Raw genomic sequence first — 72,089 nt, 5'->3', positions numbered from 1 at the left:
AAGTCGTCGGCCAGGAATATCGTTATCTACCCTAATCATCCTATGATTGAGGCCGGTGATTAGGTCAAACTCCCGTTTACCAAAGGAGACCCTTTTCCCAACAGGTCAAAACTAATGATGTCCTGCCTAGGCCCTAACCTCTCTCAATAATAGATGATGTATTAATGGACCGTTAAAAACTACGTCCATGTCCAAAATGGGACTGAAACACGTTTGCTTAAACATGTCTAACTGGGTTGGGGTTAACCTACCCTTCAGCCTAGAAATGGTTTTATCTACATGGGCAAGGTTGGTCAACGTGGCCGGAAACCAGTCATCGCGGTTTAGAATTAGTCTCAAATCCATTATATGTCCTATACAAAGGTAAAATAAAAAAAATTAGATAAAGACTAATGCAAGGAAATTAAAAAAAACATTCAGTGCAGACCAACTTAAAAAAAAATCGAAGGGTCTGCATTCTGCCTTCCATCCCAACCTTATCCCGAACCATTTCGCCGAAGTCTGAATGAAAGGCAGAAAATAAAGCCTTATTCTCTGCCTTTCATCCCGGAACGAAACAGTCCGGGATAAGGTCCGGGATGGAAGGTTTAGTGCATTTAATGCATTCTGCCTTCCATCCCGGACCTCATCTCGGACCGTTTCGTTCCGGGATGAAAGGCAGAGAATATGGCTTTATTTTCTGCCTTTCATCCCGGAGGCGAAATGGTCCGGGATGGAAGGCAGAATGCAGACACTTCGTATTCGATCCCGGATTCAATCCCGGACTCTATCCCGGACCAAAATCATCTGAGATTGAATACGGGATTGAATCAGAGATTGATATATTCCCCAGTCCTGCAAGCACAACATGAAATGATCCTAGATCTACATGGCTGCTTCAGATAGCGCCGATAGTGATATCAGAACAACAAATGTTTCTAAAAATTTTGTTATAATCTACCCGACCACTAACCTTGCGATCGATGACTTCGTAGGGCAAAACCATGGAAGAGAAAGTCTTGGAAGCGTAAGGTCGGGGATGGATGAATCGTCCAACGTCCGAGATGGGGTGGAAAAATTTCGCTGGGCCAGGAAACGTCCGAGATGGGGTTTAGGGTTTTACTTGGGGGAGTTCCCTTCATTTTAAACATGAGGGTACTATGGTAAATTGGCTTGGAGAGAAGTTCAAAGTTAAGTAGAGGTGGGGTCAAAATTTTGGTTTTTTAAAGAGGGTTCATTTATCCAATTTGAACTATGAGTGGGGTCAAAAACCCCAATTTCCCATCTTATATCAAGGGAAATAAATTACATAAACTCCTTTCGTAGTACACGAATAAGATATCGACACACATGAGCATCACTAATGGGCTCCTCCTTGTCCAATTCTAAAATTCCATAGCAAAATGTTTTAATTTTCAGAAAATATTATGAAACCAATAAATAACTTTGAGTTTTTCCAGAAAGTTCATTCTCCAAATTCTGTAACCTCATCGTATTCTTTCTAATTTACAACCTTCACGTGTAACCCTCACTTACTTTGGAGAATGTACATCACGAACATGTTCGATATACTTCTTGTTAATAGAAGTTCATAAAGCAAATAAAGGTTTGCCACATTTCATTTCCCACTTCATTCATACTTCAACATTTTGATGAGTATCATCTGGAATTACATTATCTTCACCAGAGATAAGATTCCACAAATCTCGCCCTTGTAGAAAACTTCCATACATAGCCTATAATAATTATAATTATTATCGATAAGCTTGTCTACATACACATTGCTTCCACTGTTCATCTTCATAGAGCACTAAATTCAAACATGGGATAAAGAACCTAGACTCTATGATAACATGTAATGAAAACACGAAAAGAACAACAAAGTAACGTAGAGAGAGAAACTATACAAAGGACGAACTTCTATTCATTGAATTAAGAATTGGTACAAGTATTTATAAGAAAAGCAATAACCAACCACTAACTCACTACTTGAGTCACTACCCTTCAAACACCACCATTTTACTAAGCCACTAACCTATAAACTCTTAAACTTACACATCCACTTCTCCACTACTTAGTTAACTATTAACCATGACATTTAACTACCAATCACAATGCCTAAAATGTGAAAATACTAACAAAGAATCTAACACATGTTTGCGGTAATTTTTAAGTGTACTAAAATTTTACAAATAGGAACTAAAATGGTCACTTTTTAAAATACAGGGGGTAAAATGAACATTTGAAAATACAGACTAAAATGAACCAAATCTAAAAGTATACAGACTAAAATGAGCATTTTGAAAGTGTGAGGACCAAAATGAACCAAGGCTGAAATATAAGGACCAAAATAGTATTTTACCTTATAAATAACTTATATTTAGCTTTATAAACTCCCCATATCAAAATATAAGCTTTGTAGCTCCTTGATTTGTAATTAATCTAAGTGAAATTAGGAGTGTTAATCTTTATCTCGAAAGAGTATAATAGGATGTAGGAATGTAAACGGATCGGTTCGGTTTGGTTTGATGGTCAAACCAGAACCAAACCGAAAAAATTCTGAAGAAAATATAAAAATTGAGCTGCTCGCTAGTAGGTATTCCAACCACGAACTGACCGAAGAACTAGGGGGTTCGTGGATTCAGCTTGGCAGTGAACTACATGCATCCATAGGTGCTTGGAACCCAGGTTTTAGGTAGGGTTGCGGGTTTGGGGCGCCTTTGTCATTTTTAAAAAAAATATTTATTTAGTTTTTGTTTTGGTTTTTTTCCTCTTTTATCGTTCTTTGTAAAATGAGGAAGAATGGTAGTCGGTTATGTACACTCAGATTTTCGGATGCGTGGTATTCTGATTTGATTTTGGTGGAAAATTGAAGATCCAATCAATGAAATTAGTAAATTGAAATTGGAAAATAAAATTAAATTTCACTTTCCAGTTTAATTTCACAAATTCATAAATGGTATTATTCGGTAAATGGAATAGAGAGAGGAGTTGTATTATTGAGTAATGACGAAATATCTTACAGAGTTTAATACTGCTAAGTATATGAATACAATCTTGGTTAGTTTGTTAATAACAAACTATCTAACTACCAAAACTAGAGTAACAAACTTTGGGTAACTCTAATACTCCCCTCAAGAAGAAGTGTAAAGATCAAAACACCTATCTTTGACATCAGAAAACGTAGAGTAGTAGAACTCAAGGCCTCGGTAAACATGTTTGCTAACTGAGAACTAGACCGAATAGGTAGTAATTTTTAAAAATCATCCGTATTTTTGTCACGTACGAAAAGGTAAATAATTCTCAATGTGCTTAGTACGCCTGTAAAATGTAGGATTAGAAGTAATGGAGACGGCTGCTTGATTATCAATTAAACTAGAGCTTGTGGAGATAAAGAAACATATAAGCCTAAAAGTAATTGACGAATCCATATCAACTCACTAGTGACACTAGTTAACGCGAGATATTCACCCTTGACAGACGAACGAGAAATCGTGGGTTGCTTCTTAGACTTCTGTTAAATATTAACCGATGCTCCAGCAAAAAGTTGCTAAACTACTGACCAAACAAACACGCCCAAATTGCGTAGATTTTGATGCTAATTCAAAGCCCATTTGAACCAACGATATATCAAAACAGTTGTTAATTGTATTAGGTGATCTAAATACAAGTTAAAGTCATCCTTTCCCTATTACAATCTCCCTGAAAGCTAATAAAAAGCTCATTCAACATGGTGATCAAGCACATTGAACATACAAAATGTAAAACAAGCTTTAACTAAGTAGAAACAACTTTGTAAACTAGAAAATCAGTGTGTACAGCAACGGTCCACAACTCCCTTAGTGTATTTAGCTACTTAACATCATAACAAGGTAGGGGAAGAAGAAAATACAAAATGCATGAACTAAAGAATACAAGAAGAAGGGAAGGAAGAAAATCAGTAAAATTTCCACGGCAACAACTCCTTCTCTTTAGGGTTTCCCTCCAAGGTGAGAATCTTCCCTCTTTGTGTCTTCTTGCTTTAGGGTTGATGAAGGAATAATGGAGGCAGCCTTCCTTTTGAAGCTTTTATACCTCCCCTAAAATTTATGGCAAGAATAGCTCAAATTCATTTACTTCAATAATTTCTTAGGTAAAAGCCTAATGTCGGTTTCAGCTTTTTACAGATTAGTATCCAAGGCTCTAGCATCACCTTTGCTGCCATAAAACATTCAAAATTAGAGGATTTTCATAATATTCAACAACATAGAACACAAATGAAAGTATCTTTGAATGATCCTATATTAGGCCTAGAACATTCATGATTAGAGCTAACTTGTTCATTTTCTTAACTACCCAAGACATTTTCTCTTAAAATAACTCTCTTATGAAGAGTTATCACACCCTCAAACTTGAACCATTGCCTGTCCCCAAGAAATATTAGCCCTACACAATAATTACACTAGAGTAAAATGCATACTAAGGACTCCATACTTCTCCCCATGATTCATCACCTCAACAAACTTCCTTCAAACTATTCAGGCATTCAAACCAGAAAAGGATACAGGCTACTAGCCTTTCCTAACCCAGTGGTTTTTTGAATTTATTTTTATTATTTTTTTTTTTTTAACTAGAGTTGAATTACAGGGCCAGAAAAAATGCATAGCTATATACAAGGATGCACAAAATATGTTCAGTTTAACTACAGAAAGTATCCCACACTCCCACACTCCCAAACTTAAAATCGAGCATTGTTCTCCATGGGAAAAAGGCTACTAGCCTAAGCTTTTTGAATGACTAAGGACAAGGCTCCCCAAAGTTAAGATTAAAATAATCTACAAAAGGTAATAAAGAGTAGGCTTGAGATTGACGGGTGCAAAAGAGTGTAACATATAGAAATGAGTTATAAGGTCATGGATTGACAGCTTTTGAAATTTGCTAAGGCTAAATTTCTATGACTTTTAGGGGATACTAAGAGAATAACGCTAAGCCTATGCTACTTAAAAACACTTAGAAATTGAGCCAGAACTTTCATTATCCCTAACTAACCATCCAATAGAAGTAGAAATTCATAAGATTGCATCATACTAGTCATCATTAATAGAAGTGTGAGACTCAACAACATGTAAAGAATTCTTGTAAGTCCAAGACATGAGACCCAACTAATATTCTTTCATTTAAAATTAATAAAAGGGGGCAACTAAACAAAAAAAACTAACAAAAAAAATTAAAACGCAGAGAATTAGAAATAAAATGGAAAGGTAATGAAAGCTAGCAACATGTGAAATTAACTTCCCTTTTCAAATATATTCTTTGGGTTCTTCATTCATGTTAGTTCTCCCTGGTTTGAAAATGATGCTTCAGTATCGCGGCTGCTCAAGCAGACTTCCTAATGCTTTTCGCACAATTCAAAATTCCACAATCTGCTTTTAATTCTTTCTTCAAACAAAAAATTGCAGAAATTAATAATAAACTAAAACTTACCTAACTACCAACCAAATAACAAATAAAAACAACAATGTAAAACTTCAAACATTGCAAACTGGTAGGAAGGTAAAGTTGATTTGGAAATTAAAATACTTCCCCTTTTAGCACTCTTTTTGTTCTTCCTCTTTTTCTGCTTGCAAGCTCTCATTAGCATCAGAAGAATCCTCTTGGCCTGAGCTACTCCATGGGATAGGATTGTTATGGTAGTTGTTTAAACTCCGGCTTAAGTGCTTTCTTCTTTGATGGTTTCATGGCGCTGAACTTTCTTCTTTTAAGCTCCAGCAACTTCATTTCTTTCTGCTTGTCACCTCCCAAGTACATTACTTCATCAGGATTTTCTTCCTCAACGACATATTGTTCCAAGTTGGCTTCAGCCAGTTGCTCCATTAAATCCTTCTTTTGAAGCTCATCTGGCAGCATATCAACCAAGATACATATAACAAAGAACTATTCTAACATAGTGGGGTACTTTACTGCATCAAAAACAGAAAAATATTACCTCTGGTCATGCACCCGCATCATTAGCTCATGCCTTTTTGGACATCCACCAATGCTCTTCCTATTGTCAAGAAGAGTCTTCCTAAGATAATTGAATTTCCTTCTCAGCTTTATAGTCTAAAATGATAAAATCCGCAGGGAATATGAATCAATCCACTTGGACTAGCAAATCCTCAATCTTCCCTTCTAGGTATGTGATGGATCTATCCACAAGATGTAGAGTCAAAGTGGCAGTAGGTCTTGCTTCACCTATCCCTAACTTCTTATAGATAGATTAAGGCATGAGATAGATGCTTGCTCCCAAATCACAGAGTGCTTGCCCAACATTTTTACCACCAGTGGAAACTAGAATGGTGAAACTCCCTAGGTACTTCATCTTTTGAGGAAGCTTGCTAGTCAAAATCGTGCTACATTCCTTAGTTAATGTCACGGTTTCAAACTCATCCAACCTTCTTTTCTTTGTAAGGATATCTTTCCAGAACTTCTCATGGTTGGGCATTTGCTCTAGCACTTCAACTAGGGGAATGTTGATGTAAAGTTGTTTTAGAACATCCAAGAACTTCTGTTTTTCAAGCCCTCTGTTAAACGATGCTCCAACATCGTCTTTGCTAGGATTTCCAACATGTTTTTTGTAGCCTCTAGAGTCTGATTTTCCTTCTGTAATCTTTGTAGCTAGGGAGATGTAGGTTTGTACTCTGTTGGGGTGCTCTAGCCTCTGATGCTCTAGTATCGCCTGTACCCATGTCCTTTCGAGCTTGATTCATATCTTTTAAAACTTCTTCCACTAATACTCCAACATCGACTATCATACTATTATCACCTGACAAGTCTTCTGATGCTCTTTTCATCAACTGTTCCATCTCAATTTCCCTTCTCGTTAAGTCTGTCACGATGATATCAGGGTGAGCTGAGGGTAACATTTTACCACTTAATGTTATGGCCTTGCAGCACTCCTTTCCGTTCCTTCCCAGATGCTCACTGTCGCTTGGCAATGCCCTATATGACCTGTTTTTCAACTGCTGCAATCTACCCCATTTGGATTTCTTAATTTCTCAATGACGCTACCTAACTTTGGATTAGTGCGGCTTGATTTTGGATTGTAATTGTCTGGTTTTGTATAGTGGCATCATTCTTCGCTATATACTCCTTTATCAAGCTTTCTATTGAATTAGAGGAACTTGGTTCTATCTTTGTACCTTATTGTTGGTTTGATCTTTAAAAACCAGATGGGAAGTTTCCTTTTTGCTGAAACTAACTCATATTTTGTTGTGCTTAATTCCCTTTGCCTCCATCCTGGATTATAAGTATTATCGTAGGAGTTGTTTATGTTTTCATTAGGATTCCCTACATTAAACATTGAGGTTGGGTTTTCTAGACAGAAAAATGACGTTCACCTTTACAATAAGAGCATGAAATAACATGTACATTACTGATAGTAGTGTTAGCAAGTGATGCCCCAGCAACAGCCATGTTCGTCATCATGTTAGTCAAGTTGGAAATCTGGTCATTAATCGATGTCAATACATCATTTTCATGTGTCCCTTGCAAGTTTTTTTCAACTGATTCTATCGAATCTTTCCATTGATGGTTGTTAGATGAAATTCTATGAAGAATATCAAAGGCATCAACATACGCTTTAGATAACAAAGCCCCATTTGTCGATGCATCTACTACCAATCTTGTGGTCTCATTAAGTCCATTATAGTAAGTTTCAATCTGAATGCACCTAGACAAGTTATGATGTGGGCATCTCGGTATTAGCTCTTTAAATCTTTCACATGATTCACTCACTGTCTTCCCAGCTTTTTGTTGGAAATTATCAATATCACTCCTGAACTTTGCATTTTTGCTGGGAGGAGAGTACCTCATCAAAAATTTCTCAACTAAGTCATCCCAGGATGTAATGGATTCCGCAGGCAACGAATTTAACAATTTTCAAGTGTATCCCTCAACGAAAGGGGGAATAACTTCAGCGGCAACACTTCCTTGAATACATCCTGGATCCAAATGAATCACTCACCTCCAAGAAGTACCTCAAATGGAGATGGGGTCTTTAGAAGCATGCCCGTGGAATTGCCCCTTAGTTCGGAACTTCTAAAACATGTTGGACTTCAATTCAAATTACTCTACTTTAATTTTTGGTTATGCTAAAATGGATGGAAGCCATAAAATGTTTGAGCGGCGTACGCTCCATAGTGCTCTTTCTCTGTTGTCAGCCAATAGAACAACATTTAAAGAAGGAGATGCTGCTGCTCGAACAACTTCTTGTTCATTATTTCTTTCAACCTCCAAATTAGGAACCATAAGGTTCGAAACTCTATTTCGTTGATCCATCTGTCTTTCAACTTCTTGTTGTCTTATTTGTTGTTGTCTCTTCGATAAAATGTTATTTCTATCTCGTTATCGAGCAAATACTCCAACTCTTACAAATTGTGCATTCACCTACCAATTTCACCAAGTGGGTGTTAAAGAGATCGTACTAGCACTGTTTTCTCAAGTAAAAATTTAAAGTGAAAAGTTGAATCAATCCCCGACAACGGCGCCAAAAAAGTTAACGATTTTAACAATCCTAGTGCAACTATACACCAATTGTGTAGCAAGTAATAAAAAGATTGTATCCACGGAGATTAAATAACTAAACGCTTCAATATTCACTCAAGAAATAAGAAAAACAAACGAGGAATATTTCAAATAGCACTACTTTGCAAATAAAATAAAGTACATTTAAATGAGATTAAAATAGAATTTAACACACGCAATCCCTCAACACAAGGCACAAGAACATAGAAAAGAGAAAACTAAAACTCAAATGTAAAACCAGGGGTTGTGTCCCTATTACTAAGATGTTACTAACCGATGCTCCAGCAACAAAGTTGCTAAACTACTGGCCAAACAATCATTGCATCTTCTTAGATTGCCTAGATTTTGACGCTAATCCAAAGTCCATTTGAACCAACGATATATCAGAACAATTTTTAACCATATTAGGTGAGTCTTATCTTTAAGTACCCACGCTCTATGCTCAAAGATAGATCTAATACAAGTTAAAGTCACCCTCTCAATATTATAATCCCCCGAAAGCTAATAAAGCGCTCATTGAACATGGTGATCAAGCACATTGAACATACAAAATACAAAACAAGCTTTAACCAAGTAGAAACAACTTTGTAAACTAGAAAAACAGTGTTTACAGCAACGGTCCACAACCCCCTTAGTATATTTAGCTACTTAAAGTCATAACAAGATAGGGGAGAAGAAAATACAAAATCCATGAACTAAAGAATACGAAAAAAGAAGGAAAGGACGAAAATCAGTAAAATTTTCATAGCACCTTCTCCTTAAGGTTTCCCTCCAAGATCATAATCTTCTCTCTTTTTATATCTTATTGCTTTAGGGTTGATGAAGAATAATGAAGGTAGTCATCCTTTGAAGCTTTTATACCTCTGCTAAAATTTACGGCAACAATTTCGGGGGTAAAATGAGCCTATAAGTGGAATAGCTCAAATTAATTTACTGCGATAATTTATTAAGTAAAAGCCTGCTGTCGCTTTCGACTTTTTCCAGATTTTGCTCCAATGCTCCAACATCACCTTTGCTAACACAAAACATTCAAAATGAGGCTTTTCATAGTATTCAACAACATACAACACTAATGAAATCTCTTTGAATGATCCTATATTAGGCCTAAAATATTCATGATTAGGGCTAACTTGTTCATTTTCTTAAATACCCAAGACATTTTTCTCTTAAAATAACTCTCTTATGGAGAGCTATCAACTTTCAGTAAACTGAAGAATCACCCAAGAAAATACAAAAATCAGTAATCAAAGCAACGCGTATTTTAAACATCCATAGACATGACTCATCTACAGTGCAACTCTTGGTTTATAGTGATGTTATCTTGAGTTAATTGTAAATTTGTTAATTAAAAGTTTAGTTAATCAATTTTTGACCATTGATCTCAAAATTGTAGGTTCATAAGGTCCCCTTGCTACTGAAGCAAACACTTGGTGGGACAAAATTAAGGTTGATTATTTAATTTATTTATTTTGACTTTTAATAATAAATATGATTTATTATTAATTAAGAGTTTGTCTACATTGAGTCAAACTAACTCAATATTTCATAAATTGCTATTATATTAAATATTTACGAATCTAGATTTTCGGATTTAAATTATAATGTTTTGTTCTCAAATTGCTCTTAATTAATACTAATTTATTTAATGGGATTTACTTTGTATTTTAATAATTATATTTGATGGGATTCAAATCTTACCATATTTGGTGGACACCTATTTTAAATATCAATATCTTTTCAAAATTTTCTAAAATAACTTCCAATCAATAATAATCTCTAAATCCTTCCATTATAACAAAAATTTCTCAATTGTCTATTTTTCTCCTTGTCGGAAACTGACATTATATTTACTTTTTTTACAACGTCTTTTCTTTTTCCGACGGCTTTTTTCTGGTGCCTTTTTTTAATAGTATGATAAACATATACGTTTTCAAAAAAAAAAATTCATATTTATTTTATTCCTCTAATTATTTTTTTTCCCGACATGTTTTATTTTTTCTGTTACGTCTTTTTTTTTCCTTCAATAATATGATAAACATATACTTCTCGAAAATGTTATATAATATATACTACATTATGTAACAATGAACATTATCTAATATATGCTTCACTTTAATTTTCTAATATACAGTATAATAAAACATACTCCTTCATTTTTCGTTGTTATATATAGGGGTTAGCAAAAGACTCCAAAAACCGATCTGACTGAACCGACGTCTGTCGGTCGGTTTGATTAAGGATTCGATCGGATTCAATTTTGTAAATTTTTTGGTCAGTTGATTTGGTAGGAAAAGTGATTGTCGATCGAAACGACTGATATTTATTTTATATATAAAAAAGAGACTGCATTTAATGTAGTCTGTCATGCGTGTTGCTGCTACGTAGCCTTGAAAACCAGAGTTTTCAAGGTACTTTTAATTTAACTTTTATATATATATATATATATTTATCTTTATACAAAATTTCCTCCCCTCTTATTCCCTAATCTTTTTTCTCCTCCATTGTTCTCATCAATCACCTCACACTCTCACACCACACACCACCATCCTTCTTTTTCTTCCTCATCTTCTTCTTTCAATCTTTCAAATTTTACAAAATCCTTCCTCATCTTCTTCTTTCAATCTTTCAAATTTTACAAAATCTTGCCTAATGCCCATGTCTCCCCCAATATTTTTCTACTTCGTTTCGCACAGAAGTCGGAGCACACCTGCATCTTCACCAAAAAAAAATGTTACAAAAACCGACGAACTGACTAGTTGGTAGGTCGGTGCAAGCTAGAATAATGGAGGAAGTCGGTTTCCATAGGTCGGTTTCGACGTCAGGGTTAGCCACCCCGATGTTCACCCCTAGAAGGTTATAAATATATACTTTTTTTATCGAATTTACAATATGATAATATACACTCCCAATGTGTTATATAATATATCCTAGTATATACATAATCTTATAATATATGGTGGTATATACATCACTGGTCTCCCTTTATCTGCCTTCTTCTAAACACAACTTCCCTCCTTCAGCAAAGAATGACTATCACTCACCGCAGCTGGATAAAAGTCATGTTTCAAATTCGAGTTCGTGTCGTCATTCACGAAAGGTTGTCTCATAACCAGGATGTTGTTGCGATGAGGGGAAACTATAGGTGTTCACGGGTTGGGTTGGGTCGGGTTAGACATTTTTTGGGACCAACCAAAAAATTATGGTTAATTAGCTAATCTACCAGATGAAACGGAAACTTATAGCCAACCACACTCAACCCTATACTTTCTGGTTGGGTCAGGTTAGGTCACCAGGTCGGTGATGCATAACAGATATGACGCGGACAGCAGCTAACACTGATGAAAAGTAGCATATCTAGCAGTGGATAGTAGCGAACAACGATGACTAGCAACAGATTTGGCGTCGGGCAGCAGCAAACGTTGAAGAATAGCATCAAATCTGGCGGAGGACAGCAACGAACGATGATAACAACAACAGATCTAGCAATCGACAACAGCAAATGGTGACAGCTAATCTTAACGGCCAAATAGCAAATGGAGAGAGGTGAGTAAAAGATGAGAGAAGGGAGAGTGAGGGTGAGAGATGAGAGATGAGAGATGAGAGATGAGAGATGGGAGATGGGAGATGAGGGAGAGGAGGGGGAGAGGGGGGAGAAGGAGGGGAGAGAGACAAAAATTTCTAACCCAACCCAACCTTGTTCGTGTTGCTCAGATCACTATTTTTTGAACACCCCTAGGGGAAAACATTAATCATTGGCTCTAACACTGTTAGTCAATAGATTGTTATCTCATAGGATGACCAGGTAATTCGAATCTTAATCCTGCGAGTTATGGAAACCTGCCTATAAGTGATCGTCCTTTGATTTGTATGGGTGAAAGTGGCCCGGGTTGCCGACTCAATAATCCTACAATTTTGGGCACGAGACCGAATGAGGGTGGGAACATAACTACGTCAGATGGAAATTCACTCCCTCTCGACTTTAGAGAAGTAGATGGTGTTCCATTTCATGCTGACTCTAGAACTTGAACAAGGGGCCCCACCCTTTCACTGGCCTGATAGGGACTTTTAGTTATGGGTTGGACCATAACTAGGTTGTCATCAGAGGAGCAATGGTATTAAGGAGCAAGATGTAACTCGAGGATAAAACGGTAATTTGACCCAGCTAGAGTTACTAGCACTCGTGAAGGATTGACTTGTTGTTACTGATCGTACATTCGTGGACACGAAAATATTCTACAGTGAGAATAGTGGAGTTGCGGGTTATAGTGGAGTGACCCACATTTAACGAATGTTTATTAACTCGGTTAATGAGTTTGACTAATTAATCTCATATCGTTGGAGCTTCTGATCTGTAGGTCTATTAGATCCCCTTATTAGCTCACAACGGGTAAAACGAGCATCAAGATTTTGAGCGAATTTGAAAGGTTCAAATTATATATCAAGGAATGTCTATAATGTATATGATGATACATTATATATAGTTTATTTTTAATAAAGATTCAATACTTAAACTATATGTTATGAGCAAAATATTTGAATAGGATTTAAACAATTAATATGAATTGGATTCATATTAAAACTAAAGATTCTACCAGAGAGATGCATTTGAATATGATTCAAATATATGGTTTAAATTAAATATGTACTATTTAATTAAAAGTTAAATAATTAATTGTCAATTATTTATCTATTTAATTAATATTTGGATTTAAATTAGTTAATTATTAATTATTAATTAACTTAATTAATTGTTAATTGATTTAATTAATTTGTTTATTATTAATTAAATAAAAGAAGAAAATAGCCTTGGGATTTCCCTAGATTCAGGAGAAGATATCTTATATCCCAAAAATGATAAGATATCCTAATGGTCATCGGATTTTCCCTCTCTATAAATATAACAGTAAGCTGAACCCTTTACAGAAGGGCTAAAGGCTTAAAAAAATCTCTCAACTCTCTTACTCTCTCAATCCCTTGCAATTGGTTCCCACAATCCGGATTCTCGATCGAGAGACATAGCGAGGAAGATCAAGTAGTGATGTCTCGTTGGGATTATACGAAGAAGAGTCTTCAAAGATAAAATCAACATCCTTCCCTATTTTATATTTTTATGTGTTTAAATTTCAAAAGAATTTCAAGAACACGTTCTACTGTGTTCGCTCCGGGATTCACATCCCCTTCAATTGGTATCAGAGCGCGATTTTTCGTTCTGAATTTTTTGTTGAAATTTTGCACAGAATATGATTTTCTTCTGCAATTTGATGTTTAAGGTTTGTGGATTTGCATTGGATGTTTGTTGGTTTGGTATTTAGATTTACAAATCATTGTGTAAGTTAGTGTCGTACCTGCTGGATGAATTCTGGCATTTTTTGCCACGATTTAGCAGAATTTTCAATGTTGAAGGAGAAGACCCGAGGCTGTGTTCGTAAATCTGAAAAAAAAAAATTCACTTCGAAACGTTAGCTCAAATACACAAGGATTGCTTAAATAGACACAATGTTGGGACATTTCCCAGAGTATCTAGTGTTGCTCTATTAAAGCAGAGGTCTTAAGTTTGAATAGTAACAATTATATTTTTTTGTTTTTATTTTTTTTTCGTTTTTCTTATATTAAATTAATATAATCATAATTATATTAATTTAATCATAATTATATTAATTTAAGCATAATTATATTAATTTAATATGCTTTTAGAATGCCAAAACGAAGTCCAATTTGTTGTTTATTTAATTATTATGTGTTATGAATGTATGTTTAATTAAATGTATGATGCATAAAGTATGTCATTTAGATTAAAATCTCACCATAGATTAAAGCAAGATCATGCATTGTATTAAAATAAGAGTTATATGAAGCATGTTCTATTTTTCTTGTAATTAACATAATTGTTATGTTAATTAATGGAACAATAAGTTGCATTGAGCATGAAATTTCTTTAGTAAATATAATTGTTATATTTTTATGAATGTCATTTGATGCATGCCTATAAGTTTAATTATATGTATAATTGTTATATGTATATTTAAAGTTTAGTATTGCATGTTTACGGTTAATTAATTTGTTTTAAAAAGGGTTTTAAAATTTGCGAGATCCAGGTCATAGTTTGTATCAATTAATTAATTAAACCTTACGTTAAAGTTTTTTTCCCTAATAAGATTAGAGTTTTTTCTTAAAAAAAAAAAACTTAATTATAAAATATTGCTTATAAGGGAACCCTGTCCTAGCAAGGTTCTGTCTAGGTTGAGGTACTTAAGTTGACCGTAAGGAAACACATCTACTTGAGAATCGACTTGGAGATTTAACTAGTCACTATTTTATATGCATACAATAATGTCATTAATTTATTAAAATGTTTAATAAACTAAAACATTAGTGTATAACTACCAATATAAATAGTTATATTGAGCCGACTAAAAATTCACTTACTTAATTTCACTTAGCTGGAATTATATAAGTAATATACCCTAGTCTTAGAATACTAAGTGGGAGAAAAAGAGAACATGTAATACTCTACGTATATTTTTATATACAAGGTATATGTGACATATATTGTTTCTCACGTTTATCCTTAAAGTTCACACTGTGAGTTCCATGCTCGGCCTCGTGTCGTCTCGGGGCAGCCTCCCTACGAAAGGTGTTTTCATGGTTCAATATTGAGGGTGAATGGAGATAGTATTCATAGTAAGTGGGAGAAAAACGTGTGACAACACATCCTATGGTCTCCACCATTAGTGTGCATCGTGAGATTTCATACATGACGTGCGTGTCGTCCTAGAGCGATCATCCCTCCAGAGGTCCATTGTATGGAATCGAAACCAAGGCAAACTCCAGAAATGGATAACGCTTTCTTACATTTTGCTCCAATATTGTTCTTCCCTACAGCGGGATTATTGGGGCAGACCTTCGAGGTCTGAAAATGGTGGGTCACACTTACGAGTAATTGTTAAGCTAGTTAGCAATTTCCTGACCAAATAAACAGTGACTAATGATTGTAGGAATAAGAGTTATTTAGCAATTTTCTGACCTAATAAACGGTGACTAATGATTATAGGAATAAGAGTTATTCTGGTGTAAGATTTAGTTGAGAACGTCTCAATTCAGTGAAGGAATAGTTATCTGCCATATGGTAGTTGTTGCTCTAAGTCACTGAAGCGTCGTTGCAAAATAATTTTGTTACAGTGCTTGATTACTTTTGCTAAAATATATTGGTTTTAAGGAGTTTTGCAAAGTTTTAGATAATGTGTACATCTATCCAGGAACATGTTCTAGATATGATGGTCCGCTTCAACGTGGCGGAGATGAATGACGTTGTCATCAATGAGTCCAATCAAGTCAGATTTATTTTGGAGTCTCTTATGAAGAGCTTCCTTTAGTTTCGTAGCAATGTTGCAATGAATAAACTGGAATACAACCTCACCACACTCCTCAACGAGCTTCAGACTTACAAATTCTAAAAAACAAGGGACCTGAAGGGGAGGCAAATGTTGTCACCTCTAACAAAAACTTCGACCTCTGGGACTAAACTTGGACCTTCTTCTTCGGGTTTGAAGAACTTCAAGAAGAAGAAGGGTGGATAGGGGAATAAAAATGTTTCCACTACGATGTTAACGGGCATTGGAAAAGGAACTGACCGAAGTACTTGGCCAAGAAAAAGAAAGCAAAAGAAGGTAAATTCGATTTACTCGTTCAATAAACATGTTGGTGGAGAATGATGATTCTGCCTAGATAATTGAATCGGGAGCCACTAATCACGTTACTCTTCTTTATAGGGAATTAGTTCCTGAAGGCAGCTGGAAGCCGGAGAGATGTCTCTCAGAGTTGGAACCGAGGAGATCGTCTCTGTTGTTGCAGTGGGCAGCGTCAAGTTATTTTTCAGCAAGCCTAGATACATGTTATTAGATAATGTGTACATTGTCCCTCAAATGAAGAGAAATTTAATTTTTTTTGCTGGCTTACTTGAACAATCTATGTCGATCTCTTTTCTTTTTAATGAAGCATTTATTATAAGAAAAGGTGTTGAAATTTTTACATCAAAATTAGAATATAACTTATACGTATTAAGACAAATTTTAACTAAAACAATTCTAAACACTGAATTGTTACCACATTAATCTCAACATGATTGAAAAACTGGTTAACAGTGGTCTCCTAAGTGAGTTAGACGACAACTCTTTACCAGTATGTGAATCATGCCTTGAGGTAAAATGACTAAAAGGCCTTTTACAACAAAGGGTTGTAGAGCCAAAGAACCCTTAGAACTTGTACATTCTGACCTTTGCCTTTAACTTCGAACGGTCCCTCCCAACTTGGGTCAAGAGTGTCCACGTGTCTCTGAATCTTCCTTAAGACCAAATGTCCGACTTGAAAACTTCAAGGTCGTCGAACTCAGGCGTTGTAATGTCTGGCCATTCTGTTTTGATACTCTGCCAAACGTAGCTGAGCCATTTCCCTATTTCCTTCTAATAAGTCAAGGTTGAGGAGCAGTTCTTCCTCGTTCTTACTGGTCGTACTGCTCTACCCTGTCTGTTGGCATGCCGATCTCAACTGGAACAACAGCTTCAGAGCCAAAAGCTAGTGAGAACGGAGTTTCACCAGTTGATTCTCTTGGGGTAGCCAGATATGACCATAGCACCTCAGGTAGCTCCTCGGCCCATCTTCCCTTTCTGGAATCCAATCTCAGCTTGAGTCCACGCTTTATGATTTTGTTTATTGTTTCAACTTGCCCATTAGCTTTTGGATGGGCAGGGGGACGAACTGAGGTGGCTTATGCTCAACTTCTTGCAAAAGTCCTTGAACTTTACGTTATCGGACTGTTTCCCGTTGTCTGTCACGATGGTGTCGGTATACCGAAGCGGCATACGATGCTTGTCAATATGAACGATGTGACCTTGGACTCTGTGATGTGGGTGAGCGCCTCGGCCTCGGCCCACTTTGTGAAATAATCCACAGCGACAACAACGAATTTGGTTTGTCCTTTGCCTAGGGGAAAAGGACCTATGATGTCCACTCCCCATTGTGTGAATGGCCATGGGGCCAAGATGGGGATGAGCAGTTCGGGAGGCTGATGAATAATGTTTGCGAAGCGCTGGTAGTTGTCGCAAGTCTTGACAAACTGCTTGGCATCTTGATCAACGGTGGGCCAATAATACCGTTGCCGAACTACGTTGGCCAATAATGACCTAGCTCCCAAATGGTTACCACACACTCCCTCATGAATTTCTTTGAGAATGTAATTCCCTTCTTCAGGAGTTACACACTTGAGGAGAGGCAGGGAGAAGCCTCGCCGGTACAATGCTCCATCTTGGAGTACAAACGAGCTGCTCTTCGTGCCATCTTCTTATGTTCTTTTGAGTCTTGTGGTGGGTTTCCTTTAATGAACTCCACAATTGGATCCATCCATGCGGGTGTTGGTGTGTATCCATCATGTCTGGTTCCAGTATCGACGGGTTATCCAAGATTTCGACCGGGACCGATCTCGCTAGATCGGTCTCGTACGCTGGTGCCAATTTAGCTAAGGCATTTGTGTTGGAATTTTCTGATCTTGGAACTTGATTCACCTCATAAGTTTTGAACTAGGCGAGGTGCGATCTGAGTTTACTTAAGTATTTCTCCATTCGGGAGTCTTTTGTTTGATACTCCTCCTTGATCTGATTTACCACCAATTGGGAGTCACTGAAGACTTTGATGTGGGTGGCCCCCAGTCCTTTGGCAACGAGGAGTCCTGCCAGAAGCGCTTCATACTCGGCCTCGTTTTTTGAAGTTTGGAAGTTGAAACGCAGGGCATACTCGAACCATCTGGTGCGAGCAAGAGGATTCCTGCTCCACACCCTCTCTCGTTGGAAGATCCATCTACATAGATCATCCACGGGAGATCGAATTCGGAGAACAGAGATGGTGGAGTGAGCTCCGCGATGAAGTCTGCAACTGCTTGCCCCTTCAACGCAGTTCTAGGCTCGAACCGAATATCGTACTCGCTCAACTCCATTGCCCATTTCATCAAGCGTCCTGATGTTTCTGGCTTGTGGAAGATGTTTTTCAAGGGCAAATTAGTAAGCAACACAATGGGGTGTGCTTGGAAATACGGCCTAAGTCTTCGGGCCGAGGTGACCAAAGCGAGGGCCAGCTTTTCCATTTGTGGATACCTGGTTCGGCCTCGGTCATGGCCTTACTCGTGCAATAAACTGGACTTTGGCGTACTCCTTCCTGTTTGATTAGGGCTGAGCTAACGGCACTATCGGATACCGCCATATACAAGTGGAGCTTGTCTCCCGACAGAGGCTTGGCGAGCAGTGGTGCCGAGCAGAGATAGGTCTTCAATTGATCCAGGGCTTGCTCGCATTCAGTCGTCCATTCAAATGGTCCCTTCTTTCTCAAGACTTTGAAGAAAGAAAGGCATTTATCAGTTGATCTCGAGACGAATCTATTTAGGGCTGCAATCCTTCCATTGAGGCATTGAAGATGCTGCTTAAGAGTTTTTGGTGCTTCCATCTCGAGCACGGTCTTTCTTCTCTGGTTCTCTCTGGGTTAGCTTCGATCCACAATTGTTTACCATGAAGCCAAGGAACTTACCCGAGGAGACTCCAAGGCACACTTAGCTGGATTAAGCTTCATTTGATATTTCCGTAGAACTTCAAAGGCTTCGGTCAGATTGGAAAGATGCGACTTTGACTGCTTGCTCTTGACAAGCATGTCGTCCACATACACTTCCATGTGTTCCGACCGATCTGCTTGGCGAACATCTTATTCACCATTCTTTGGTAGGTCGCACCTGCGTTCTTTAGGCGAATGACATAACCTTATAGCAGTACAGATCTTGGTCTGTTATGAACGTAGTATGATCTTGATCTGGCACATGCATTTTAATTGATTGTATCCGGAGTAGGCATCCATGAAGGTGAACAGCTCGTGCCCCGCAGTTGCATCTATGAGCTGGTCGATCCTCGGCAGTGGGAAGCAATCTTTTGGGCATGTCTTATTTAAATTTGTAAAATCTACGCACATTCTCCACTTCTCATTAGATTTTTAACTAATACAACATTAGAGAGCCACTCAGGATACAAAAATTTCTCTTATATATTCAACTTTCAAAAGATTGTTTACTTCCTCAACAATGACATCACTCCTCTCCTTATTTACAGGTCTTCTCTTTGCTTTACAGTCGGAATGATGGGTCTATGTTGAGGCGATGATGCACCATGATCTTGGGTCTATGTCAGGCATGTCCTCATGGGACATACGAAAACATCCGAGTTGGACCTGAAAAGTTGATCAGCTCTTCCCTATCAGTGGCCCCCAGCTTGGTTCCTATGCTTACTTGTTTTCAGGACTAAGTAAAGGAACAAGCTCGAGCTCCTCTGTTGGTATAGAGAACTCCCTCTTGCCTTTCTCTGGATAGGTCGACCTCTGACTCTTGCTTTTCGGCCAATTTGGCTTGTTTTTCAAGGGCGCATATCGATGACCCCTTGAGCGCAGAGAGACATAACATCCCTTGACATCTCTCTGCTCTCCTCGGATTGTGCCCACTCCATTGGGAGTCGAGTACTTCAAAACTTGGTGAAGCGTTGAGGGAACAGCCCAAACTAAGTGGATGACAGGTTTCCCATGTTGGGTTTTATGTCCTAAAACTCATAGTTGAAAATGACAGATAATACTTTTATCATTCAATAAAGTTGTTATTGAAGGTTTTAATCAATAAGTAGTTATTGCTCCAATAAAATGTTCTTACTAATCTAAATCCAATAAAATAAAGGATCCTAAACTGTTACCTGAGACTCAAACTCTATGTAAGAGACATAAATATGGATCAAGTTTGAGTTAACAGTCTAAATGGTCTATAGTATAGGAATAAGGTTGGGTGCCTTATTCTGGGGACACTATGGATGCGGCCCACTTTGTAGCTAGTACAAACGATGTGATCCTAATTCGTTCATATGAAGACATGCGAGTGGGGGTGTCTCGTGCAAAGAGTTTGCATAAGACCGGACCATGAGATAGTCACTTTTACTTTATAACACCGTTTACTGTTTGAAACTGACTATCTCAACTTTGATGGCCTAGGTAACTCGATCTTAATCCTGAGCTAACTATTATGAACTTCTGTTTACTCGGGATTATCCTTAGATCTGCATGGGTGAGAGCAGCTCAACAGCGCTGGCTCAATAAGCCTCCCATTTCAAGGGTAAGACCCGGTAGATAGCTAGGGACATAGGGTGCAAGAATGAATTCACTTCTACCCAATTTTGGGATAGTAGAGAGGTTGTTCTCTTAAGGGCTGAATTCAGGTCTTGAACAATTGGCGCCACCCTCATCAAAAGGTTTGAGAGGATTTTTTGATTTGATAGTTGGACTACAAATCATTGTTCATCAGAGGATTAGTGGGACTTAAGGAACAAGAGGTAATTACAGGGGTAAGTGGTGGTTTTTGACCCAGCTGTTGTAACGAAAACCTGTGAAGGGTCGACTTACCGATCATGGTTATATCAAATGGACATAATATATCTACAGTGAGGAGAGTGCAGCTACGAGCTTTAGTGGAGTGACCGCGTAGTTAACTATTGTTGGTTAACTAGGTTAAATAGTTTAACCGGTTAATCTCGGATCGTTGGAGCTCATGATCTGTAGGTCCATAAGGTCCCCTAGCTAGCTCATATAGGATAAACTTGGAATAATTTGAAGGAATAATTCAAATCGTACGAATTAGGTTAATCATATGAGATATGATAAGTAATTGATATATGATATCAATTTGAGAAATTTGGACAAAATATTTAAATATGATTTAAATATTAAAAATTATGAATGCGGATTCATAACGGCATGGATTTCATCAAAATCGGATTTTGGAAAAAAGTCAAATAGTTGACTTTGACCAGAGAAAGTCAAAGGTTGACTAAAGTAGATTAAAATAATGTTTTTAACCAAATTGGTGGAAAATTCCACTAACTTGTTGAGTGGAACATTTAAATAATCTCAAAAATCCACTTTTGACACTTAGCCATGCATGCATAAGTGGAATGTGTGTTGTAAGTTTTTTGTGAACTTAAACATGCATTTTGACACTTAGCCATGCCATGCATGAGTGAAATGTGTGTTGTAAGCTTTTGGTGAACTTAGACATGCATTTTGACACTTAGTCATGCCATGCATGAGTGGAATATGTGTTGTAAGCTTTTGGTGAACTTTGACATGCAAGAGTTGCATGTATTTGCCTATTTAAGAAGGCTTTTGTTCAAACATCAAAAACTCTTGGAACCTTTGGCCATTTGATGTGTTTTCAAAAAGTTACATAACTCCTTTTAGCTCCACTTTTCTCTCATTTTTTTCTTCTCTAAAAAGAGTCCCACCACTCTATTCCAAGCCTTGAGAATAGCTAGGAAGATCTCTTGGTGGTCCTTCATTGGAGCTATTTGAAGATTTTTGAAAAGCTACAAAGGTTTGTATTTTTCTCTACTTATCTCTAAGCATCATAATGTATGATCATGCATGTTTAATCCTAGGTTGTATTATGCATCTAGATTGTTATTTCGATTCTTGCTCACTTCCGCTGCGCATGTATGTATTTTTTCCATCACCCAAAGATAGCATTGTAGGCCGACCTCCCGTTGATCACGAGAAATCGACCATCTGCGTGACTTGTGTACTATCTTGCCCAATTGTGACCGGCAAGTCAATACACCCTTCTGTGGAGACTGATTCCCTCGAAAATCCAACCAAGGGTGTTGGACTCTTCTTCAATTGTGCCTTGGTCAATCCCAAAGCAAGATACGTTGTAAGAGACAAGAATATTGGCAGATGCACCCCCATCTACCAATACTCTTCAAACTAGGACGTGATCGATGAGAGGTGCAATCACAAGTGCATCATTATGGGACGAGTGGATACCCTTCAGGTCGGAGTCATTGAAGGTGATGGAGCAGGTCGGTTTCTGCTCCCTAATGACGCACACCTCGCGCCTAGCTTCTCCAGCTAATTATTTCTTTTTGTTTCCAGACTGGCCCCCACTTGGGCCTCCGAAGATAGTATTAATGACTGCAAGTCGGTCATCTCGGCGCGGTGGCGTCCTTGAACGCTTCCTTTCATCTTTTTTCTCTACCCAGTTGGACCTCGGTTTGCCAACGAATTTTTTGAAGTAGCCATCTTGAATGAGGTCTTCAATCTGGCGTTTGAGTTTCCAGCAACTGGACGTTTATGGTCGTGTCACGATGAAAACGACAGTCTTATTTTATTGCGTCTTTCTGGTCTCCTCGGAGCTCTCAGGGCGCTTGAGGAGCTTCTCCATCCCCTTCTCTTCAATGTTTGTAAGTATTTCTGAGATGGGGATTGTGGTTGGAGTATATATATTCCATAAGGTCGGCCTCGACTGGAAACGCCGTCCGACCTGTGAAATCAGTCCTGTGTTGGAAGAGGTGATCCCTTGTCCTTAGACTGGAATCAGCTTACCTTTGTCTTGGCCGGACTTCTTTTGTCGATCTTCTTCTCTTTGGCCATCTTCGTCCGAAGAAGCTCTTACCCATCAATAACTTTTTCGCCTTTTGCAAGACCTCGCGAAAGTAGCTGGAGCCTCCTCTCCAAGTTTCACAGTAAGGGTCTCATCGGCCAAGCCGTGAGAAAGTAACACATGGCCGAGTCATCGGAGCAGTGCACGACCTTCAGCTGTTCCTTCTGGAACCTTGTGACGTACTCTCTAAGCGTCTCACCCTCCTTCTGTCTGATGGTGGCAATGTGAGTCGCTGTTTTTCTGTCATAGTGCCGAGAAGAGAATGACTAATAAATTCTTTCCTCATCTGTGAATAGGTCGAGATCGACCTAGCCGGCAATCTTCTATACCACAAGCGCGCGCTGCCTAAGCGCGATCTGGAGGCGCGACCCTTTATGGCGTTTGTTGCCGCTTGAAATCCATGAGGGCTTCAAAGACCTCAACATAATCTTTTGGGTCCTTAGATCCATCATACGGCTTCATAGTGGAGTTTTTAGCTGTGGAGGATTGGAGCCTCCAAGATGTCCGAGGTGAATGGTGATTCTCCCAAGTCGCCATCATCAAATACGCTCTCTTTCACCTTGCACCTTGCCTTTAAGGCTTCAACTTGCATCAAATTTGCTCTTGAGCTGGTCGAACTCCTCCCTCGTAATAATTCCCTCAGGAACTATTAGGTTATAAGAGGATTCGGCCTGCTGGTTGGAGTTCTTGTGCGAGCATGTTGGAGTTCGTCCTCCTCGGTGGGACGAGCTTCTCTTTCTGTTAAGATGGTCACGAATCGTTCTTCTGGCGACTGTACTCCACATTTTCATCGCCTCTAGGGTACTCTTCGTTGATTGGTTGAGGTGGAGATCCTCTTGCTTGTGCACTTCTTCGTGCACCACTTGGTCTTCTAATCGAGACCTGACACCAAAAGCCTGCACCATTTCATTATACATCTCTTCCATGGTGCGCATCTGGGTGTGCATTGCCTCCATTTCTTTATGGAGGACATCAAAATTCTCCTTAGTAGGAGCTAGAGATGGAGCTCGAGTGGTTCTCCTGGAGGCACCACCTCGGCCACGATTGGCCTTAGTCGGTTTATGATGTGCTGGTGGCAGAACAAGTGTGGTGATGCGTGCCGACCTGCGGAGCTATTCGGTCCCTAGGCCTTCCTGAACTTGATCCTCTGCCACTTCCGCCTCGACCTCTCTCTAGAGGCCATCGTTAGCAGCCAGAGCTCTTCGATCTGCTCTGTTGGTTGAGTTTGCTGGTTGAACCATCTTTGTTTATGTTTCTTAGATCGGGATGACTTAAATTGTCCTTTCCCACAGACGGCGCCAAATGTTTATGAAAAAATTTGCACAACGGTGTTTACGAACCTAGCTCGAACCCGGTCTCCGGCTCGACCTGAACCGTGGAGTGAACCTGCACAAGAGGGCAAACTCTCCGACGATCAAGTCAGTATAGGTCGGACTCAATATTAAGTTCGAGGTGAGATTCGATACTTGAGCGTGAGATGAGACCCTCTATTTATAGGTAGTGGGTCCGACAGCACTCACGACCGGCGATTATCCCTGTCTTTTGTCATGTCGAACCTGTCGGGGTTGAGCAGATCGAACCCATTCAGATCGAACCCTGGCCTTTACACTCAGCCTTGCATATGGACAAATTGGTCTCCTCTGCAGGTTTCGAAGTGGACATGGAATATTCTTTATTTCTAAACACCACTGAACGTCCTCCACGTGTCCACGATATTTTTATCCTCAAACAATTCTCATTGTTAATTTTATATTATTGTTTCTTGTAACATGATATTTTGATTGATTTAATTTCTAACATACTTATCTATATTATACACATAATCTTTGACAAATGTGTATATATTATGTCAATTTCATTGTGATATTGTTTGGTGGAGATTTTTACATTTTTATCTGTTAATGATGAATAAACCATCACTCAACCCAATGGTTTAAGTTGATGGATTCAGTAAATTTAATTCATTTATAAGTATCTCAATATTATCAAAGATTTTTAACTTAATTTTCCAAAAGGAAGCTTCCTGACGATAGAACCTTGAAATATTTGGGAGCGTGATATTCTTAGATTCTTGAGGGAAAAATCAATATCTCGTAGACTAAGATTTGAATTTTAGTATGTTTCCTAGAATTGTGTATTTTCTAGTCTTACTTCATTTATCTCCATGTTTGGTTTTGAAAAAGTAATTAAAATATTATTATAAAATTGTGTGCATCTTTGCCGTAACAAAAATTATCTTAGCAAATAAATATCTTTTCTTCAAAAAAGAATTTCTCTTGCGAAGAAATTTTAAAAACTAAGTCTTTTAGGAAAAATTACATTTCTATAGAAAGACATTTTATCACAAGCAAAAAGTTTAAATTTTTAAAAGGCAAATTTAACCGACCAAACCTTTTTCTTTAATATTTAAAAGAAAATCATATGACAGAAATGAGAATTCAGGAGGCTAGGTAGGAATCTATTTTGGGAGCGCAAATTAAATTCAAATAATTAAATTTTTTTAATGGCTCTAAATCACTCATAGCTCATTATTTACATATCAATAAAACATGAAACATTTGAAAATAGAAACAAAATTTTATTTTTTGAAAGACATTTTTTTAAAAATAATATGAGAAAACAAAATATCGTTAACAAGTTTTGTGAGGTGCTAATACCTTCCCATACGCAAAAGACCCTCGACTCATATCTTTTTATGTCTATCAACTTATCCATACATTTGGGTTGCAAGTCACACCCTATAAATAAAGACGGGTGGTGACTCTATTTTTCTCCTCTCGAGAATAAAGTCGGTCGTTTTGTGTCGCAAACCCGTAGTGACGACCGTTAAAATCAAAAACCCCAATGCAAAGTTTCTTTTTTAAATATAAATTTGAGAATGAGAGTTTGAGCACACGACCTTTTGATCGATCATACTTGTCTTAATCAGTTGAGCTAAGCTCATGTTGACATTTAACTATTTATATTAATTTAGTTGTTTTTTTCTTTATAAGTACCAGTGGTCATTTATCAAGATGCATGGTCATTTATCAAGATGCATTCAATCTCCCTTTGGATCTAGCCAAGATGCATTCAATTATATTGAGCTACGTTTGCTTCAAAAAAAACAATCGATCAATCAGTATAATATATATTACTTATTTACTTTAAAATAACCTAATACAAAATTTTAGATTAATATGGGGTCATTGAACATGAAAACTTCTTTGTTTTTTTAATCTAAAACCCACAATTATTTTATTAAACCATTAATTTCAATTATTTTATTAAAACCATTTAATTTCTATGCACAAATCTAAAACACAAATACAAATGATTCTACTAAAATAAGATAACAACAATCATCTTAAGATATTAAAAGTTTATTTGGTAACGTTTTCGTTTCTTGTTCCTATTTCGTTCTTTTTTTAATAAAGAAAAATTGAATTCTAGGACCCTAACATTCATGGATGCAATTGTTGTTGTTTGTGACTCAAGTACATTACTCCGTTCTTTGGGTGGGCTTATTTGTGTAAAGCCACATGTGGCTGGGTTTAATTGTGAGTGAAGCCATGTGTAGTTTTAACTACTTTTAAAACCCTTGTTTTTGTACGGTGAGATTGATAACAAAGAGGAGCAGAATTTTGTTGCACAATTTGGGGACAGCAGTCGAAGGTGAGAGGAATAATTTTGGGATTTTGCAAGCTTCTCTTTGAAGCGTTCGGAACAAGGAGTTTAAAAGTTGGTTTCTTTCTCCTTGTATTTTTCGTACCGTTATCTTCATCTTCTTCGTTGGGTTATTTTTCTGCCTGAGAATTTGAGTTTGATTATTCTCCCTCCTTCCGTTTATATTGTTGAGGATATTGAAGCTAATATAAGTTTGCCCTCACCTTGCATAGTGGATATAGACCACACTGGTGGAACCATTATAAATTGTGTAGTCGTCTTCTTAATATTGCTTGGTAGATTATTTGGATGATTGATTAATATTGTCAATTATAAGAAATAATGGTTATTGGTGTATTTTGCACAACAATGATAAAACAAGATTTTTATTTACGTGGGAACAAATAATTTGGAAATGAGAACCAGAAACAGGAAAAACTTAGGGCTCGTTTGGTAACATTCTCGTTTCTTGTTTCTCGTTTCTAATTTTCTTAAGAAATCTAAGTATTTTTCAACTAACTTTGTTTCTTGTTTCTTATTTTTTGGGAACATTCTCACAATTGTATAGAAATTTTGTAAACAACCAAAACTACTTTATCCTTTCTTGTTCCTATTTTCAATTTGTTCTAAAACATAAATAAAAAAAAATTTGCTTTATCGTACCTCAATTCTTAGAGGTTGGAACCATGCAATACATTTATCTTCATTAAAAATAAAGAAACAGAAACAAGAAACGAGAACGTTACCAAACGAACCCTTACTTTTGTCATTTCTAAAATTTATATACAATTTTGAAAATATTTCTAAAAATGAGAAACAAGACCATAAATAGTTGTCGAATGTTTAGATTTGTTATAAAACTAGAAGTGAAAAAACAAGAAACAAAATCTTCGTATAAACATCAACATCTCCAAACACATCCTCATCTCAAGAGACAAGCTTCAAACTTCAATACTGACATGGGCCACAAAAGTCCTTTAAAACATATCAAACTTCAATACTCACACAAGCCTCAAAATTCTTTTAAAACATTGGCCTTGGGTAATCGTCGGGACCTATCGAGTACTCGAATCCACCATTTATATGTGCGTTTCTTTATTTTCATTACAGATCAAAAATCAAATCTGGTTATTTCTGGGTTAAAAAGAGCAAGTACATGTTCTGAAATCATGCAAGAGAGTTTTTTGGAATAACAAAATTTGAAAAGTGAGAAAAGTTAGCAAAGACAAAGATCCTCAGCCACAAACCATAAGCAGCCACCACCACCACCGTCATCAAACTAGAACAAATGGGTTATAATCACTTGTTGCTTTTGATATTTATTCATTATATATAGCTTTGCTTTCAAATTAGTAACCCTACTTCCAACTCATATCAAAGCTGGCTACCGTTCCCAGAGCTCGACCCGCCGCTCCCGCCTCCACTTCCGCCTCCACCACCACTACCGCCACCGCCACCACTATAGTACCCGCCCATTGCATCGAACATCCCCGCTGGCACGTGCCCTATTTGAAACGCCTGCCCGTACGGCGGTAGCATCCCCACTTGCGGCCCATAATCCATACTGCGCCTCAAGATTGGCTCCGTTCGGATTCGATCGCTCTCTGACTCCCGGTAGCGGTTGAGGAACACGGTGAGTGGCTCGATGTAGTCGTCGAAGCCAAGCTTCCCCATGGCCCAAAGGACGTCCTCCGCCGTCACCGTCTTGCGCTGCTCTCGCTGGCACCGCTCGTTGGCCTCGCCGGTGATGAAGCTAATGTACTCCGACACACACTCTTGGATGGTCTCCTTGGCATCGTCGGATATCTTTGCATGGGAGGGTAAGATCCGCCGCATGATGCGTATCACGTTGGCGATCGGCATGTATTGGTCTTGCTCCCGCACGACGCACTGCTGCTCGTTGTTGTTGGCAGCAGCGGCCGGGGCCAGGGTCGGGGCGGCAGCAGCGGAGGAGTTGGTGGTGGTGGTGGCGTTTTGGCCGTTTAAGTGGTGGTGGTGGTTGTTGGCGGATGGCTTGTTTGTGGTCAGCAACATGTTCAAAGCTGAAATCAAATATATATAATATATACATTCATCACATTCATCAAACAATATAATTAATTGATGTCCATCTTCATGTCTACATATTCAACTTCAAAAAAAGAAAAAAAAAACAGTCCAAGATCTCAGATTAAGAGAACGATACGTTTTGTAGATTTTGCAAACATAAATTTTTAAAATGTGTATAATCCACCAATTAGTTCAACTTGAATAAAATAGTTATTTCAATCCTTACCTAATGATTCATAAGTTATTTGCTAAAAAGCTAGATCTGTTTAAAAACATGATATACATAACCTATACCATATATAATTTTAAACATTTGCCCACCCAGAGATACAATCACATCAAGTAAATAAAGAAAATACTTTCTTATTTGTTAAATAATTTATTTTTGAGAAAAAATAAATGTCATACTCATAAATTTGGAAGTGATGTATGACTTTTCACCCTAAATTTTTAATTTCATCAAACAAGCTAGTGTGGTATATTTCTTATTCTTTTTTTCAATTTTGCTAAATTTTCACTTACTAATTTTAAGGTTAAAATATCATTTTGATCCATGTACTTTGAGTTTTAGTTCATTGCAGTCATACTTTATTCATTTTGTTCTTATATCAACTTATGTTCACTAATTTTAGTCTTTTATTTCAAAAATGTTCGTTTTGATCATGTACTTTTAAAAAGTTACAATTTTGGTCTCTATTTGCAATAAAACAAATTTTGCATATAACGTTAAACCCTTTAATATAAAATCATGGTTACATTTCAATAAATATAAATATATTAATTGCAGTGTCGTGTTGAAATTGTGGTAGAAAAATAGGATTAAAAATAAAATTAAAGGGGAAAAAATAGTTACTTTTAAAAAATATAGGACCAAAACAAACATTTTGCAAATACAATGAATAAAATGATCTAAAGTTGAAAGTAGAGAGACCAAAATGAACATTAATATATGGATCAAAATGAACCAAATTTAAAGTATAAGGCTAAAAATAGTATTTTAACATTTTAAAAAGAAACAAAAAATCTCAAAAATAAAAAAAGATACACATTGGGTTCAACATAAATCTAAGTATGACACAAAATTAAGCTCCAGCTCACAAAGTTCAATAAAAAATTCAACCATATAGTGATTTTTTCTCGAATGTGATCAATTCCCTATATTTTATTATTCATCTATTGCTTTTAATGATTTTAAAATAAAAGTTCATCAGAAAAGTAAATATTGCTACAAAATTTGCAAACATTTATTCAACTCTAAAATCCAACTTGAATAAGTTGAAAATTTGGAGTAAAAATTAACACAAACCGGTCAAATATTTCCTTTTCCTTTATTTTATAAAAAATTGAAATATTATACAGTAAAAAAACTAGGAAATTATTTTTGAAAAATAAAATAAAATAAAAATAGCTTGTGGAAGAGAAAAACAGACAGCGAGTATGAAAAGTGGCTAGTTGGTGGGCGGGATGATGGTGACAGGAGCCACGCGCGCACGTGCCGATAAAGCGCGTGGGGGCAACGGGCAGTTAGTCCCGTTCCGTTGTGGAGAATGAAAATGCAGAATTAGGGCAAGAGGTTTTGGAGTGTTTGTGTAGGCAGAAAGAGAAAAAGAAGCGACATATTTTTTTGACTGTTGGATTAGCCACGTCAGCAAGACTGCCACGTCACCATCACCCTTACAACAGAAGAAACCAAAATATTTAAACGGACGCACCACCAAAAACCACCACCCACCATTCCCACAAACCACGTGCCATAGATACAGTGAAGAAACAAAGTAATTAAATTAATTATAAATTTTGTAATTACATTTTACAACCTATAATTTTAAAAGTTTCAATTTCATCCTTGTGTTTTAGAATTTATTTCAATTTAGTCCCTAATATCTTGAAAGTTTCAATTTAATTTCTTTGATTTGTTAAATTTCATAAATCACTCCCGTTTTTATAGATCAGAAAGATCCACCTATTTTATTTTATCTATTTGCCAGTAAACTAATACCATTAATTATAACCTAGAAATGATTTGTGAAATCAGTGGAATTTAACTAAATTAAAAGGACAAAATTGAAACTAATTATCTCAAACTATAGAGCCTAGAGATGAACTTTTAGAATCATAGAAGATGAAATTGAAACCATGTCTAAATCATTTCGAATAAATCTGTAATTTAACCTCGAAAACAACTTTTTAATTTTTAAAATCGAAAAGTTGATTTATTAGAATGTAATAAAACGCAGTAACCCTTTCATCTTCCCCCCTCTCTTCCCCAACTCCACCAAAGCAACTAATACAATTAATCAATAGAAAACGTAGGAAAAGTATTCGTAAAATTTGGCTCTAAATCAAAATGACCAAATTGAAACTAAGTATTTCAAAACACAATGACTAATTAAGAGCAACTTTTAAAACCATAAATCATAATAATAACAAATTTGTAATGTAACCCAAAAAAAAAAACACTTGTTTTCTGTTTAGATCTTAAAACTTTTGATCACTCACTCCCCAAAATTTCCAAATGGAATGTAAAATTTTGTCCCTCTTCTGGTGGGCCCCACCCCAGGAGTAAAACGCTTCATCTTCCCCTCTGTAGCTAATTTTTTCCCCAACCCCACCAAACTGAAACTCCATTAATTCTCAGAAATTAAAATAAAAAGAAAAAGGCCCTCAAAACTGAAACCCCCTCATATATACATGCAGAAGCAGAAGCAGAAGGAAGAAAATTAAAATTAAAGCTAAGCAGAAATATTTTACTTTACATATGGCTTTGTAGAACAGTTTCAGATCATTCTGAAAGCTGGAGAAAGATCGAGAAGGGTAAAAATGGAGAGTGGTATTGATGTAAAGATCTGAAAGAACATGCAAGAAAACAAAAGAGTAAAGAAAAATGCGATGCATGCAAAAATCATAAAAAGATGGTTTACCAGAGCTTGGTTTTGTGTTTGGCTGCTGCCTTCTGTAGCTATGGAACCCATCTCCTCCTCCTCCTCCATATTCCATGCCTCTCTCTCTCTCTTCCCCTTGTTTCTTTTTCTTTCTCTCTCTAACTGAATAGAGAGACCTAGCTAGCTAGCCTGAGCCTGTCTCTTGCTTGGGAATTACTTTCCATTCTTATTTATAGAGGGAGTCTCAGTCAAGTTTCGTTTATCCTTGGTGTAACAATGTGACTAACGATTCTATTACACTAATTTAATTTTGAAATTAGTGGTCAGAGAAGGCACAGATTTTGAACTAAATTGGATTAGGGTAGTAATAAAAAAAAAATTGTTTTGGGTTTCCGGTTGAATGGACCGGCAGTAGGCGGTTGCCGGTGGGGTGGCTTAGGTTGAATTAAGGGCTAATGAATTAGTGGTGTATTTACGAGGGAAAAAGAGAGAGAAGGGCATGGCATTGGTAATCACGACACCAATCCAATTGGGTGTTTTGTTTTGTTTTCAAATTAAATTTTTGCATGCACAGCACAATGGGAGGCTTTGATTCGCTGTGCCTCCCTCTATACTTATCTCTAAACCTCCAGCCAATCACATTTTACTATCTCTCTTCCCCTTTTTTTTTTTTTTTCTTTAAACAATATATACATATATAATTTTCCAATTTTTTTTATATGACGGTGGAATTTTGAATTCACGATATTTGTCCAAGCTAACAGAATCGTTGTTAAGAAAACTCGTAAAATATTAAATCCTAAGTAGAATATAGACTACTGTTTCAGATCTTAGGTAGAAAAATCGTAAAATATTAAAATTTGACTTTTTCTTAAACTCACGGGCTTCTTAATTGTGGTTTCTAAAAAAGATATCTAAAATAGTTCACACAAAATTCAACATTTTGAGCCCTAGTTATTTGGTTTTTGGTTTTTGATAAGTTGTTTAATGACATAATTTCAATTTTTTGTTTTCTATATTTTTAAAACATTTTTAAAATCTTATGTAAATTTAAAAAAAATGTTTTTAAAAACAGGTTTTGTTGGTCAAAATCTATTTTTTTTTCTTTTCAGTTATAATGCTCAACTTTTTCTATCACATATTTTTCTTCTGATGAATTTCTTTCTCACTCTAAATTTTTTCCTTCTCGAAATTTCTATCTAAAAAGTTTGTCACCCGCTCTAAATTTTTCACCTCTAAATTATTTGTATCATCTCCAGAATTTTGATTTCTATATATTTTGATTTCTTTTGTTTGTTCTAACATTTTGTTCTCGTCTTAATCTGAGAATGAGGTAGAGGCGAGAACTAGAAAGTTCCACGATGACGAAGATGCGGAGGACATCCCAACTCTCGCCCCACTTTTGTTGTCATCTCTATTTTATATATATTTTTCTCTCTAGGATATCTCTTCAAATCTCTAACTTTCTTAAAAAAACTAAAAACCAATACGGTTTGATATTATATATATGTGGATTATCAAACATGTTTCGTTTTCTATTTTTCAAAAACAAAAAAACAAAAAACTGTTATCAAACGTGTATGGTTTTTGTTTTAAAAACATGGAAAACTAAAATTCAAAAATAGAAAAATCAAAAACTAAAAACATAAATAGGTTATCAATCAGCCACTAGAGATATACTAGACATTTTTTTTTCTTTGTAAGTAAAGGATCTGTTAAACATAATAGTTAAAAGTTATAAAAGACCAATTATAAACTTATTAAAATTCAAAAGCGTATTAAACATAATAAATCTGAGGACTAAATTTATAATTTAACTTTTTATCAGATGGCCACCTTTGGCTGAATTAAATGTATTTTGCTAATTCCAAAATTTAAAAAAAAACTTGGAAATTTTTTAAAATTCTATTTGTATCTCTTTCTTAATTCTCAGCTAAATTTAGAAAAACAAAAGAATTATATAAATTATATATATGTATATACATACATACACACATGTCATTTTGCTAATCCCAAAATTTTAAAAAAACCTTGCAAATTTTTTAAAATTCTATTTTTTATCTTTTCTTAATTCGTAGCTAATTTTGGAATTAATGAATATATATATATGTATGTATATATATGTATATATGTATATATTATCATCGTGAGGATGACTTATATCTTCAATAATATTACCAATTTTTGTTTAGTACAATAAGTAGGAACGGAAGATTCGAACTTATGATCACTTGGTTAGAGAGATATATACCAATTATCCTTGAGCTAAGCTGACGTTGGGAATAATATTATCAAATTAAAGCTAATTAGGTCTTGACATTTATCAATGGATTAAAAAACCTGAAATTTGATATACCAATCAATGTGAATATTAAAAAAATGGGACACAATGTTATAGAGCCAAATTGAAGTCCCTGTTCTTGAGTTGTCATAAAAGGAAAGAGAGTTAATAATTTATTAACAAATATCTGAACCACTTGATTGCACCTAATAATTATGGTCTTGGCCAACTTCCCAAATTTAGCCCTTCTTCACAACTTCCATGCCTTACTCTTTTTTTTTTTTTTATCTTTTTCTTTTTTTGTTTGTTTGTATTTTTTTATTTTATTTTCTCATATCATACTCTACACTCTATATATAGAAGTTAAAGCTCACGTGACTTACACATGTTTTTTAATATTTGAAAAAAATTCTTGAATATTTGTTAATATTAACGATGTTTGATAGTGAAGGTATATTATAAACTTTTATAAGATCCATTTTTTTTCAATGTGTGGATCTTTAGCATGTCTCTTCAAGGTCGTGGTTCTTTTAGCTCATCAATCTTAGTCGGATCCCATTTTTAGGATCGAATGCTCTGTTGAGTTTTTTTTTCTTTTTGCCCTGATACCATACAGATCCTTAACATATATTGTCTAAAAATGATTAAATCAAACATAAATGTGAAGGGGCAAAAGAGAAAATCACAATTTTTTTTCCTCCTCGAGCCATTTTTTAATATTAAAAAAATAAAAGACTTTAAATTTTTCAAGAGTTTATGTAAATAATGATATCATATTCTTTAAAAGAAAATTATTAAGAAACGCTTTTTTTTTATATCATTAATAAACGCAATTTATTCGCGCATATTTTTGTATACCAAAATAGAAAAAAGATAAAAAGCAAAAAAGAAATATGAATTGCAAAAGAAAGGGTAAAATGGGAAGACATTTTCTCCCCTAGAGTTTTCTTTTTCTATAGATAATAATGTTTCTTGTGTTAGATGAAATTTTAATTTCAGAATTAAAATACCGCAACATTATATTTTTGTTCCTTGGGATTTGGATTTGATTTTTCTCTAGTCCATAAAATTTGAATTTAGTTTCTATTTTATCTTTAAAGTAAAAAAAATGACACTTTTGTAGTTAAAAAGAACACTTTTGATCATAATTAAGATTTGAATTTGATTTTTATTTGGTTCATGAGTCGAGTGGATCATTGGTTGTCTTCAATAAAATAGTCACCATCTTGAAGTGTGACTCACCTATGTCAACTATCATTGAATTCGTCATTGTTCTCATCCCAATTAAAGATATCCAAAAAGAAAGTCATGGTCCAGCTATCAAGGAAGATCGATCTCTTATTTGCTTTAAAATTTCCTTTGCATGTTAAGCATCACGTCATGATCTTTGCATTAATGGTTAACTCATCTCAACTCAAGGATTAAATTGAGACAAAAATCAAATGTTATCGACCAAAAGATGTTGGATTTGAAACCATAGAAAATCAAATAGAAACAAAACCAAATCGCTAAGGACCAAAAGTGTGTCGGCTTTTAAATTTAAGAGACCAAATAAAAATTAAACTAAAAGTTCAAAATTCAAGACCAAAATATCAATTTTGAAACCTCAACGATCAAATCGAGCTAAGTGTAAATCTTGAGTACGACCAAAAGTGTAATTTATCTTTGAAAAATAAAATAATGTAGAAACATTTTAATTCTAGAAAAATATAAAATCCTATTTTAAGGATTTCTTAAAATGAAAATTGGTGTCGCAACGTCATTGCGACGCGGAGCGGCCGACATCATCCCTTCGAGAGATAAGGGGTTGAAGTTGCCACCAATCATCAACGAGATGTGATTGGTCACATATTTAAAATAGTTAGCACCCAACAACACCAGTTCGAAACTATTACCAAATTTTATGATAAATTATCCTGTTATATTTATTGGTCCAAAAGGAAAATTTTTTTTGTGTTTTATTTTAAATGTCCCAAATTATTAATTCACATTTTAATAATAAAATATAAATCAACAAGAGTGACACCAAAGCAATTAGAAAAATTAAAGGCAAATTGCAGAAACCACTCATGAAGTATGGTAGATGTTACAATTATACTACTAAACTTTCCATGTAAAAAATAAACACTTAAACTTTTTTAAATGATAAAATTAGACTCATGAACTTTTAAATTTAAAAATTAAATCCTTAAATTTGTATAAGTGAGAAAATTGCCGTCCTAAACTTTTGATTATAAAATTAAATTGTTAAACTTAAAAAAGAAATTAATGGTTGCATATCAATTTTTCATCGTTGGAAGGTATGTCAAAGAGACCACAACTAGTCGGAAAAATTAGGAGAAACTAGATTCGAGAGGGAGAAGGAATTTAAGTTTTAAAATTGAAAATTCAAAGCAATAAGGACTTGATAACTTAGATAATGCCTCCTGCCATTATGCAACTACCCAATATACAAACTTCTTTCCTTTTCTCAAACAGATATGTTTTTCATTTATTTTCTATATATATATATATATATATATATATTTGGGAAATTTTATCGAACAAAATTTTTAATTATTTAAAACTCTCCTTTGAAGCTTTTAAATATGATTTTAATTTTTATTTACTAAATCTTAGGACAAATTTATTTAAAAACAAACAAATGCTTTTATTTTAAAATTAAACTTCTTATTTACTTCATTAAAAAAAACTTTCAGTATTTTATTTTTAAATAAATTTTATTTTAGAAGATTTCCAAAACTTATTTAAAATCTTAATTTAAAAGGGTCATTTTCCTTTTAAAACTTTAATTTGCAATTAAAAAAATAATATTTTATTTTGATTATAAAACTGGAAAACCAAAAAATAAACAATAAAATAAAGTTAAAAAAATCTACTAATTTTTAATCAAACAAAATCAACCAAAAAAATATGTCAATTTCCAATAAAAAAAATAGCCCCAAAATCTACAGTAAGATTCTGCAATTTCTCAATAGAAAAAAGCCTTTAAACTCTTCAAGAATAAAAAATAACAACACATAAATCAACCTCCTAAGATTTACTAATTTCCAAAACTTACAGCCCCTAAATCACCTTCAAAATCTGAAATATTTTTAACAAAATACAGTCCATAAACCCTTCAAAAATCAGCAAAAAAAAAAAAAAAACAACATGAAACATCCCAAAACCCCAACTATCAGGCATGAAAACAGTGAAAAGTAACCCCAAATAATGGAAAAAAAAAGAAGTTCCAAAAACAATAAAAATCACAATTAATTATAAAAACACACAAACACCACTTAATTCACCTTACTTACCAATGCAAGGAAAAACGTGGATTTAATCATCGGGATGGAGGGAGATTGAGAGTGAATAGGAGGAAGACAAATGGGTGGTGATGGTGGTTGATTTGTAGAGAGAATGAGATGAAGAAGAAAGGGAGTGAGGGAACGATGAAAATAGTCTAAGCTTTCGCACTTCTACCTTAAAAGAGAAAAAAAAAGGGAAAGAGGGAGGAAAAGAATGAAGAAAATTCAAGTTAGTGGGTTTTAACGAGGGAAAAGAGGGGAAAAAAATCAAAATAAAATCATTTCTTAATTTAATTAATAAAATAAAAACCCTCAAATAAATCTAACTTTTTTTTTAATTTAATAAAATTTTACCTTAAAACTAATAATAAAGTAAATGATGTGATTTTTAACCAAAAAAATTAAAATAAAATTTAATAAAATTAAAATTAAATAATAATAATAAAATTAAAATTAAACCGGACCGAATACGGTGTCTACAATTAATAAAAGAAATTGATCTATCAAATCATATTTGAATTCAATGTAGGATGAGTGTAACACCGTGTAACATCCATAAAACATGAATTAATAATTATAGGGACATCAATACAAAGTATTAAAATTTATTTTGTATTTCCAAAATAAATACCCTCCAAGAATTTTCAAAAATCAAATATTATTTCTAATATCCATCGTTGGATCTTTGTGAGAAAATTCATGTATGTTAGGAAATTAATAAAAAAAAAAAACCAGAACACTACTCAACTTTGATATATATTTTTTTATTGGTCACGGATTATCGAAATTATTATTTTTTATTCCTTTATGAAAATTATCTTGGATTGTTGAAATTCATTTTAATTAAATAATTTTATGAAAGAAAAAATTTACAAAAGAACACCACTCATTTTCAAATTTGATTTTTTTTAATAATAATAATAACAATAATAATAATGATAATAACAACTTTATGAAATTGATGAAGAATTTCATATATGAAATTTAAGAAAATACATAAGGAAAATTCTACTAAAACTTCAAAAATTAAGAGCCCGTTTGGTAATATTAGATTTTTTAATGCATGAAAGAAAGTGAAACGTAAAGATATTGAAAAAACGGTTGAGTATACGGATTAGTTTCTATGAAGCAAATCTTTATTTATGTTGGAAAAAATTGGGAATGAGAACAAAAAAAAAAAAACAAAACCAATAAACTGTTTAAAAATTTTCTATACAATTTTGAGAAGGAAAACATAACTAGTTATCAAATGCTTAGATTTTTTAATAAAATTAGAAACAAAAAACAAGAATCGGAACATTACCAAACGAATCCTAATTATTTATAGTTTTTGTTTATACAATTTGTCACACACTAACTTATTTTCTATTTTAAAAAGTATTGTAGTTGAATTTTTCTTTTTTTGAATTTTTATCTTAGACACCGAATTTCAGTAGAATTAATTATGAACTATTTTTTTTTATTTTTTCGGAATGGTATAATTTTTTTCGGAATAGAAAAAGAAAAAATTTTGAATTCCCAAGAAGAATAACAAACTTAAATATAAATTTGTTTGTTATTCTTTTTCGAAATTGAAAATTAAAAGTTAAAAGCAAACCAACATTCAAATTGTAATATATCTACGGGTATGGATATATTTGAAACATATATCGATAAATTCAAATTTCAAAATAGTAACTAATCTATGAAATTAAGCATGAAATTTAAATATAAAAAATGAGTTTCAATAAGTAAATAAATAATATATAGTATATATAAAAGCTACTATTAGGAAAAACTTTATGTACCATTTTTGCTCTCATTTTAACTCTTTTCACTATTTCTTTCAACGATGACAATATCCGACAGTCACTCCTCAAACCAGACTTTGAAGACCTCAGCAACCATAGTCATCTAAGCCAAGGTATGGGCAGCGACATTCCCTTCACGATTGACAAAACTAAACCCGATGCTGCCTTGCAGAGACGTAACATAACACTTGATACTTGAGGCTATAACACCAAACTCTTATTCATCCTCACAATCTCTACACAATAGGTTGAAAACCCGACTCGAATCTGTCTCGAGTTGGAATGAGGTGAAACCAGCATCATCAAACGCTAACCGAACACCTTCTTGCACCGCCAAACATTCGGCCAAATCAACATTAGGAACATGGGCCACACACCTTGTTTGGGGATAAAAATACCCTAGACATGTGGAGGATGCTCATTGGTGTTCAAGAATTAAGGGAAGCATCCCAGGTCCACCTCGAACCTGTCGAGGAGATTGGGTCCGCCCATAAAAAAGGCTAAGTGTAGAAGCCGAGGTTCGACCTGCTTGGGGTTCGATCTGCTGGGAATCCCGACAGGTTCAATATGAAAAAGACAGATAACCGCTGGTCGTGAGTATTGTCGGATCCACCACCTATAACTAGAGGACCTCATTTCATTCTCAGGTATCGAATTTCACCTCGAACTTAATAATGAGTTCGACCTACACTGACTTGAGCGTCAGAGAGTTTGCCCTCTTATGCAGGTTCACTCGTGGGTTCAGGTCGAGCCGGGGACCGGGTTCGAGTTAAGTTCGTAAAATCCGCGTTGTGCAATTTTTTGCGTAAACATTTGGCGCCGTCTGTGGGAAGGGACAATCTAAGTCATCCCGATCTAAAAAGCGTGAACAAGGATGGTTCAACCAGCAAACTCAACCAACACAGCCGACCGAAGAGCTCTGGCTGCCAACGATGGTCACTAGAGGGAGGTCGGGGCAGAAGTGGCAGAGGGCCAGGTTCATGAAAGCCATGGGACTGAGCCGCTCCATAGGTCGGCACGCATCACCACGCCCGTTTTTCCACCGGCACATCCAAAACCGTCTAAGGCCAATCGCGGCCGAGGTGGTGCCTCGAGGAGAACCACTCGAGGAGCAGCCCCAGCTCCTACTAGAGAGAATTTTGATGCACTCCAGAAAGAAATGGAGTCAATGTGCACCAGAATGCGCACTATGGAAGAGATGTACAACGAAATGGTGCAAGCTGCAGGTGCTGGGTCTCGATCTGAAGACCGGGCGGCGTGCGACGAGGTGCGCGAGCAAAAGGTCTTCACCTCAACCCAGTCGATGAGGAGCACCCTGGAGGAGATGAAGATGAGGAGTACACTCATCAGAGAGGTGATCTCCGCGATCATCTCAACAGAAAGAGAAGTTCATCCCTCCGAAAAGGAAGGTCTCCATCTTGCTCGCACAAGAACTCCAACCAACAGGTCGAATCTTCTTACAACCCGATAACTCCCGAGGGAGTGATCACAAGGGAGGAGTTCGACCAGCTTAAGAGCAAGTTCGATGCTCAGGTTGAAGCTTTGAAGGCTAGGTGCAAGAAGAAAGAAAGCACGTTCGATGATGGCGACCTGGGAGTGAAGGGATGTGAATCCCGGAGGGGAAACAGATTTTCGTTGCTGATTTTCGGGATACAAAATCAAATTTTACAGAAGAAAAATACAGGGGAAATTCTACCTTTGAAGAACGTTTCTTCAACGAGTTTCCCTCGAACACCACCACTATGTCTTCCTTGCTATCCTCTTGGGTCTCGGGATCGTGCTGGTGGGAGCAACTTGTTTGGAATGTCAGGGAGAGTTAAAGGAGAGCTTGATCGAGAGAAAACTGGAAGAGTTCTTGCTATGTTCTGTATTCTGTATTTTCGCAGAACTGCCAAGAAAACAAAACAGTAACCCCCACGTTACACTAACCTTCCACTCATTGCAGGGGAGTTTAATGTTATTAATGTTAATAATATATATATATATATATATATATATATATATAAATAATTAATATATAAAATTAATTTATTAATTAATCATATTAATTAATAAATAATTATTAATTATTAATCCAATTAATAATTAATAATTAATATATATATATATAAATCAAATAAATAATTAACACTTAATTATTTATCATAAAAATAGAATCATATTCTATAATATTTCTCTCGTATAACCTATAGTTCTAATGTACATCTTATGCACATTATTTTTAACCTATAGTTTTAACATGAATCTTATTCATATTAATTTTATTTGAATCTCATTCAAATAATTTCTCTCATAATATATAGTTTTAATTTCTAATTAAGTATATATTATAATGTATCAATATACATATAATCCCTTAAGTAATTTGAACATTTCAAATTCTTCCAAAACCTTGATCCTCGTTGTACCCGTTATGAGCTAGCAAGAGGACTTAATGGACCTACAGATCAGAAGCTCCAACGATGCGAGATTAATCGGTCAAACTCATTGACCGAGTTAATCAAGATTCGTTAACTACAGGTCATTCCACTAAAAACCCGCAGTTGCACTCTTCTCACTGTAGAACATTTTCGTGTCCACGGATATACAACCATAAATGACGAGTCAATCCTTCACGAGTGTTCGTAACTCAAGTTGGGTCAAATTACCGTTTTACCCTTGAGTTACATTTTACCCCTTAAACACCACTGCTCCTCTAATGAACAACCTGGTTATGATCCAACCAATAATCGGAAGTCCCTCTCGGCCAATGAGAGGGTGGGGCCCCTTGTTCAAGTCTCGGAGTCAGTATTTAAGGGAACACTCATCTACTCCCCCTAAAGTCGGGGATGAGTGAATTCCATCTTGTGAAGTTATGTTCCCAGCTCCCCACTCGGTCTCGTCTCCAAAATGGTAGGAATGTTGAGTCGGCGACTCGGGCCACTCTCACCCATACAGATCAAAGGACGAGCCCTCACGGGTAGGAGTCCATAACTCACTCAGGATTGAGAATGAGTTGCCTGGTCATCCTAAGAAATAGCAATTTATTAGTTAACGGTGTTACATCTAAAGATTGCCTATTTCGAGGTCCGGTCTTATACAAACTCATTGTATAGGATACCCCCACTCGCATGTCTCCACACGAACGACCTGGATCGAGTCGTCTGTAACCTTTACAGAATGGGCCGTATCCATAGTGTTGCCAGGATAAGGTACCCAGCCTTATCCATATACTATAGACCCTTTAGGTTATTCACGGGACATTATCCATTCATATATCAAGGGTATATCAAATATATACCCCGTATATCAACTATATACTCCGTATATATACTGTCCCGATTACATCACAAATAACCTTGGATGTTTAGTTTATTGGATTTTGGACAATGCAAAGCTATGATTCAACAACAAATTTATTGAATAAAACTTTATTAAATAGACATTTGTTTTTACAAAATACAAACTACGAGTTTAGGGCAACACACCCAACAGGGAGAATCGCCGTTCACCTCGAACATCTTGGAGGCTCCAATCCCTCCAAAGTTTAAGACTCCCACCATGAAGCCTTACGATGGGTCTAAGGACCCAAAAAACTATGTCGAGGTCTTCGAAGGCCTCATGGATTTCCAGGCGGCAACAAATGCAATCAAGTGCCGTGCCTTCTAGATCGCGCTCACTGGCAGCGCGCGCCTGTGGTATCAAAGACTGCCGGCCAGGTCGATCTCGACCTACTCACAACTGAAGAAAGAGTTTATCAGTCAATTCTCTTCACGCCACTATGATAGAAAAACAGTGACTCACCTCGCCACCATCAGGCAGAAGGAAGGTGAGACGCTGAGAGAATATGTCACAAGGTTCCAAGAGGAGCAGTTGAAGGTCGCGCACTGCTCTGATGACTCGGCCATGTGGTACTTCCTCACTAGCCTGGCCGATGAGACCTTAACTGTGAAGCTTGGAGAAGAAGCTTCAGCCACTTTCGTCGAAGTCCTGCAAAAAGCGAAAAAAGTCATTGACGGGCAGGAACTTCTCCGAACCAAAACTGGCCGACTTGAAAAGCAGATTGACCAGAAAAAGCCCAGCCAAGAGAAGAGGAAGGCTGAGTCCAAGTCTAAGGACAGGGGGTCATCTTCCTCCAGTGGCCGAGCTGAGTATCGAAGGTCGGATAACGGTCCCAGCTGGAGCCGACCTTATGAGCGTTGTACTCCGACCACCATCCCAATCTTTGAAATACTTACAAACATTAAGGACACTGGGATGGAAAAGCTCCTCAAGCGACCTGAGAAGCTCTGAGGAGACCCAGAAAAGCGCAACAAAGATAAATATTGTCGTTTTCATCGCGATCATAGCCATAATACGTCAAATTGCTGGGAACTTAAGCGCCAGATTGAAGACTTCATTCAAGATGGCTACTTCAAAAAGTTCGTTGGCAAACCGAGGTCCAACTTGGTGGAAAAGAAAGAAGAGAGGAAGCGTTCAAGGATGCCGCCTCGTCGAGATGATCGACCTGCAGTCATCAACACCATTTTTGGAGGCCCAAGTGGGGGCCAGTCTGAAAATAAAAGAAAAGAGCTAGCTCGCGAAGCCAGGCGCGAGGTATGCATCATTAGGGAGCAGATACCGACCTCCTCCATTACCTTCGACGACGCCGACCTAGAGGGGGTCCATTTGTCCCATAATGACGCATTTGTGATCGCCCCTCTCATCGATCACGTCTTGGTCCGAAGAGTACTGGTAGATGGAGGTGCATCTGCCAACATCTTGTCCCTTCCAACATATCTTGCCTTAGGATGGACCAGGTCACAGCTGAAGAAGAGTCCAACAGCCTTGGTGGGATTCTCTAGAGAATCGGTCTCCCCATAAGGGTGTATTGACTTGCCAGTCACGATTGGGCAGGATGATACACAAGTAACTCAGATGGCCGAGTTTGTTGTGATCGACGGCAGGTCGGCCTACAATGCCATCTTCGGGAGACCCATCATCCACTCATTCCGAGCCATTCCCTCAACGCTTCATCAAGTTTTGAAATACTCAACTCCCAATGGAGTGGACACGGTTCGAGGAGAGCAGAAGACTTCAAGGGAGTGTTATGCCTCCGCACTCAAAGGGTCGTTAGTGTGCGCCCTGGAAGGACAAACCAACCGGGACGAGCTGCAAAAATCCGAGGCCGACCTACCTAGAGAAGGCAAAAGGAAGTTCTCTGTGCCAACAGAGGAGCTCGAGCTTGTTTCTTTGCTTAGCCCTGAAAAACAAGTAAGCATAGGAACCAAGCTGGGGGCCACTGATAGGGAGGAGCTGATCAACTTCCTTAGGTCCAACTCGGACGTTTTCGCATGGTCCCACGAGGACATGCCAGGCATTGACCCGAAGATCATGGTGCATCGCCTCAACATAGACCCATCATTCCGATCAGTAAAGCAAAAAAGAAGACTTGTAAATAAGGAGAGGAGTGATGTAATTGTTGAGGAGGTTAACAAACTATTAAAAGCTGAATATATAAGAGAAATTATGTATCCCGAGTGGCTCTCTAATGTCGTACTAGTTAAAAAATCCAACGGGAAGTGGAGAATGTGTGTAGACTTTACAAATTTAAACAAGGTATGCCCAAAAGACTGCTTCTCCCTGTCGAGGATCGACCAGCTCGTGGACGCAACGGTCGGGCACGAGCTGCTCACCATCATGGATGCCTACTCCGGATACAACCAAATCAAAATGCATGTCCCAGATCAAGATCATACCGCATTCATAACAGACCAAGGTCTGTATTGCTATAAGGTTATGCCCTTCGGCCTAAAGAACGTGGGGGGCGACCTACCAAAGAATGGTGAACAAAATGTTCGCCAAACAGATCGGCCGGAATATGGAAGTGTATGTGGACGACATGCTTGTCAAAAGCAAGCAGTCAAAGTCGCATCTTTCCGATCTGGCCGAAGCATTTGAAGTTCTCCGGAAGTATCAAATGAAGCTCAATCCAGACAAGTGTGCCTTTGGAGTCTCCTCGGGGAAGTTCCTTGGTTTTATGGTAAACAACCGGGGGATCGAAGCCAACCCAGAGAAGATAAAGGCCGTGCTCGAGATGGAGGCACCCAAGACTCTGAAGCAGCTTCAGTGCCTCAATGGCAGGATTGCAGCCCTAAATAGATTTGTCTCAAGGTCAATCGATAAGTGCCTTCCTTTCTTCAAAGTCCTGAGAAAGAAAAGGCCTTTTGAATGGACGACAGAGTGCGAGCAAGCGTTAGAACAGTTAAAGAACTACCTCTGCTCGGCACCTCTGCTCGCCAAGCCATTACTGGGAGACAAGCTCCACTTATACCTGGCAGTGTCCACACCGCTGTCAGCTCAGCTCTAATCAAACAGGAAGGAGTACGCCAAAGTCCCATTTATTACACAAGTAAAGCCATGACCGAGGCCGAGACCAGATATCCCCAAATGGAGAAGCTGGCCCTCGCCTTAGTCACCTCGGCCCGAAGACTTAGGCCATACTTCCAAGCGCATACCGTCGTAGTACTTACCAACTTGCCCCTGAAGAACATCTTCCACAGGCCAGAAACATCAGGGCGCCTGATGAAGTGGGCAATCGAGTTAAGCGAATACGACATCTAGTTCGAACCCAGAACTGCGTTGAAAGGGCAAGCAGTGGCAGATTTCATCACGGAGCTCACCCCACCACCTCAGTCGACCGAGTCCAACCTCCAATGGACGATCTACGTTGGCAAATCTTCCAATGAGAGAGGGTGTGGAGCAGGAATCCTCTTGCTCGCACCAGGTGGCGGGCGATTTGTGTATGCCATGCGATTCAATTTTCGGACTTCAAATAATGACGTTGAGTACGAAGCGCTTCTGTCAGGCCTACGCGTTACCAGAGGACTGGGGGCCATCCACATCAAGGTCTTCAGTGACTCCCAGCTGGTCGTAAATCAAATTAAGGAGGAATATCAAACAAAAGACTCCCAGATGGAAAAATATTAAAGCAAAGTCAGATCCCACCTCGCCCAGTTCAAGACTTACGAGGTGAATCAAGTTCCAAGATCAGAAAATTCCAACGCAGTTGCCTTAGCAAAATTGGCATCAACATATGAGACCGACCTGGCCAGGTCGGTCCCGGTCGAGATCCTGGACAACCTTTCAATCTTGGAGCCAGATTTGATGGAGGTTGACACTCCAGCACCCTCGTGGATGGATCCAATCGTGGAGTTCATAAAAGGGAATCCACCGCAAGATTCAAACGAGCACAAGAAGATGGCGTGAAAAGCAAGCTCAGTTCATACTCCGAGATGGAGCATTGTACCGACGTGGCTTCTCCCTCCCTCTGCTTAAGTGTGTAACTCCTGAAGAAGGCATTTACATCCTTAGGAAAATCCATGAAAGAGTGTGTGGAAACCACCCTGGCGCCAGGTCTTTATCAGCCAAGGTGGTTCGACAAGGATACTATTGGCCCACTATCGAGCAGGATGCAAAGCAGTTTGTGAAAACCTGTGATAACTGCCAGTGCTTTACAAATATTATCCATCAGCCTTCCGAGCTACTCACCCCCATCTCGGCCCCATGGCCATTCGCACAATAGGGAGTTGACATCATAGGTCCATTCCCTTTAGGCAAAGGGCAAACCAAGTTCGCCGTCGTCGCTGTGGATTACTTCACCAAGTGGGCTGAGGCCGAGTCGCTCTCTCACATCACGGAGTCCAGAGTCACATCTTTCGTATCGACAAACATTATATGCCATTGCGGTATACCAAACGCTGTTGTGACGGACAACGGAAAGCAATTCGACAATGCAAAGTTCAAGGACTTTTGCAGGAAGCTGGGCATAAGCCATCTCAGTTCGTCCCCTGCGCATCCAAAAGCAAATGGGCAGGTTAAGCGATAAATAAAATTATAAAACGAGGACTCAAGCTGAGATTGGACTCCAGAAAGGGAAGATGGGCCGAGGAGCTACCCGAAATGTTATGGTCATATCGGACCACCCCAAGAGAGTCAACTGGCGAAACTCCGTTCTCACTGGCCTTTGGCTCTGAAGCTGTTGTCCCAGTTGAGATTGGCATGCCGACCGACAGGGTAAAGCAGTACGAACCGTTCAGAAATGAGGCCGAAATGCTTCTTAACCTCGACCTACTAGAAGAAAAAAGGGAAATGGCTCAGCTACAATTAACAGAGTATCAAAACAGAATGACCAGACATTACAATGCCCGAGTTCGACCTTGAAGCTTTCAAGTTGGACATTTGGTCCTCAAGAAGATTCAGAGTTATGTGGGCACCCTTGACCCAAGTTGGGAGGGACCATTCGAGGTCAAAGGCATAGTCCGACCTGGAACATATATGCTGGCCGACCTGGAAGGAAACGTGCTTGCACATCCATGGAACGCAGAGCACTTAAAGCGCTACTACCATTGAAATGTCAAAATGGTCCTGAAATGGACTTGTAAAAATTTTCAAGGGGCGGAACTTTTAATAAACGGAGTTATTTAATTTCGTGACTTCGAGTTGGATCAGAAATTAAATGGGGGCCACGGACTCCCATAACACTGAAAACCGGCAAGGTAAATGTAAAAATTGATTAAATTCAATCCTCAAAACCCACGGGTTCGAGGTGCGATGTCAAAATCAATTATGAACTGAAATCCTTTGAACGCTTGAGTTAAAGGTGCGATGTAGAAAGTTCAAATTGTTTAATATTATCGGACTTCCAAGTTCGAGGAAAAGTATCAAAGACCAGTGAAGGAAACTCTCAAATTCAAACCTTAAAAACAAACATAAGTAAAAAGGGCGATGTGGAAAGAGTTCCTCCCAAACTCAATCCTTTAAAGTTACGAGTTAGAGGTGCGAGATGAAATCAGTCATATATGAGTTCAAAAGCTGAAGGAAAAAGCAATAAAAGAACAGACAGGGCTTGCGGTACAGAAGTGGAGAAATGAAGATTCCACTGATTAAAGGACAGAGCCAAAGCTTGTATACCTTGCAACTCTGCCCAAAGACTTACACACAAAATTCAAAAAAAAAAAAGAGAAAAACAAACACAAACAACAAGAAGGCTCTGAAGCGTCAGCTACTCCTGAGGTGAGAGGACAACTCACTCTGGGAACCCAGAAGGTTGACTTCCTGGGATCCACCTGCTGCGAAGGGACCTTATCTTGGGTAGTGTCGACCTCGACCTGCTCCTGACTAGCAGCGTCTTCCCCTTCAAGGTCGGAGTAGTCAGAGTCCAGCTCCCTAATGTACTTCTCCACCAGCGACTGGGGGCCTGGAGTACTGTTAGGCCCAGAGGCTCTTTTTTCAGCATACTTCTTCTTCAGATCGTGAGGCATGTCGGGAGTGATGATCTTCATCAAGAACTTAAAGCCCGCATCACTGAAGTCCTTGGCAAACCCATCAAAGTCTGGGTGTTGCCTGAACGTTTCCTCCAAGAGAGCTCCCTTGGTGAGGCTTTCCTTCACCTCCTTGAGCTCGGTAGTAAGGCGCCCTATCGAAGTGTCCTTCTCCTCAAGGACCTGAGCTAGGTCGTCCTTCTTCTTAAGGAGCTGGAACTTTTCCTTCTCCAGCCCCTTGGTGATGGCGTGAGCAACTCGGAGCTGGGCCTTGTGCTTTTCTTCCTCTTTGTTTAGCAGCAGAGCCTTGCCCTCCACCTCGGCCTTCATAATCTCCACTTCGGAGCGAGCCTTCAGTAGTTCGCCCTTCATTGTGGTGGCAGCTTCCAGGGCAGCAGAGGAATTATCCTTCTCCCTAGCGACTAAGATTTCTCTTCCGTCCAACTCGGCCTTCATTACAACGGCCGAGTGAATGGAAGTAATGAATTCCTGCGAATACAAAGCACACAAAGGTCAGACCAAGCCACAAGTTGGGAAAACAAAAGTAGTGAAGGAAGCAGGTCTTACCTCAGCGGTGTGGTCAATGGTCCTTTGCAGCACGGACCCAGGATCGCTTACAAACTTAGATGCCTTGCGAAGGCAGTGATCCAAGCATGATGCCGAGATGCGGGACACCTGGTCCTTCACTCCAAAGCTCGACGGTTCAACCCTAAACCGCATTAGCACATCGGACGTCCCCCCCATCCTAGCTTCGGGGTCGTCCACCAAATCATCATGGCTCATGGGCAGGGTCCCACGAGGTCCGACCTCCGAGGAGGAGGTGGTCCTCTTCTTCTTCCTTCTCCTCTTCAAAGGAGACTCTCCCCTCACCTCGTTCAGGGGAGATACGTCCAACGCCTCGGACTCATTCGATGGGCGATTCTCCCCTGAGTGCTCCTCAGTTAAGTTTAGCTTGATCACTGGAGTGGGAACTTCAGAAGACGACCCAGCGTTGCCTTGGGCAGCAGGTCGAGCCGCAGCAGGAGTTGTTGGCTCCGTGCTTTGAATGGTTTTAAGGGCGTGAGCACGACCGTTAGACTTACGCTTCATACTACCTGTGAAACCGCACACCATAGCTACAAGATAAACAAGCAAAAGGTTAGAGATCAAAGTCAAAAGTTGAATTTGAAGCTGAGGTCGAGCTCGACTTACCGAGTTCGGAGTTTGGCCTTGAGGCTTCTATTGGACGAACTAAAGGGTTGTAATCCAACAACCCAGAGTCGAGGAGCAGCTTGTCGGTCACTAGAGTTTCGATCTTCCTGCCCTTCGGAAACCGATCCTTGTAATACTTAAGTGTATCAAAGGATGCTTGAGTGAGTTCGGGGATTGGCTTGATTGACACTGCACAAGCCAAAGGAAGGTTCGAGTTAGATATGAGAAGCAAAGAGTTAAAAGGCTTAGAGCTACATAAAGAAAGCAAGAGCGACTCCTTACCTAAGTTCCCAAACCTAGCGGGAACATCAAAGAAGGGACGACCTGACTCGTCCTTTGCCAGCCATTCCCCAGAGGCAAAGAACTACTTCTTCACCCATCCCTTTATGGAGGTCGACCCTTTAACTATGCCGTCTGCGCCTTTCCTTGTGCACATATAGTACCGACCCGACTTCTTAGCTATCCTCTTGGCCTCGAAGCACCCAAGGAGCTGATCAACATTCAGTAGCTCGGCCTCGTCCTTGTCCCGAGCTCGCAACTAGAAAAGGATGGCCAAAGCAAAAATGACACCCCATCCGTTGGGGGCCACTTGAGCAGGTGCCAGTCCAATTCAGTTTAAGAACTCCTGGGCAAAAGGATGAAGGGGAAGTCTGAGGCCGTACTCATACATTTTTAAATAAAGAGTGACCCACCCCTCTGGAGGATTGTCAGCTCTTTTCCCTTCCTCCGGAATCCTAAGAAGGATATCGTTTGGAATTTTAAACCCCCTACGGAAGGGTCCGAGATAGTGCTCGGGCATTTTCGAAGGGTATTCCAAACCTTGGCCTGAGGCGGAAGCATCACTATCTTCCTCATCATCAGAAAATCTAAAATTCTCTATCTCTTCCAGCTCGGACTATAACCTACGAGCTAAGTCTTCCCCAGAGTCATTAGACTTAGGAGGGGAACTGCTTATAGTCCGACCTGCGCTATCTAAACTATCACTACTGGAGGGGGAAGACATGAAGACCAGCATATTCAAAATAAAGATTAAAACAGGGAGAGTGACTGACCTACGAAGGGTTCGAGCTGGTTTCAGATCGAACTCTAAAAATTCAGGGAACGTAAGGTTAGACCTGAAGATTCGGAGCTATTTATAGCTAATCGGAAAAACCTCTACACCGTACACGTGTAATGAACGAGCGGCTAGAATCATCTCGAAATTTGCAACGACGAAATACTTAAGTGCTCCAACAGCCTGGCAGATCGAAACGTCTTCAACAACGATCACATTTTCTCTATGAATTAGAAGTCGCCACGTGTCCAAATTTGAGTCGGGTAACTTCTTTGCCAGATCGAGATCGAACCTGACAGAGAAAGGGCCAATGTTTGGGCATAAAAATAGCCTGAACACGTGGAGGACGCTTATTGGTGTTCAGGGATTAAGGGAAACATCCCAGGTCCACCTCGAACCTGTCGAGGAGATTGGGTCCGCCCATAAAAAAGGCTTAAGTGTAAAAGCCGAGGTTCGACCTGCTTAGGGTTCGATCTGCTGGGAATCCAGACAGGTTCGATATGAAAAAAGATAGATAACCGCCGGTCGTGAGTACTGTCGGATCCACCACCTACAAATAGAAGGCCTCATTTCATGCTCAGGTATCGAATTTCACCTCGAACTTAATATTGAGTCCGACCTACACTGACTTGAGCGTCAGAGAATTTGCCCTCTTCTGCAGGTTCACTCGTGGGTTCAGGTCGAGCCAGGGACCGGGTTCGAGTTAAGTTCGTAAAATCCGCGTTGTGCAATTCTTTGCATAAACACACCTCATTGTAGATAACATAACATACCTCGAAGAAGCACGGATCAGAATACCAAGACCAGCAGTAGAATTTCCCTTTCTAAAAGCTACATCAACATTCACCTTGAAGAGATGGGTCGGTGGTGGGCTCCAAACAGATATCTGCCCAGCTCGCGACCCTAGCACCTTGGAAGAAGGCGAGGTTCCTTGTGTAGATTGATACACCTGAAGATAGTCTTCTGCCCAAACATCCACATTTGCTAGTAGCGCTCCATTTTGATTTTGGAAAACCAATTGGTTCCGAATATTCCATATTGCCCACAGAAAAACTGAAATTTCCTCCATGCCAGTCCATTTAACTCGATCCGTTCAATCCCGACAGAAGTTGAACATATCAGACACCTCCAAACCAGCAAGAAAAGAAGCAAACCGAGACTTGTACCACAGTGAGCGTACTTTTTTACAAAACCAAAAAATATGAAGAGCAATTTCTCTATATTGACCATAAAACCGACATTCATTGCGCACATCTACCCCTCGAAACGCCATGTTATTCCCTGTCGGCAACCGATCAAGGCAGAGACGCCATATAAACAATCTAATTTTACTAGTAATGTGCATTTTCCACAACTCACCCCGACAAAGGCATAGATTTTCACTGGACGAAGGAGAAGGGAAATCATAGACATCATACTGTTGGGCTAACTTGTACCCACTCTTCACTGTACATAAACTACGGTTCTCATAATGCCAGATTTGTTTATCAACCGAGCAATTCAACAACGAAATATTTAGTATAGAAGTAGCTTCTTCATCACTAAAATGAGCTCTAATTTTATTTTCGTCCCAAAGACCAGAAAGGGTGCGTAGATCACATACCCGACTATAAGGAGGTAGAAGCGGCCGAGATTGAACAAGGAAAGACGGGCCAGATGGAATCCACCCATCCTTGTAAACTCGGATGCCTGCTCCAATACTCACTCGCCATCGGATCCTAGATCGAAGGAGGTCCCGACCCTAGAGGAGGCTACGCCATATAAAGGAGGCCGTCGACCTCAATTGGGCATAAAGAAAGCCAGACTCCGGGAAATATTTGTGCTTCAGAACCGGAGCCAAGGAGGGAAGATGGATCGGTAAACAGCCGCTAGCCATGTTTAGCAAGTAAATCACGGTTAAAATGCTCTAGATCTCGAAAACTCAGGCCCCAAAGCACTTGGGGAGACACATACGTTTCCAGCTAACCCAATGAATCCTGCAATCTTCCTCCACCTCTCCCCACCAAAACAGAGCAATAAGCATGGGAATATCATGAATGAGACTTTTCGATAGGCGAAAGTAGTTCATTGTATAACAAGGGATAGCTTGAATCACAGATTTAATAAGAATCTCCTTACCCCCCATTAAGAACAACTTCCCTATCCAGCCTTTGTAGTTGCTTCCAAATCCGATCTTTAATGAATTTTAGGTGCCTCGGCAGTTTCGAAGTATAAAGGTGGGGAGCCTGAGATACTGGTAGTGGCATGCTGCACTTTTCACGTGGAGCAAAGAACTGATAAAATATTGTGAGTTAGCAGGAATATTCTTACTAAAAGATATTATCGACTTCTTACAAACCCTTTGGGTTTAAGCTTACCTGGTTCGTGCGTCTGCACTTCTGGCTTGATCTCCTATTCTATCGCTTGGTCCGTTTTTCTTTTATCTTCCCATAACACACCTCATTATGAATCTACGCTGCAATGAATTTATAATTCATCCTATCATTCAATTCTCTTTATTTTCCATCCATTAAATTATGATAAATCTTTCATTTCTCATTTCCAATGCTTTACAGAGTAAATATAGATGATAGAATAAGTCATTGAAAGAAGAGTGTGTAGTAAAAAAGGAGGAAAATGCAAAATATATCGTAGAAAAATATATAAGGCATAACAATATTGTTGGAGAAAAAAAGAAATTCTCATTTTTAGCATGAAGGTTGTGTGCAAGTGGACTACACGGCCAAAGATGATGCTTCCTTTAGTAGATGGATCACACCACACTAAAAATGACTTAAAAATTACTAATTGTCCATTCATTTATAAAAGAACCTAACGTTTATCTTATTTCTATGATAATTTGTTAATCTTCATTATGCCATATTTAAAAATAAATATTTATTTTATGTTATTTATATAAATTCTTCCTTTTTTACTTGGTAAAATTAATTGGCAAATTCTATGTTTGAAAACTAAAAGAGGGGAGCCAATACCGCTAGAAATATATATATATCTTGCAGAACAAACACAGAAAAGCTACCGCTCATAAGAAAAAAACTAAAAATAATATCTCCTATTGAGTAATATAAAATTGATTTTAATCTCCGTAAATGAATATTAGAAATGACATGAATTTGGGAAAATGGGTTGACTAGCCCTCTCCCACAGGCCCACTTTGATATATATCTCTTCCTTGAAAACTTATGTTTTCTAATTTTTCACTGTTATCACTTTTGTGTGAAATAGTGTATTTACCCTCCTTCTTTTTTTCTTGAATTTTTTCTATTTTATCTCCCTTTTTTCGTCTCCTCCCTCTTTTCTCTCCACTCTCAATTTCCTCTCTCCGTCATGAGACATATCTGAGAGAAATCCTTCTATAGAGATCTGAGAAACATATAGTGTAGTTTAATGGTGTGATTTTCGGCTGTGCCGCCGTCGTCCATGTCGTCATCGGTTGTTTCGCCGCCGTCGGCTTTCAGAACTCCAGTCTTCCACCATTAGCATGAATCACAGGGGGAGGAGATGAATAAAACATGATAGCAGAAGTAACGAGGGCAAAAAAATAGGGGAGATGGAAGACGGATATAGCGAAGTTAGAGAGATATTTTTTTTCTTTTTTGTTTTTCTTCTCTATGTAAATGAGAGAAAAAATGGAGAGGGAGAGAGAATAGAGGAAAGAGAGAAGAGAGAAGAGAGAGGATAGAGGTAACAGAGAGTGGAGAGAGAAGAGAAAGGAGACAAAAATGGAAGATAAAATAGAGAAATTCAAGAAAAATTAAGGAGGGTAAATACATAATTTCACACAAAAATGATGTGAAGGGAGATATATATATCAAAGTGGGCCTAGGGAAAAGGGTTAGTCAGCCCATTTTCCCATGAATTTTAGCAATTTAAAAGGAGAGGAAAAAAATTAAAGGAAACTACAAACCTTCTCGTGAGTGTTGCGTCCAACAAGATTTGTAGATCACGTAATAGGGCAAATGACAAGAATTCTTTTGGAGATGAGAAAAAAAATTGTATTTGTATTAGAACAAAATTTAGATATTGATGAAAATAATTTGTGACATTTAGGACTTTCCTTTGGGTTTTATCTCTTTTTTTTTTCAAGAAAAATAAATTCGGGTTGGATGTCTAATTGTCTGGTAATGATAGTATCTTGTACCTGAATCGATAGTTCACTTTTTTTAAGTTGTGAGGAAAAGGATCGAAACATGCCACTGAAAGACTTTACTGAGACAAAGATAGGTTGTCAAGAATGTAAAGGAGGCGGTAGGATCAACAGTTTGTCAGATCTAGTATGGATCATACATGGACGGTAATTGGAGCCGGCGGCTCTTTTAAAGTTTCCTCATCTAAGATTCCTGAAGAAGAAGATCAAGTTGGTCGTTGCAAACAACTTGATGCATTATCTCCCTTGAACCCTTTGAGCGAAATGCGGCAAAAAAAGGTAAAATTGGACGGAAAAAAAGAAAAAAAGGAAGATGTACGGGTGACAGAATAAATAAAAACTCCTACCTCTGCCTTGCATTCCTGGTCTAATAAAAATGAATATGTCTTGCATCCCTTGTTTATAGCAGTGAGGAAAATCTACAATATTGTTAGAGGACAGAGAGAGAACCGTGGATGAAACAGAGAAATTAGTTGTATAATTAAGAAAGTGGAAAAAAGGAATTTAGATAAAAAAGAAAGTTGGAGAGATTTATTCAAATACGGTTTGAGAAAATTATTTTTGAATTCTCAATTTTCATTAATAAACTTATTTTTTAGTTTCAATTCATTTATGTTGTTGGATACGAATCCTGACCTGCCACGTGGCATGATCGAAGAGGTGAGCTGAGTTGACACGCGTCTGAAATTTGGAAATCGAACAAAAAATGTTTAGGTCGGTGGTCATGGTATGACCTAAACGGCTGAACTGACCTTCGGTAAAGTCCGTAACCTGGTCTCTTTCGAACCCGACAACATGCCGCGTTTTTAGGGTGTGTTAGAGTTCTTGTTGGTCCCAGTTTCTATAAATAGAAACCCTAGCCTTAAATGCAAGGTATGCAATTCGAGAGAGAATCGACAAGTTAGCTCGAACCTCAACTAACTTGCTCGTCAGAGTACTAACTTTGTTTTGCAGGTCTCGCTAGTGCTCTGGGAAGGTGTTGGGCGGTTTGGAATAGCTCATCCTGTATGTTTCGATCTACTACCTATCCGAGCTCAGCGATTTCAAGCTCAAACATTTGACGCCGTCTGTGGGGAACGACATATTTGGAAGTCAGTCTCGCTTTTGCAATATGAGCTAATGGCCCAAACTCGCTCTTAGTAGTCACGATCCCAGCTTTCGCCGATCCGCTATCCAGGGAGGGATGCCGCCACCCCCCATGCCCATCCTCGCCGCACATACTCTCAAGTGGCTGGAACTCCTGTCATCAAGCGACAGCCTCAGGCTGGGGTTGTCAAGGAGAATGGAGGTCGGCCCGTCACATCCAATCCCATAGCAACCCGGGATTTCCACCTTGCCTCAGATCAGTTTCTGCCGTTGCAGCCTTAGAGGAACGGGTTGTCGCCCCGTGTTCCTCGTCTCCATAGCTGGGGGAACACAGGTGCGCGTTTCGGGGCAAGTGCTGATGTGGGCGTGGACCCCGGGTTGGTAGCTAATGTGATGGCCGAGCTTATGGAAGTCAAGGCACGACTTGAAGTAGTCGAGAGGGGCAACAAGGTGTCCGACTCTTCCGTCTCCAGAGATTCCGCCCGAGGAAAGGGACCGATGCATTCAACCCAAAGAATGGAGTATCAGTTTCGACCTTGTAGGGAGGCCCGAGCTGAAGCACCCTCGTGAAGGCAACAGCGCCTAGGGACGGGTGGTTCCTCGGGAGCCCAGGTACGAAGCCACCCGCAGCAGGACGACCAGGTAGAAGGCCAATGCCCCAGGATCCGGCCAATTCCGACCGATCAGGCATCGACCGACAGCTACAACGCCCATCAGGGCCGAGGTGAGGGGCCACCAAGATAACGAGGGGTGGCACCCGAGGATCAGGAGTACCAGGTCGACTTACGATCATAGAGAAGCTCGGAGGTCGAGGATCGAGAGAGGTCCTCTCAAGGCGATCACTCATTTCGATCAGGCTCGGCAAGGTTATGGTATCGACAGCTGAAGCCTAGGTCCATCGAGGTTATCAATAGTTGAAAAGGTTGTTCATCAATCAGTTCTCAACTTGACAGTTGTTGAAGTTGTCGCCCTCTCACTTCAGAACAGTGAAGTACCAGGACAATGAGTCCCTGACGGAGTACATCGCTCGGTTCATGGATGAGCACGTCAAGGTGGTGAGTTGTACCGACGACATCGCCATGATGTACTTCACGACAGGGCTGAACGATAGAAATTTGACGATAGAATTCGGAAGCCGTCCGCCGGCCTCCCTAAAAGAGATGCTCACCCGAGCTCGCCAATACATTGATGGCCTGGAGCTATGGAAGGCCAACGGAGCCAGGCGAAGCAGCCGCGGTAAAGATTGGGACCGGAAGTCTCCTCATCCCAAGAAGCAACGCGGTAATGATGAAACTCGTCTCGACGGGCAGACGACGACAAGAATAGAGGCCGATGCGATGAGAGGATCCATTCAGACCATCGAGGGCCGAAGTTCGACAGGTTCACTCCGTTGAACGCCTCAATCGCAGAGATCTACGCAGCAGTCGAAGACACCGACTTGGAAGCACTGTTCGCAGCCCCAGAAAAGCTCCGCCGACCTTCAGAGAAGCGAGACAAGTGACTCTATTGCCGATTCCATAAGGATCACGGCCACGACACTTCTCGTTACTTCCATTTGATCCGGAGAGGTTATTTGAAGAAGTACGTCGGCAGTAGAGAAAGAGCTGAGCTAGAAGGATCAGCTCGGGAGGAGAAGCGAGAGAGATCACCGCCACCAAGACGAAAGGAAGATTGTTCTGTCGTTATAAACACCATTCACGGGGGTTTGAACGGGGGACAGTCGGGTCAAAAAAGAAAGGCTCTAGCCTCGGAAGCAGCGCACGAAGTCTGTACCTCGTAGCCTAAGGAGCCCGTGATGCTGATCTTATTTGACGAGCAGGACAGGGAAGGGGTGTATATGCCTCATAACGACGCTTTGATAATCGCCCCACCGATAGACCATGTGAAGGTCAGAAGAGTTCCTGTCGACGGTGGGTCGTCGGCTAATGTATTGTCCTTCTCGACCTACACGGCCCTGGGGTGGGAGAGAAGAAACTTGAAGCGTAGCCCGACACCCTTGGTTGGCTTTCAGGGGATTTGGTTAGCGCGGAAGGATGTGTCTCGTTCCCTGTCACCATCGGCGAAGGAGATTAGCAAGTGACCAAAGTCGCAGAGTTTGTTGTAATAGATCAAAGCTCTGCGTACAACGCCATACTTGGTCAGCCTTTGATTCACGATCTTAAAGCAGTCCCATCCACTTACCATCAAGTGCTGATGTATCTGTCCCCAGCTGGAGTCGCAACGGTCCGAGGAGAGCAAAAAACATCGAGAGAATGCTACACAACTACAATGAAAGGGACCGCCACTTGCGCAGCGATCATGGAGCTAGAAGCAACTGCGCCACCACATGCCGACGAGGCAAAACCGAGCCGTGGAACTCTGACAGAAGAGCTAAAACTTGTCCCCCTACTGGGACCGGATAAGCAGGTCAGCGTCAGCAGCAGACTGGAGGCCTAGGTGAAGGAAGAGCTCATCGATTTTTTGAAGGCAAACTCCGACGTGTTTGCATGGTCTCATGACGACATGCCGGGCATCGACCCAAGTATAATGGTGCATAGGCTTAATGTAGATCCTAACTATATGACGGTAAGGCAAAGCGTCGACATGTCGACATTGAGCGAAGCAATGTAATTTGTAAAGAATAAAACAGTTGCTACGAGCTAATTTCATAAGAGAAGTTCACTACCCCACGTGGCTTTCCAATGTTGTTTTAGTTAAAAAGTCTAACGACAAGTGGCGTGTCTGTATTTATGAGCCTCAATAAGGCGTATCCAAAAGATAGTTTTCCCCTACCTCGAATAGATCAGCTCGTCGACGCAATAGCAGGGAACGAGCAATTCTCCTTCATGGATGCCTACTCCGGGTACAATCAGATCCGGATGCATGCACCTGAGTAAGAGCACACCTCGTTTGTTACCGACCAAGGGCTGTATTGCTACAATGATGCCCTTTGGTCTGAAGAACGTTGGAGCAACCTACCAGCGGATGGTCAACATTATGTTCGCCAAACAGATCGGATGCAACATGGAGGTGTATGTGGACGACAGTTGGTAAAAAAGCAAGCAGACGAGCTCGCATTTGGCCGACCTGGCATAAGCCTTCAACGTACTTCGGAAGTATCAGATGAAGCTCAACCCGAGCAAGTGCGCCTTTGTGGTTTCGTCGGGAAAATTCCTCGGATTCATGGTCCACCAACGCGGAATTGAGGCTAATCCGGACAAGATCAGAGCCATCCTCGAGATGGAAGAGTCGAGGAATATTAAGACACTTCAAAGACTGAATGGCAGTCTGGTAGCTCTGAATCGCTTTGTCTCGCTCCACTGACAGGTGCCACCCTTTCTTCCAGATATTAAGGAAAAATGGTTGGTTTGAATGGACCGACGACTGCGAAGCGGCACTTCCTCAGCTGAAGCAGTACCTCAGTGCGACCCCGTTGCTATCCAAGCCACTTCCTGGGGACGTTCTCTACTTGTATTTGGCCGTGTCGGAAACTCCAGTGAACTCGGTCCTGATCTGAGAAGTAGAAGGGCGGTAGAGCCCTGTTTACTACACGAGTAAATCAATGACCGAGGCCGAGACTCGCTACCCTTGTGTTGAGAAGCTGGCCCTGGCATTGGTGACATCAGCGCGACGTCTGCGACCATACTTCCAGGCGCATAAGATAGTCGTTCTGACAAACTTCCTTTTGAGACAGATTTTCTACAAGTCCGAAACGTTAGGTCGGCTGATGAAGTGGGCTCTGGAGCTCAGTGAGCACGACATCGCCTTCGAGCCCAGGATAGCCCTGAAAGGTCAAGTAGCCGTAGATTTTGTTGCAGAGCTGACCCCAGCCGTAGATTGTGTGGATGGTTCATCCAGCGATAAGGGTTGTGGAGCGGGCATGCTGCTCTTTGGCCCCGGAGATCTTCGATTCGAGTATGCACCTCGGTTCAATTTTCGAGCTTCAAATATTGAAGCCGAGTAGGAGGCTTTAATAAACGGGCTGGGGGTTGCAAGGGGGATGGGCGTGAAACGTCTCTTGATCCTCAGCGACTCCCAACTGATTGTCAACCAGGTAATCGAGGAGTACCAAGTGAAGAATACTCGTATGGAAAGGTATCTGGCCAAGACTCGAGGGCTCCTCACCCGGTTTGAAGATTATGTGATTCGACAGGTGCCGAGATCAGAAAACTCCAACGCCGACGTACTGGCTCGCTTAGCCTCGGCCTAGGAAACCAACCTATCGAGAACATTACCAGTTGAAATACTTGCCGAGTCATCCATCGATCGACCTAAGATAATGGACAGTTAGATCAACCCACGTGGATGGATCCGATCAAAAGTTTCCTAACCAGTGGTTCAACGCTGACAAATCCAGGCCAAGCCAGGAAGCTCCGATGTCAAGCGGCCCACTACATGGTGCACGAAGTCAAGCTCTTCAAGAGTGGATACCCTCTACCGTTGTTGCGGTGCCTCGATCCAAAGGAGACGAGGTATGTTATTCGTGAGATTCATGAAGAAATCTGCAGGAACCACGAAGGATCTTGATCCATGGCTGCCAAGGTCGTCCGCGAGGGCTACTATTGGCCGACGATCGAGCGCAACACCAGGGAGTTCGCAAAGGCCTGCGACAAGTGCCAGCGCTTCACAAACATCCTAAGACAGCCTCCAGGGATGCTGACGCCGATCTCAAGTCTTTGGCCTTTCGCTCAGTGAGGGATAGATCTGATCGGCCCACTACCGTTGGCGAAGGGGCAGTTGAAGTTTGCCGTGCTAGTAGTAGACTATTTCACCAAGTGGGTAGAAGTCTAACCACTGGCGTCCATTACCGAGGAGAACGTCGTCAGTTTCGTATGTAAGAGCATAATATGTCGGTTCGGTATACTGAACGCCCTCATTACCGACAATGGGAAACAATTTGATGGTCCCCGATTTAACTAGTTCTATCATCAGCTCGGCATACGTCACCTTAGCTCGTCTCCAGCCCATCCGCAGTCAAATGGGCAAGTTGAAGCCATTATCAAAATCATCAAACGTGGTTTGAAGACGAGGCTTGAATCTCTGAAGGGTCGGTGGGCAGAAGAGCTACCAAAGGTGTTATGGTTCTACCGGACTACACCGTGTTGATCTAGTGACGAAACGCCATACGGCCTAGCTTTGGAGTTGGAGGCTGTCATTCCCGTGGAAATCGGCATGTCAACGCCCCGAGTTGAGAATTTCGACGAACAAACCAACAGAGAAGCTCTCCTTGTGAATCTTGACCTATTCGAGGAGAAAAGATCTCACTCCCAGCTCAGGCTAGCAGAGTATCAGAACCGTATGGCTCAGTACTACAACGCCAGAGTAAGAGTCCGAGCGTTCAATCCCGGAAACCTCGTCCTCAAGAAAGTAATGCAGCATGTCGGAGCACTCGAGCCGAATTGGGAAGTTAATAGAGCATGGTTAGACATTTGATGCATGTACTTATTTATATTGGTTTTGATGTTGTGACTATTTCTCTTGTAGTGTTGGACTTTGTTTGTTTTAAAATGATTGAATAATTGTTTCATCTCGTAGTGAGTTTTGATTATGGATTTCTCCTTGATTTGGATGGTAGATTTGAATTTTGGAGTTCCAATAGATTACCTTTTGTTTATAAGGTTTAGTGTCACTTCGTTTTTCATTATTTAGTAAGTTGGTGTCTATATATATCTTGGTTTAGTAGGTTTTGAAAAAAAGTTTGATTATATTTTCTTGTTAAATAAGTTTTGTTGTTGATGCTTTATTAAGTCATGTTTAATTTTTTTTACAAGATAGTTCTATATGTTATCAATAGCGGCTATGCAACAATCATTTGGAGGAAGAACTTCGTGGTGTTGTTTTATTTTGTTTTATGTAAATGAAGCAAATATTTAAGACAAATTCTTCTTTGTTCCTATGAGATAATATATTTTTGTTATAACAGGTGTTACACATTTAGAGGACCTTAGATATTTTTTATATTATAAGTACTTTTCATGTTATATATATGTTGGTATTAATCATAAAAAAAAAAACTGAAGATGAAACAAGAAATCGAAAAACTTTTAGCAACAAATGGAAAAACGTCTGAAATAATTTTGAATGATGAAACAAAAAGTCATTGAAAATGGGTATTATCGACAAACAAGGGTGTCGCTAATACTCATTTTCAACGATACCGAAAGATGTCGCTGAAAATAGGTATTAGCAACATGCTTCCTTGTCGCTAATACCCATTTTCAGCGACATGTTCTTATATGTCGCTGAAAGCTAAAAGAACGCAATATCGGTGACAAATTACCTTATGTAGCTCAATGTTTTAGTGATGCAATTGGGCTTTCAGTGACTGTTGGGACTTTCTCTACCTTTACAAAGACTAGAGACTCGTGCAAGTGCACACGGTCACAAGTAATACTCGGAAGCAATCCAAGGTCGAATCCTCAGAGACTTGTTGCTTTTCAAAATCAAGCAATGCAGTGAAATGGTTCAAATATGCAATTGTGATTTAGGAAGAAAAATGTGATGAAATATTTTTCGTTTGGGGTTTTAACTAACAAGCAATTTAATGAAACTCAACCTCCTTGTCTCCTACCTTAGTTTTCATGTAAAACATGGAAAATACACTATGTTGGGAAAATGCACCAGGTGCAATTCCTGACTTTTCTTGGGATTTGCGTTCTACTCTTTCACTACCGCTTTTGGTTGCTGCAGAGGCTAGGGTAACCTACAATCATATTCCTATGTGTGATTACAATCCTAGAGAATATCTACCAACTCATTTGCATTATGGGTTAGAGGGCATATTCCTAAGATCATGTTTTATGCGCTTATTCCTAAGTCACATCCCATATTCGTTTCCTATTATTTTACATAACTTATCTTTCCCAAAGTTGGGCTTTGGTGTATAAATCAAGTTCCCATTGGCCAAATGGAAAAAAGACGTAAAGAGAAGTTTTTAGAAACCAACCCAAAAACTGTCAGGCACAATCTGACCAAAATTCCGAGCGTCTTGAAAATCAAATCATTTGACTAAGGCATTCCACAAGGAGGTTGATAACTAATTTAGAACATAATTAAATGAAAGTAAATGCACGAAAACATAAAGAAAATATTTTTCATTGAATTTAAATGAATAAATAAGCCGTACAAGGAGTTTTAGCTTGACCCTCTTCTCTCTCGAGCGTGAGGGGAGTTGAAACTCGCTAAAGAACTTTTAAATAACAGAATGAACGAAGAATGGAAGTAAGAACTTGAATTAAAGGCAATACGAAAGGTAAAAGCGTGAAAAACGAAGAAATGAACAACTAGAACATGAACATAAACCCTAAAAACGTGTTCTACAACTAGATAGCATCTAAAAGAGGATGAAATGAAGCTTGGAAGGGATGGTTTGCTGATGGAGGGATGACTTCCTTTTATAGCACCCTAGGTTGGTTGAAACTCCCCTCCATTTTAGGTGAAAAAGGATTGAGATTCATCTAACCACCTCACTTGGACTTGGACTCACGGTTTTGAACATGTGAGAAATGTCCTCCTTGCGCTTCATTAATCAAAACGTGTGTTTTGACAATTTGTCCTCCAAAAATGCGTCTGGCGCAATTCTGCAAAAACAAAATTCTGTTATTTTCTTTCAACTTTGACTGCATTTATCTCATATTTTTCCTAAAGTACCATAGTTTGACTTTTATGCAGAAATAATCTATGCATGTTCTACTTTCAGAATATGTGGTTCTTTTTGGCAAATAATAATGGGAAAGGGGTAAAAAACGTGGTCAAACAGGGCTACCGACACATGTTTCTGCAGTAAAAAGTCAACCCTAACACACCCCCCAAACTTAGCCTTTTGCTTGACCTCAAGCAAAAATGACAACAACAAACCTAAAACAATCAACATGCTAGAAATATGAATGATCAACAATCCAAATGTTCTTGAATCTAAAGTAAATGAATCATATAAGTCTCAGGAAAGGCTCCACAAGCTAAGCATCCTAACTTTACTCTCAAGCCAACAAACCATAAACCATCATTTGTTTTGAAAATAAAAACGATTCTAAATCTTCTTCTTTCCTAAAACACAAAACTCTTTTACAAAACCATGGAATATGCACACTTCCATTTTGATTAAAAAATTTTAACATCAAGTGGACCGGCTACTAGCCCTTGAGGTTTTCAACACACTAACATCGGTTTCAAACCACAGCCACTCATAGAAACTTGTTAGGTAGCAACCCGGCATAAAATGATGTCGACAATGATTTTCACGAAGTCACCTTAATATGTAGGCTATCACCCTCCAAGATGCTAACGCCACCCATTTAAAGAAAATGAATGTCTATAGTGGGACTCGTGAAAAAATAAGTGCATTTTCTTTCCTCTCATGTTTTCTTACCACTCTTTTCTTACTCTCACTTTTATTTTTCTTTTCTTTCCTCCACTCTTATTTTCTCTCAAGACTTTTTTCTGACTTGCTTTTCTTCTTTTATGACTCTTTTTCATACTCTTTCTTTCAAAAAAAGTTTTCTTGCATATGACTCTTTTTGCATAAGACTCTTTTTTATTGCTTGCATTTTCCTGTTGACTCTTTTTTCGAAACATAAAATGCATTTTCTTTCTTAAATAAATAGATACACACTGTCCCCCCAAACTTAAGGGAAGCAGTATCCTTACTAGGGAAAGAAATTTTAAGAGATGCAAAATTTTGGCACAAAAAGGACAAAGACTTCCAAAGTAATGAAAAAGTTAAGGTTTCAAAACAAAAAGAAGCAAAACACAATTTTATAACCAAAACAAAAAGAATGGAAAATGACTTACGGCTTGATCAGAAAACTAGGAAATCTAACATATTCATGCCCTTAAGAATCCCCATCTACATGATACAAAAACAAAGAACAAAGGAAAGCATTTTATTAAAAAGATGAACATGTTGAGAGTTTACAAAAAAGATGCATTGAAGAAGCTAAAGACAAGCCAGCAGCTAATACAAGGAAGTTTCTCGACATGAATGGTCTTAGAGGCATCCGATGGACCCGATAAGCTAGTTTTGACATAGTTAAGCGGCATGAATCTCCCGATTGTACCCGGTTGGCATTTTAAGCTCTATCTGACTCCGTTATAGGTCAGAACTCATCCTGGTAAGGTTCTGACTCGTCGTACGAGCGGGACGGTCGAGTGGCTGAGAACCAAGATGGTTGGAAAAGTGAAATGAAGCTCAATTGAGGAAGAAAGAACCTCATCTAAAATCCGATGAAGCATAAAGGGTGCGAAAAGTAGATTGAGACTAGAGTTCCCCGTAAGGCTGCCATGGTCGAGCTTAGATCATGGCGTCGCATGGTTGAAAAATTTACGACCGTGACATCGGGCACCAGATGACCTTCATACATAAACCCACATATTATCTCTTGAAAAGACGACAAGTGGATTTTTTTTTAATCTGATCATGATGTGTTTGCACTTTAATTTCTTTTTTTAAACCAGTGCATTGATGACATATGGCGGAGTATCTCTAACCTATTATTTTTTATAATCATATCTGCGAATTTATTAGAGGATGAAGGAAGACTTGCAGTAAATCTTCAAGTCTCCAACACGCTATCTCAAAAAATTTCCAAATCAAAACAGATTTATTTCAACTATATTATAGGTATTTTCAATTTTATTTGAACTTGCTAATATTGGGATGATTTTTAAAGAAATTCTCAAATTGTAGCTATAGTTTTATTTGAATATGTAGATTTTTTTTTTACTTTGAAATCACAACAAACACACACCTTGAATCCTCCCATTTTTTATTTTCTTTTTTCAAAAATTGTCTCTAGTAGGTCATATTTAATAAGTATATGTTATTCAGTTGGTCGAGCTAGGTTAAAATTGTTATTAGTTTGCTTTCTTATTTCTGTTATTTACAGATTACTCTTATCTAAGCCTATTTGCTTGTAATATTTCTTTATTAATCAATGAGGAGAATTAGGCGTGCACATTAGGGTAGGTAAAATCGACCCGACCAACCAAAACCAACTGAAATAGGGTCGGTCGGTCGGTTTTGAAAATATAGGGATATTCGGTCGGTCGGGAATTTGTGGGATTGTCGGGCGATCGATCGAAAAAAATCCCTTAAAACCATCCGACCCGACCGACATAGGTGTTTAAACAAATTATATTTTTTATATATATAATATATTATAACAATGTTACTATGTTTCGGTTAGGTTTACTATTTTGCAATCAAAGCAGCCGCCTCCCCAAACTTTCAATCTTTCATTTTCATCTCTCTTTCTCACTCGTCTCTCTCCCCCTCGGTCTCATCTCTCTCTTAGCCCAAGCCCACACCATCGGCACCAGCTAGAGCACTGCCTCACTATCGATTTTGACGAAAACCGACCTACCGACCAAAGTCGGTTTCCATTTTTGGAAACCGACAACATGTCGGTCGGTTGGGATTTCGGCTTAAAAAGGGACCCGACCGACCGATGTGCACCCCTAAGGAGAACTCTTACAAATATATGAGAGATTATTACATGATATCGGATTTTTTTTCTGACTAACATCTTCTCGATCCTTCCACGCGTCCGCTCTTCATTAACACGCACTTCCTCTCTTCCCTGCTTCGAATACTCCTTCCATGACAAATTTCCCTCCTTCAAAAGATCTTAATTCTCATATGTTTTTACTCTGAACTCTCAAATATCTGTAATCTGGTTTCTATACGCCTTGACGCTTCCAATTTTGTTTTGTGGAAGTTTCAATTGACCTCCATCTTGGAAGCTCATAAGTTATTTGGCTTCATAGATGGTTCAATTGTCAAGACTTCTCCTCATCTCGCTTCTGATCAATCAATATCTTCTGCACCTTAGCAACCTAATCCGGCTTTTAATGATTGGATACAAAGGGCCATGGGCTCATGACAGTCACGAATGCAACCTTATCTCCCACTACGCTTGCCTATATTGTTGGCTGCAAGATGTCGAAACAGGTTTGGGATTCTCTGGTTAAGTTTTACTCGTCTAATTCACGTACTAATGTAGTGAATATGAAATCGAATTTATAATCCATGAAAAAGCCTTCAGAATCGATGAGTCAGTATGTTAAGAGAATCAAGGAACTCAAAGATCTATTAGCTAATGTCTATGTTATCGTTGATGACGAAAATCTAATTATATATGCCCTAAAAGGTATGACAGATTATAATACTTTTCATACGTCAATGCGTATGCGATCTCAACCCATTACCTTTGAAGAGCTTCACGTCTTATTAGTTTTTGAGGAGATTGAGTTAGAAAAACAAGTTAAATATGATGAAGCTTTCACTTTTCCAACTGCTCTTCTTGTATCTACACTCAATTCCTCTAGAAATCAGATTATCAATCCTAATATGTGCAAGGTCATGGTTTCTCTGGCAAGAATAAAGGATTTACCAAGAATAATTCTTCTCATTCTGGATTTCTTGGTAATGTGAGTTGTAGTCATGGTCTTTTACCTCTTGGTACTTCTGCTAGCAAACTTCCTTGAGATAATAGCTCTTCTCGGATTGTCGATTAGATATACTTTAATGTAGGTCACAGTGCTCTAAACTGTTTTAATCGTAGGAATTACAGTTTTTAGGGATGTCATCCTCCAATTCAGCTTGCTACTATGGTGGTTAGTCACGATTATAATACACTTGCTGCCAATAACACCTCTTGGCTCATAGATTCTGGGTGCAATGTGAAAGGACATAAATCCCGCAGCGGAAATAGGGATCTTTGTTCTTGAATTTTGAGAAACAAAAAAACCACAAAACAAAAGGAAAATACAGGGGAATTGGGTATTACCTTTGACGAATAGTTCTTCAACAAACCCAATTGACACCACCAAATGATCTTCCTTGCTATTCTCTGGGTACGAGAATGTGCTTGTGTGAGCAACGATCTTGAAAGCCAAGGGAATTGAGAGAGAGAGCTTTAGAGAAATCAATCCAGGGGAAGGTTCATCCACCAGTTTTTGCTTAACTATTATGCAGATAAAACAAGGATAGGGTGACTCCCTACGTCATAACCAACCTCTCACTCCCCTGCAATTAAGTAGGGGTGTTAATATTAATTAATTTTAGTCAAATTAATATTAATTGTATTAATATTTTTTTAGAAGATTTAATTTTATTAATATTAATAATTAATAATTTATATATAATAATTAATTAATTTTATTAATTGTTAATCTAAGTAATTAATTAATCAAATAGATAAATAATTAACACTTAATTATTTATTACAAAATTAAAATCATATTCTAAAGCATTTCTCTCGTATAACCTATAGTCATAATGTACATCTTATGCACATTATTTTTAACCTATAGTTTTAATATGAATCTAATTCATATTAATTTTATTGGAATCTCATTCAAAAAATTTCTCTCATAAGATATAGTTTTAATTTTGAATTAACTATATACTATAATGTATCAATATACGTATATATAATCCATTGAGAAAATTGAACATTTCAAAATTTTTCAAAAAATGGATCCTCGTTTTACCCGTTGTGAGCTAGCAAGAGAACCTTATGGACCTACTGATCATAAACTGTAACGATATGAGATTAATTAGTCAAACTCATTGACCGAGTTAATCAACATTAGTTAGTTACGGGTCACTCCACTAAAGACCTGCAGTTGCACTCTTCTCACTGCAGAATGTTTTCGTGTCCACGGATATACGACCATTAATGGCAAGTTAATCCTTCACGAGTGCTTGTAACTCAAGCTTGGTCAAATTATCGTTTTATCCTTGAGTTACATTTTACTCCTTAAATACCATTGCTCCTCTAGTGAACAACCCGGTAATGGTCCAACCAATAACCGAAAGTCCCTCTCGAGCCAGTGGGAGGGTGAGGCCCCTTGTTCAAGTCCCAAAGTTAGCATTTAAGAGAACACTAATCTACTCCCCGAAAGTTGGGGAGGAGTGAATTCTATCTCGTGAAGTTATGTTCTCAGCTCCCTGCTCGGTCTCGTCCCTAAAATTGTAGGAATATTGAGTCAGTGACTCGGGCTACTCTTACCCATAAAAATCAAAGGACGAACCATTATGGGCAGGAGTCCATAACTCATTCAAGATTGAGAATGAGTTGTCTGGTCATCCTATGAAATAGCAATCTGTTAGTCAACGATGTTACATTTAAAGATCAGCTATTTCATGGTCCGGTCTTATACAAACTCATTGTATAAGATACCCCCACTCGCATGTCTCCACACGAACGATCTGGATCGGGTTGTCTGTAACATTTACAAGTGGGTCGTATCCATAGTGCTGCCAGGATAAGGTACTCAGCCTTATCCATATACTATAAACCCTCTAAGTTATTCACAGGACATTATCCACTTGTATATCGATAGTATATCAAACTTATACCCAGTATATATATTTTTCCGGTTACATGATAATAACCTTGGATGTTTAGTTTATTGGATCTTGACAATGCAATGCTATGAATTCAACAACAAATTGATTGAATAAAACTATATTGAATATAAACTTTTTTTTTTACATTAATTACAAACTATTAGTTTAGGGCAACACACCCAACACAATGCCCATGTTACTATAAACTTAAGCCAGCTTGTTTCTATTTCTGATTCTTTCGGGGATAAACAGGTTGGTGTAGGCAATGGTCAGTCCTTACTAATTGCTCATATAGGTTTTGGTATTTTCAATACTTCCCGATATTCTTTTAACCTCAATAATATACTTCATGTTCATACTATTTCTTCAAACTTGCTTTTTGTTTATCAACTTTGTGTTGATAATCATTGTATTGTTGTTTTCGATTCTGATTATTTCTTTGTTCAGGACAAATTTTTGGGCACAATTCTATTCCACAGTCCCTAACGTAAATGGTCTCTATCCCATTTCCTCAAATGCATCAGTTGCGTCTTCCTATGTTCCAACATCTTAAGTCACTCGTATTGCTTCAATGGTATCCTTTGTCACTTGGCACAACCGGTTAGGCCACCCAAATAAATCCATCCTTGATTCTATACTTCGTCTTTTAAATTTACTTGTCCACGAATCTTCTAGTTGTCCTTGTGAGCATTATATCTATAGTAAAATGCATCATTTGCCTTTTCCTTGTTCATCTATTGTCTTGTCATGTTCTTTAGAACTTGTTCATGCAGATGTATATGGTCCTGCCCCTAAAATTTCAATCAATGGATTCAACTATTATATTTCCTTTGTGGATGATTTCTCCAAAATAAACTTTGCTTTATCCTTTATCTTTGAAATCTGATGTATGCTCTACTTTTAAGCCCATTAACTTTCTTGATGAAAATCTACTTAGTTCCAAGATTAAAATTTTCAAAAATAATGGTGGGGTGAGTTCATAAATCATTCCCTTGGGTCTTTTCTTCAACCCAATGGTATTCTCCACCAAAAATCTTGTGTTTATACTTCTCAGCAAAACGGTGTTATTGAGCGAAAACACCATCACATTGTTAAAACTGCCTTAACCTTGGACCCCCTCCCTGTTAAGTTCTGGCTTTTTGTCTTTGCTTGTGCAGTTTTCTTGATTAATCGTCTTCCCTCTCCCAACTTATCCAACAAATCTCCTTTTGAACTTCTCTTTCATAAACCTTCTGATTATAATTTTCTAAAAACTTTTGACTGCACATGTTATCCACTCCTCAAACCATATACTTCTCACAAACTTGAACATAAATCCGCCAAATGTGTCTTTCTAGGTTACCATCTTGACTATAAAGCATATCTTTATTTCAACATGAACATCTCACGTTTGTATGTTACTCGACATGTCATTTTTTATGAAACCGCCTTTCCTCTTGCTACATCTACTTGAATACATCATTATCATCTTCTTGTTGAGAAAAATTGCTGATCAAGAATACTTTCCCCTTCCATAGTTCGTCAGTGAAAAATAAGCCAACCACAATAATAAGAGAAGAAATAGAGAAAGCACATAAACGACTCAAGCAAATTTATACTGGTTCACCCCAATTATGGTCTACGTCCAGTCTTCCCCGACTACTATAATTTTGAGATAAATAATGGGCAGTACAAATCTCTTAAATCTAGAGGCCTCGACAAAAAGCACCTAGCTTTTAGGAACTACAACAATATAATCTTAAGAATACAGGAATGAAAAACCTTAGAATACTCACGAGAACTAGTTGTTGACGTTGCTCTACAACCTTAAGATCTCGACCTTCTTCCTCTATCAAAACACTGCTACCATGCCTCTGTTTGTGTCCCAACACAACTCACAGCCACTCACTCAATTGTTTGAGTTTATGCCCTAAACTCGTGGTTTGTAAACATAAAATAAATATTCATTCAATATAGTTGTTATTGATAGAATTGCATTAACCCAAATCCAATAAACTAACAGCTGAGGTTATGTCATGTAACTGGAACAGTATATAACAAATATAGAGTATATATTTAATATACAGCGTATATATTTGATATACAGTGTATATATATACAATATATATTCGATATACAGGTGGATAATGTTTCAGTAGTAACCTAAAGGGTCTATAGTATATGGATAAGGTTGGGTACCTTATCCTCGTAACACTATGGATACGGTCCACTTTGTAATAGTTACAAATTGACTTGATCCAGGTCATTTGTGTGGAGACATGCGAGTGAGAGTATTCTATACAATGATTTTGTATAAGACTGGACCACGAAATAATTAGTATTTAGTTATAACACCGTTAGCTAATAGATTAATATTTCAATAGGATGACCAGATAACTCGATCTCAATCTTGAGTGAGTTATGGACTCCTGCCTGTTAGGGCCATCCTTTGATTTGTATGGGTGAGAGTGGCCCGAGTCGCTGACTCAATATTCCTACCATTTTGGAGACGAGACCGAGTGGGAAGCTGGGAAAATAACTACACAAGATGAAATTCACTCATTCCCGACTTTAGGGTAAGTAGATGACTATTCTCTTAATTGCTGACTCGGGGACTTGAACAAGGGGCCCCACCTTCTCACTGGCTCGAGAGGGACTTTCGGTTATTGCTTAAATCATAACCGGGTTGTTCATAAGAAGATCAGCAGTACTTAAGGTACAAGATGTAACACAGGGGTAAAATGGCAATTTGACCCAACTGTGGTTACGAACACTCTTGAAGGATTGACTTATCGTTAATGGTCAAAATCCGTGGACGAAAAATATTCTATAGTGAGAAGAGTGCAGCTATGGGTCTTTAGTGGAGTGAGCGACAGTTAACTAATGTTGATTAATTTGGTTAATGAGTGTAATCAATTAATCTCGTATGTTGGAGCTTATGATCTGTAGGTGCATTAGGTCTCCTTACTAGCTCGTAAAGGATAGTTAAGAACATTTAGTCTTGAAAAGAATTTGAATTATTCAAATTGGTTAAATGGAATTAAGATTAATTGTGTGAGAT

At 38.5% G+C, this 72,089-nt stretch overlaps 2 protein-coding genes and 1 non-coding gene across 3 annotated transcripts; 2 read left to right on the top strand and 1 right to left on the bottom strand.

Moving 5' to 3' along the window:
* Positions 1 to 7,675: 7,675 nt before the first annotated feature.
* Positions 7,676 to 7,782, top strand: LOC148208696 (small nucleolar RNA R71). The gene has a single exon (XR_015788622.1). It is a non-coding gene; the product is annotated as a small nucleolar RNA R71 (small nucleolar RNA).
* A 20,099-nt stretch (positions 7,783 to 27,881) lies between these two features.
* LOC148208695 (uncharacterized) lies at positions 27,882 to 31,742 on the bottom strand. Its single transcript, XM_088119265.1, has 2 exons — positions 31,636 to 31,742; positions 27,882 to 28,707 (listed from the first exon to the last, which is right to left on the bottom strand). The coding sequence occupies exons 1-2, from the start codon at positions 31,709 to 31,711 to the stop codon at positions 28,040 to 28,042; spliced, it is 744 nt and encodes a 247-aa protein (XP_087975391.1). The 5' UTR covers positions 31,712 to 31,742; the 3' UTR covers positions 27,882 to 28,039.
* Positions 31,743 to 59,257: 27,515 nt separating this feature from the next.
* On the top strand, positions 59,258 to 59,905 carry LOC148208694 (uncharacterized). The gene is made up of 2 exons (XM_088119155.1): positions 59,258 to 59,610; positions 59,725 to 59,905. The coding sequence occupies exons 1-2, from the start codon at positions 59,258 to 59,260 to the stop codon at positions 59,903 to 59,905; spliced, it is 534 nt and encodes a 177-aa protein (XP_087975281.1).
* Positions 59,906 to 72,089: the final 12,184 nt, after the last annotated feature.

Source organism: Momordica charantia (genome assembly GCF_013281855.1).
Source record: "Momordica charantia cultivar OHB3-1 chromosome 10 unlocalized genomic scaffold, Mcharantia_2.0 BLBB01000010.1, whole genome shotgun sequence".
NCBI lineage: Eukaryota > Viridiplantae > Streptophyta > Magnoliopsida > Cucurbitales > Cucurbitaceae > Momordica > Momordica charantia.
The sequence above is the reverse complement of the archived record's forward strand: the minus strand, read 5'-3'. Positions and strand labels throughout refer to the sequence as shown.

Bases quoted from the DNA above. Each gene is read 5' to 3' on its own strand.
- LOC148208695 (XM_088119265.1), bottom strand. From the start codon at position 31,711: ATGGAATATGGAGGAGGAGGAGGAGATGGGTTCCATAGCTACAGAAGG. The intron at 28,708-31,635 runs GTAAACCATCTT...ATTTGATTTCAG, and splicing joins AAACACAAAACCAAGCTCTG to CTTTGAACATGTTGCTGACC.
- LOC148208694 (XM_088119155.1), top strand. From the start codon at position 59,258: ATGACCGAGGCCGAGACTCGCTACCCTTGTGTTGAGAAGCTGGCCCTG. The intron at 59,611-59,724 runs GTATGCACCTCG...CTTGATCCTCAG, and splicing joins CCCGGAGATCTTCGATTCGA to CGACTCCCAACTGATTGTCA.